This window comes from Lycium barbarum, chromosome 2 (genome assembly GCF_019175385.1).
Source record: "Lycium barbarum isolate Lr01 chromosome 2, ASM1917538v2, whole genome shotgun sequence".
Taxonomy (NCBI): domain Eukaryota; kingdom Viridiplantae; phylum Streptophyta; class Magnoliopsida; order Solanales; family Solanaceae; genus Lycium; species Lycium barbarum.
Window position 1 is genome coordinate 58,327,662 of NC_083338.1, and position 72,089 is coordinate 58,399,750.

The 72,089-nt window shown below is 40.4% G+C and overlaps 1 protein-coding gene and 1 long non-coding RNA gene across 3 annotated transcripts; both read right to left on the reverse strand.

The window, feature by feature from the left end:
- Positions 1 to 29,170: 29,170 nt before the first annotated feature.
- On the reverse strand, positions 29,171 to 31,594 carry LOC132620382 (uncharacterized). Of its 2 annotated transcripts, XR_009574832.1 has the most exons (5): positions 31,442 to 31,594; positions 31,251 to 31,367; positions 29,815 to 29,992; positions 29,504 to 29,723; positions 29,174 to 29,412 (listed from the first exon to the last, which is right to left on the reverse strand). It is a non-coding gene; the product is annotated as an uncharacterized LOC132620382 (long non-coding RNA). The 2 variants fall into 2 exon arrangements; XR_009574821.1 differs by having other exon boundaries at positions 29,171 to 29,723.
- A 19,775-nt stretch (positions 31,595 to 51,369) lies between these two features.
- On the reverse strand, positions 51,370 to 51,885 carry LOC132628608 (uncharacterized). Its single transcript, XM_060344375.1, has one exon. The coding sequence runs from the start codon at positions 51,883 to 51,885 to the stop codon at positions 51,370 to 51,372; it is 516 nt and encodes a 171-aa protein (XP_060200358.1).
- Positions 51,886 to 72,089: the final 20,204 nt, after the last annotated feature.

A 72,089-nucleotide genomic window follows, 5' to 3' on the forward strand; every position in this document is an offset into this window, starting at 1 on the left:
AGAAAAAGGTTGAGAAAAGGTGGGTTTTACGGTAGATTATACGGACCGTATAAAATTATACGGCCCGTAAAATGAACCGTCAAGTTGACACAGAGAAGGGTGACAACTGAAGTAGTTTTACGGTCAATTATACGGACCGTAAAATGGCATCGGGACAGATTTCAACTTTATAAAAAAATGATCCAAGTTCATTTTATTCAATTCTCCTTCTCACTCCACGACCCAACATCTCTCTAGAACATTCCAAACTCTTCCAAACCAAGAATTCAAGTAAAGAATTAAGATCAACTTCATCAATCCACAAAAACCAAGAGTAAGAAACCCATCAAGGATCATCTAAGTTAAGAAATTCCATGGAGGGTGGAACTAGGGTTTTGTGCAAGTGAAGTAATTCAACTCAAGACTTGTTCAACCATTATCTAAGGTATGTTTCATGACTTTATCATGTTGTTTAAGGTATTAGGAGACTAAGAAGCTGGAATTGTAGAGAGACATGGGAAATGGGTCTTGAATGGGTAAATAGTGCCACCATTGAATGATAGTGGAATTTAATCATGAATGTTAGTGTGTGGTGAGTATGAATACGCTATAAATGACATGTAGACCATGAGATAAGTGTGATACATGGGAAAATACTATAGCGAACCTATAACCATAAATGTGAAGAAATTAGAGAGAAATGGTGGATTTTACTCAAAGTATATAAATGATGATTGTTGCTTGCGATATGGTGAGTGTTATTGTAAATGTTGGGAGTTGAGATAGAACGTGGGAAAGGTAGTATAAACAAAGGAAGTGCCGCCCAATGTTCTCTATAGTAATAGTGCGTTCTTATGGCTAATGGACTAACGTTAGTACGAATCCTCTTTTGAAGGTAGAGACGCGACGTTGAAGGAGAAATAAGCGAACGCTAGATTCCCTAAACGAGAAAGGTATGTGAGGCTTAACTCTTCTTTCAAAAGGCATGAATCCTTCATGTTTTCCATAATCCTTCTATAAGATGAAGCTTATAAGTCCTTCTATATATTAAATCACCCATGAGCATAATAATGATGACAATGAGCTAGAGTATAGCATTCAAGAACTTGTGGCACGATGTCCCTACAATGCAATTGATGTTATTGTTGTTAACACTCGCCTTATGTTTTATTCCCTTCAAGGCGAGGCATGATACTTATGAATGTCCATAATACAATCGGGGGTTCACGACCTTACGTCACCCCGACATAGCGTGGTTGTCTTAAGGCCTAATGTATGCTCTTAATGCTAATATATGCTATGACAATAAGATGATGAGAAATGCTAATTTGTAATATTACTATGGGATACATGGAATACTAAGAAATGATAATATGATGTTATGGCATGAAATGTGTAATAATGACGTGTTATGACTTCGGTCAAAACGAGCACGCAAAACAAAATAAATCACAAAAAACCACAAAAATCCTAAACTTCTGGGCTCTATACCTCGCCATCCTTGGGCTCATCAGCATCTCCGAACAAAGCGGCTTTAAGTCACTCGTTCTCTACCAGAAGACGGGTGATCTCCTCAAGGAAGTTCGCCTTTGTTCAGGTTGGAGGAGAAGCACTGCCACGGGGACTCGCAATATCCTCTTCTTCAGAATCTTCCTCGATCTTCACAATTGGGACAGGACCTCCTCCAGAGAACGCTCTCCGAGAGATCCAGCGGGACTTGACCCTAGCATCGATTCCCGGACCAACGACTGATGCTTTTGGGTTGACTCTACTCTTTGTCGCCTTGGCTGAACCTATGGTGCTTCCTTCGGCAGCTTCCTATCTGTGTATGATGTAAGCTCGTGAATTCACCTCTATTCGATTAAGAGTCATACGGGGTGATCGGTGAGGATTAATTCGAGTAGACGGAAGGAAAAAAGAGCCTGCTTAAAGGGAGTCCGAGAAGATTAGTCCAAATCTTAGATAGTTTATCTTTCACGAATTTATCTCCGAGAATCAAGCCCTCAACAGACGTGCTCGATATCCTCGGAACCATTTACTCACGTTGGAGCTTATGTTGTTCAGTTAGTGTAGGACTCTAGCACTATAAATACATATGTAATAGCCCCATTAGAGGGCATCTCGATCTTTTTAAAATTAGCAGTTCACTTCTAAGAATATCATTGTCACGACCCAACCCCGTAGGCCGTGACTAGTGCCCTATCTGGGCACTCAAACACATTCTAGTATATAGCAGAAGCCGACAAGGCTTTATTTCAAATTTAGTTAATTTCCAGAAAACTTTCGGCAGAGTTTCCTTTGTTTTACGGACTATCCCATATACCCTGCACGCAGAAAATACCAACAAAGGCCACACAGGGCCAACAGAGTAACATTTAAATATATGCGGACCGGCCGCCGCGGCGAATGGAATCGCCCGAACACAACATAAGCACACAACTGTACAGAAAGATCCCAACCCACAAACATGTCCACAGACCTCTAAACAGACCGACAAAATCATATGACGGGACAGGGCCCCGCCGTACCCATGAACGAGAATATACATATATAGAAGTGACAGATTATACCAAAAGATGGCTCTGAATAAAAGAGCGCTCCAAAAATAGCAGAATGAGATCCTAAGCGGACGGATCAGCAAACCTGTCGTCGGTACCTGCGCGGCATGAAAACGCAGCCCCCGAGGAAAGGGGGTCAGTACGAAATATGTACTGAATATGTAAAGCCTGAGTTGCAGAAGCAAAATCATAAGTGGTGCAGAACATACAGAAAGTAAACGGAAAATCCAAAGTATCAGATACATATTTCCAAAACATGCAGAGTGTGTACAAAACATATGTCATATCAAATCCGGCCCCTGCCAAAGGACTCGGCAGACAGGACGTGGCCACCCTCCCGACGCTGGTGCCACAACACAGAAGAATCAGAATAGGGGCATAACCCCGTAACATAATATGTCATATCAGATGGCCATAGTAAATCATATCAGAACAAACGTACATGGCACAGCATACTCCACAAACCCATGTACGCGTATACCTGCCCCCTCACATCGAGGCACGACGAACAATGCAGGGGATTACGCTTGACAACATATCCTGGCCCGGGCTCAGTGTGGGAATCATTGGGGCATCCACGAATGGAGTAGTGAGAGACTAATGCAATTAAAATATCATAAATGTTTTCAAGGACTCAATGAGGCATATCAAGGGCAAACAAATCCAATGAAGTCGGACGGGATCATAATAAAAGCATTTCGGACATCATAATAAATTACAGAAGTATAACCTTCCTGAAGTCGTTCCGAGTGTCAAAATAATTTATCAGACTTAATAGAATGTTTAAAACCATATTCGTTAGGTAATTAAAAGGGCAGTCGAAACGTTTCTTTCAAAAATCGTTCGAAAAGGAGACTTTAGTACATTAAGGGCAAAACCGGGAATAGCGGGCCCACCTCGGAACAAGCAAGGCGGTGGGCTCAAATTACGCCCTTTAAGCTTATGGGGTCACCGATAAAGGTTCTACGGACATTCTATAGCTTTTCAAGGAGTTTAGAGAAAGTTTGCATAATTTCAGGAAAAGCATATCAAAATGGTTCAATTCTACTGAAGGAAAAACTGAGATTTTCTCTTGCGGATTCCGATGGCCAAGAAGGTCTTTTAAGGCCCGAATCCGATCCTAAAACACTTAGACATGCCAAAAGAAGGATCGGGGTAGCTTTACATACCTTTCAAGCTCCTTACGCCTTTCCAAACTCACTTCCCGTTTCGTCAAAAATCTGCAAATGGTCAAGTTTACCAATTGTAAGTTATAGATGCTACAAATTCAATTCAACTCTTATTTGCCTACCGAAATTTCGGCAGCACTTCCCCTATACATATAGCACCCCGAGAATTCAACTCGGCTATAAATCATCAACAACAACCCAAACGGCAACATCAATATCAACAATGAATCATTAAAAACACAAATATCCTTCAACTAGTCATTTTTCTCACAAGTTGACATAACCTTCATTCTAACCCAAACTTCCACTAATATCAATAATTTCACATTCAACAAAAATCAAGATCATCACCATATAGTTCTAGAAACATTTCATATCGTTTGCCTTAAGATATACACTCGATATACATGATATACAATCTTCCGCCAAAATCATAACTTATGCAAAACATTAAATCTTTGGTATACAACTTCATAACAAGTTTCCAACTTCCAAATTCATCAATGATCATCATAATTCACAACCAAATAACTTCATTTCCTTAATGTCGGAAAATCATACTAAAACGACATAAGTTTCTACATTCCAATTCAATACAAACTTATATCATTCTAACTTCATTTACATATCAAGCATCACAATAACACTTTAACACACTAAACAACTTAATTCATTTCTATCCCAATTCCAACATACTATACGACCATATGCTTATTTTGGCAACTTCAACTAAATCATTCAACTTCCAATCCCAATATGAATTCCACCATACTTACAACTAGAATATAACATAGTTCAACACATTATAGGTATACAACACATAGACCCTCACGGCTACACACCATATTCCAATCCCACTTTGAAATCTTCTAATTTTTCCATCCAATCAACTCATTCCCACATACTACAACACAAACAAAACATCATAACACAATAAAAAGAGATAAATTCTTACCTTATTTTCTAGTCTTCTTCACTTGAATGAATGGTCACCTTGAAGAATTGAGTGCTTCTCTCTCCAAATCAACTACACCAAGTTGTAAAGGGACTTTGAATTAGTGAAAATCCGACAAGAGAATAATTTTTTTGGTAAGATTTTTGGTGGTTGAATTTCACTAGGATCAGCCGAAACCCTCCTCCTCTTTGCTCTTGCTTGTTTTGTTTTTCTCTTGTTCAATGCTTCTTGAATTTTCTTGCAACTTAACCCTTTTTATAATTAGTTGGTCACATGCTAAGTCACATGACCAACATCATGGGTTTGGGCCAAGCCATGGCATGGCCGGCCACCCCCCCCCCCCACTTATGGGCCTTATTTTACTTCTTATTTTACAAGCCCAATTAGCTACAAATTTTATTTTTGCAATTCCCGAAACTAATTTCCGAAATTTCACGTTTTTCCCTTAGCCTTAGTCAACACTTCCACATTAATATTCTTTCATACACAACTCCTATGTCAAATAAAATTTAGTTATGACCTTATTTCTTACAAGCCAAGAATATGTCCAAATTTTTCCAACGTGTTAAAACACGGGATATAACAATCATAGCAAAGGCTTGATATCAATAAAGCTTTATTACTTCTGGTCTATTTTTAGTCTAAGCAAGGGGAGAAATCCTTCTTCTGCTCGGACCAGTTGCTTACACTCTTGTTATACAGGTTATCCTTCTAATTTACCACGTTATTCTTTACTTTTTGATTATCCATTCATCTTGCTAACAAGCCTAGTCACATATCCTTTAAACCGCATACAAATTCAATTGTTGCTCTCTTTTGAGGGGTAAACAATTTGTTATTGGAGTTTCTTTTGATTAGCAAAATTATTTTCTATTAAAATCTCATGATTAGCAAATTGTTATTATCCATTTATGACGGGGAAATGTGTAGGCGCCCACCGCCATTTTCCCTTAAAAGCAGTGATAATATTTTTAACTTTTGCATTAGCCATTAGCATACTTCGTCTATAAGGATTCTAACCTATCCCAACATTAAGTCATTAGATCATTATAAATTATATTCATGACCCACTCCACTAAGTCGGTCAAGTGGTACCATTTTTTTCCCTATATAGTCATTCACATATACCACTAAGGAGGAGAACTCATTTTTGACGTGAAAAAGGTTTTTTTCAAAATTATGCATGATAGTTGAGTTTTCTCAAATTCCGTGTTGGACCTTTGAGCTCGGATTTTTGGTTGAGTGTATATTGAAGGATTGGCTCATTGTGGTCATTCGAAGGTTGAATCGAGGTACGTAAGGCTATTCCTTGACTCGCCGTGAGGGCACGATGTGTAATTGTTGTTCTTTATGTGAATCAGAAAGTCTAGAGCTTATAACTGGTTGATTCTATGTTACTAGCCTCACGAGTCATTTAAGAAATGTTACATGCCTAAACTAAGTTGTCACTCAAGCGTATTAATCTTGAAATTCGACTTCCGAATTACCATGATTAGGATAGAGCTTCCCCTTACGTGGGACTATATTAGTAGTCTATAGAGACAATTCCAACACAGAATCCTAGAAGTGCTCCATTTGTGTAGTTGACAGTTTCATATGCTCCCTATTTGGTGTTTCCCCTTGACACGAGTTTCACATGTCTATTAGTAATCTCTTGTTCTTTTCAGTAGGTGTGAATAGGCCACAGTGGCATCTCCATATTATAACGATTGTTAGTTGATAACGATGTGAGAACCTTACTTGGTAATGATGGTGATAGTCTATAATGTGTAATTAAAGGAATTGTAACACGTGGGCTAAGATGAATGATATTTGAAGTTCCTGTTTGATTAAGATTGAAATGGAAGAGTATCTATAGTGGATTATGTTTAGAGTTCCTAAGGTATTACTAAGTGAACCATAAAATTATTATGACCCGTTTGGCTGTTATTGTCACGACCCAACAGGAGGGCCATGACGGGTACCCGGAGCTAACCTATCGAGAATCTCTTAGCATACTTCTCATTAGCATTCCAGGTATACCATGAAAGATAATGTCACGACCTAAACCGATGGACCATGAAGAGTGCCCGAACTAGACACCCGTATACTAACCTGCTAAATATAATCAGATCGAAACTAAAAATAATATGGCAATCTGGAAAAGCACGCTGTAAAGTCATCATGTAATATATCGAAAGGAACCTGTCTCTTGAGAAGCCACAGCTAACCAAAACATCACAAAATATGCAAGTCGATAAGGCTGCCACTATACACGGGAATATCCAAAACAAACTACATCTGCATAGCTGACCAAACCGTATATACGCAACCCACATATGTCTACAGACCTCTACGAGTATAACAAGGCCTATGTCAAAGGATCTGTACCAAAATGACTCAAGTTCCGGAACAATGGAACTCTCCAAGCAGCTGAGTAGCAGTCCTAAGCTGGAGGATCACCAAACTGAGTATCTGTACCTGCGGGCATGAAACGCAGCCCCCAAAGAAAGGGGGTCAGTACAGAAAATATACTGAGTATGTAAAGCATGAAGGACAGTAATGGAGATCATGACTGAGTAAAAGATGACAGGAGACAGATATGATAATCAAGGAATACCAAAGCATCTGTACCTTATGAAATGAGTCATGCATATATATGTAATATACCGTACCCGGCCCTTTATGGGACTCGGTGAATGAAGTCATATACATAAATACTGTACCCGACCTTCTAGTAAGGGACTCGGTGAAATAATCATATTTATACCGTACCCGACCCTCTAGTGAAGGACTCGGTGAAATAACCATATAGCCGGGTACGGTATATATATGATTATTTCACCGAGTCCCTCACTAGAGGGACGGGTACGGTATATATATGGTTATTTCACCGAGTCCCTCACTAGAGGGCCGGGTACGGTATATATATGGTTATTTCACCGAGTCCCTCACTTGAGGGCCGGGTACTGTATATATATGATTATTTCACCGAGTTTCTCACTAGAGGGCCGGGTACGGTGTATATGTATATGACTTCATTCACCGAGTCCCATAATGGGCCGGGTACGGTATATTATATATATATGCATGACTCATTTCAGAAGGTACAAATGCTTTGGTATTCCTTGATTATCATATCTATCTCCTGTCATCTTTTACTCAGTCATGATCTCAATTACTGTCCTTCATGCTTTACATACTCAGTACATTTTCCGTACTGACCCCATTTCTTTTGGGGCTGCGTTTCATGCCCGCAGGTACAGATACTCAGTTTGGTGATCCTCCAGCTTAGGACTGCTACTCAGCTGCTTGGAGAGCTCCATTGTTCCGGAACTTGAGTTATTTTGGTACAGATCCTTTGACATAGGCCTTGTTATACTCGTAGAGGTCTGTAGACATATGTGGGTTATGTATATATGGTTTGGTCAGCTATGCAGATGTAGTTCGTTTTGGATATTCCCGTGTATAGTGGCAGCCTTATCGACTTGCATATTTTTTGATGTTTTGGTTAGCTGTGGCTTCTCAAGAGACAGGTTCTTTTCGATGTATGACATGATGAGTTTACAACATGCTTTTACAGATTTCCGTATTGTTTTCAGTTTTGGTCTGATTATATTTAGCAGGTTTGTATACGGGGGTCCAGTTCGGGCACTCGTCATGGCCCGTCGGTTTGGGTCGTGACAAAAGTGGTATCAGAGCAGTTCATCCTCGGAGTGTCTATAGACCGTGTCTAGTAGAGTCCTTTTTATCGGTGTGTGGTGCAGCATATCTATAAACAGGAAGCTACAGGACATTTAGGATGCCATCTTTCTTTCTGATCATAGATCGTGCAGTAGAGCCGATTATAGGAAAGCTCGTTCTTGGTACAATTTTTGTTAAATTTCAAGATTGTATTGGAGAAGAGGACAAGTTCAGTTAATGGGAGCGTAAGTGAGGCTCCGAAAGGGGACATAAGACCCGTATCACCCGTCGACTCAGGATCGAGCATGTCAAGAGGTATAAGAAAAAGCATCAGCTATTCCATTAAGACAGACCCATCGGAGGATGTGTCTTCAGTAGGAGGAGACCCGACTGAGAAAATCATATGACAAAGACCCGTTTAAGGGTTCACGAGACTCCTCTGGATGAAGACGTAATTGAGGAAGTATAGAGTTTGGCACATCTAGAGTTTCCCTACGTTTCAGCATTATGTTTGGCCAGACTAGTAGACAATGGGAAGAGAAGGACGAAAAGCACACTTCACTCTATAGCCTACCAGATCAGGCTAAGGACCGATCGGCTACAGGTATATGAGTCTTTTATGGAAATTTCCTATGTGTGTGCATTTACTGTAGATTATTACTTACTAGTGACGAGCGGAAATCCTTAAGGGACTAATAACCAGAGTATTTATAAGTAACTGCGATTAAGATGCTTTCGCCACCATTGGAAATCTTGAAAGCTAGGATGAACAGTAGTCATACATGCAGATTGAAGGTAATTATTGAGGATTTCGAAGGCCAAAATAGCATTTTCTTCGTCGGAAGAGTAAGAGATCCTTTTTAATCCGGAGGGAGATGCATTACGAGAATTTAGTGGGACCCGTTAGAACTTCAACTAGTTCTAGGTCATGCAATAGAGGTCACGCAGTAGGGTGGATGTAATCGTACCAGCACTAGCGCACCAGATCCCATTAGCACTCCAAGGTTAAGCGTGCTGGGGTGAGAGTAATACTAGGATGGGTGACCCCCCAGGAAGTATATTAAGAGTCCTACAAATTCAGACATTAGAGACAGATGAGGAGCTAGAGTAGCCTAAGGGAAATTGGACTATGCGGAGTGGTTGAAAACCCTGAAAGATCGTGAAGGATGAGGTGGACTAGACCGGTAAAGAGAAAGAAGGTGCATCACAGCTCTAGAATTACGATGAGTTCGAATAGTATTGGGAAGTACTTTGAAAGCGAGGCGTTAGTAAATATATATATCTGTGTGTGTGACATCCCATATGTGGCTGCGCCAACCGATACATGTGTCCCAGCAACCGACGTTGCGGTATACTGAAGGCGTCAATCGAACAGGGTAGTGAAGTTCAAGTGACAAATGTTACAAGGTAGGTTGATGATAGTTTCACCACAGGTTAGAGCTAGAAAGTCCTAATGCAGTAACATCAGGGACAGGAAGAAAGTGAGTATATAAAAATTAAAGTGTGAGAAATGGGGGGGGGGGGGGGGGGGGAGGGGGAGCGGGTGAGTGGAGCTTCCAGGAGAGATGACGGGCAAGGCAAGGGAATATTTGGATAAAATTCGAAGGTAGGCATACGAAAGGGATAAAGTATGGTAGTGTGAAACAAAAGATGAATGTGTGGGGTTGATGTGGCGTGATTTTACGCCACTATCGATGCTTTTTAACTATAAGTTTTACTTGTTTTTAAGCAAGTCTATGTCATTTTACGAAGTTTTTGTCATGTTTCAGGTAATACGAGGTCCCTAGAGCCTAAGTATGAAAAACAAGCAAAAAAGTTGCAAAAATTGGAAATAACTGGAGGTTCTGGAAATTATTGGCGAAATATTGCTCTGCGCGATCGCGCAGTAAGTTCACGCGTTCACGGTCATGCGCGTCCATGACTCTGCGCGAACGCGCAGTAAGTTCACGCGTTCGCGGTCACGCGCGTTCGTGACTCTGCGTGATCGCGATACTTCTTCACGCGTTGGCGATACATAAACGAAGCAATTGCACGCGATCGCGCAGTGACGTGGCGCGATCGCACTGAAGGTTTTTCGGGAATTTTCAACCAGAACCTGGGATTTGACGATTTCTTCCATTCCAGTTCATATAAATAGAAAATTAGGGCAAAACATCAGATATCTTTGGCAGCTCCCACAAGTTGGAAGCTAGGGTTCCTACAAAAATTGTTCGTTCTTCTTTTTAATCCTTGTTGATGGAAATCTCTTGGTGACAATTAAGATTGACACTCTTGTTGTGCTTATTTATTCATTTGCATTGTTCTTAATCAAGTAAGTTTTTGCTATTTTAATTATTCTTGTTCTTGAATGTTTTCAAGGGATTAGCTAACCTTTGAACTTGCCCATTTACTTTGTTTGAAACTCGGAAGAGGAAAAACAGAGTTGGGATAGGATAATTAACATGAATTTGGGGCGTTAACCCTCATCTAATGGAAATTGACCTAGGAATAGGCAATACCAATTCGGGTGTTCTAAATGCTCCTAATTGCTTGAGGGATCTTCAATTGGGTAGTCTAGTTAATCTTCGGAAGAAGTTAATTTAGAGTCAATATCCGAGGCGAAATAACATAAACTTGCTATTATTTACAATTCGTGAAATAGATTAGATCGTTACTTGAGAAGTAGTTTCCCTCCTTCTATTCTTGTTGCCATTAATCAATTTACTTGCTTTCTAGATTAGAATTTATATTTCCATATTTTATAAAAACCTTATCAAAAACCACCATTGATGCGTTCGGGCATAGCTATTGTTAGTGATAATTCCTAATCTGCTTAAATCACCTACATATTGTTCTCTGTGGGATTCGACCCCAACCTTGTTGGGTTACTATATTTGACAACATCCGCGTTATACCATTAATAGGTGTAATTTGAGCGTATCAGGGGTCAGAAAACAGACTTCGAGAAGTGGGACTAAAGGATAGTAATCACAAATAGGATGTGAAGTAAGCGAGAGAATGATCAGGCCTTGCAACGATACTAAGAGATTTTCAGCTCTCGAGAGGTATATAAAGGGATAAATGTGTAGTTATACTAACACGGTTGCCTCGGAAACGGAGAAGCTTTCCTAAAAGATGATTTAGGAATAGAACGGATTTGCACGTTTAAAGCAATATTTCATGAACTTCAGGGTCAATACTATAAAATGACAAGTGGAGAAGGGCGCTCGAGGAGGAAGGAACTCAAGAAAGGTTTGAGGATGAAAGCAGGAAAGGTACACTAATAGGCTGGTCAAATGGAGAGGAGAGAAGAAGAAAGGAAGAAAAGGAAAATTGAGCAATCACCAAGGACAAGCGAGAGGATAATGAACTAACAAAGCTTACCGGGAGGTAGTACATCAATGACATAGGATGAGGATAAGTAATACCGAGATTCGATTATAAACGAAATAGAAGGATGTATGGGAAATATTCATGAGTATGGACTAGCCTTGGCGGTAGGAAGGAGAAGAAACAAGAGAGTATATTTGCAAGGATTTCACGACACGAACAAGAAATGGCAGAACACTAGAATAATTACAACGCGTAGGTGGGATGCAAATAAGTAGTCAAGGAAATAACAGATAAGTGTGCTAAGTAAATAAAAGGATTGATAGTGGAAGGGGAAGAGTGTAGCATATTAACTCTTAATGATATATTGTAGACGTAGAGTGAAACCGAAAACTCAGAGTAAGAAGAATTTCAGTGATAATAGTTGTGGGGGAATACGACGGATAAAAAGAGTAAAGTGTGACCAAACGTTCCGTAAAATGTTTTGATAAATTCCAATGTTCCCATTAACCCGTTGATTTGGAAAATGTTCAGTCATAAAAGGTAGAAGTAGAAAGGCCTTAAAAGCAGCGAGAATGGATCTGTAATGCATAAGCGCTTCGTTCAAATGCAAAGCCCTCGATTAGAAGAAAGGAAAATAAGTCAAGCTATACGATGAGAGAATTCCGGTATTACAAGAGACCAAAAGAGTTGGAGGACCATTAGGGTAGGACGATGACTACCGATACTCAGGAGTTACTAGTGTATAAGAACACCCTTAAAAGGGGGGGGGGGGGGGGAAGAGCGGATCTAGTCCTGAAACGAGGTATGGCATTGTCAAAATTCCAAGGAAAGAAATATGTTAGCTTAAAGAGGCCAAGATTCGGGACGTAGTGGCATATCAAGAATGCATTAAAAGGGAACAGAAACTAATTAAAGATAAGCTTACCACAAAGCAGGTATGAAAAGTAAATAAAATGGATCAAGAGAATATTTCATGCGGGCGTGAGATATGATATTTCTAGACCAGGAAAATTTGTGCCTCACCTAAATAGGCAATGACGTATCCTAAAGAGTGATAAAGAGAGTAAGTATGCGTTGCAAGCTAACTACAAAGAGAATGATGAAATAGATGATGAGTACAAATGACACTTTGGGTTACAACGGAAGAAAATCTTGATATTGAAGGAAAAATATGAGAATCTTAACAAAGGGAGTAAGGATAAGCGGTGTGGCGATCTCTAAAGAGAGGAAGAACGATGTAGGTGCAGATAGAAAGGCAACAGCATCACCAAAAATTAGAAAGTATATCACGGGTCACTAGCCATACTGAGCATAAGGGTATGTGTTATAGAATTATATGAACCATCAGCATAAGGTTATACCCCGCAGATGGGAATGGACACACCGGAAAGACAACAAGGAATGACAGCTAACTAAGTGATCACTGGAAAAGAAGTCAAGGGTAAGCATACCATACCGATGTTGGAAAAGAAGCTGTGGTAAAGTGAGAATTTCCCTAACTTTATAATTATAAGTTATATTGCAAGATTTGAGGCAAAGGAATTAAAGGGAGAGTTTGACAAGAACTCGAAGATATTGTGAGCTATAGACCAGTTCGAACTATGATTATTGGTTCATCGCAATATATAATCCTGCTACGAGGAATAATAAAGATGGTGATGGAACATTAGGAATGTACGTATTTAAGAAATTGTATTAAGGATATGGTTATAACTGATCATGGAAAGGAATTAAGATGGATGGTTGAAGAAACGTAACAGTTAAGAGTAAAGATTTGTCAGTAGCAGAGTAATGCTGAACAAGCAACAGAACATTAGTATAAAAGATTTATGATGAATCGGAAAGCTTGGCTAATGAATTACGAGGGGATAATCTAGCACGTATCTAAGCTCAACAAGTACAAGTAGGGATAGCTAAGATAACATCGGAGGAGTAAATAAAAGAAATCGTTGTATTCGAGAAAGAGAGTTATCTGTTAATAAAGAAATGAGGAACGAAGAGGAAGGACGCTCGCAGAACGGCGAGTAGCCGTGGCATGGCTAGTTAAACCACAAGAATGAAGACAGAATGAAAACAGAATACTAGTTAACTTGTGATCATATACATGAGGATTGAAGACTGTACGACTCACAAATGAATTTGATAAGGAGCTAATAAAAAACAGGATGAAACTGACCAAATTATAGTATAAGTATACGGTAATTGAACCAAAAATTAAATGAGGACATTGAGGATCAGCGCACTACAACATTCAAGGATCAATGTTTTTAAGGGGGGAAGGATGTTACACCCCGTATCTTCGAAGAAACACTTATCAAATTTGAAACATAAGTACGTTGAGATATGGTTAAGTAAAACCAATTTGGAATGTAAGGAGCAAGCATTATTAAATATATTTAATGAGTGAAGGATGTATATACCGGAAGGTTTTATAAGGAAATGAGTGGAAGAAATGGAGTAGTACGACTTTGGAGAAAGGATGGGTGAAGTTTTGTGTGAATTTTTTTTCCAACTTGGGGGATGAATACCTCTTAGAATATGAAGTGTTTTGAAGTGAAACAAAAGCATAAAATGAATTTCGTCGAGTCTAATTTCCAACGCAACAAACCGCTCATCGATAGGACATTGTAATATAGAATTATGGACGTTACAAGTTCGGCTGACAAAGCAGAAACGCGTGCTAAGTACTGCTACAGTGACCCGACCCGAATTTGACCCCTATATAAAGGGTAGAAACCCCTTTTTTCACCAGATTCTGGCCAGAAATTTCTAGAAATCAGTAGAGAGAGTGAGGGTATCAAAAAGTGAGCAATTTTTATGTGGCGGAATATTAGTTTAGGTTCGGATAGCGCGTGGTTGTGATTGTAGTCTTGTTTTACGGTGGATTCGATTTGGATTCTAGGCGAACACTGAAGATATTGCTGTCCTAGTAATAATAAGGTATGAATTTCTCTTTATTAATATTACTTTTGGTTTAGTCACGAAGATAGACTGGTTAAATAATTGTATAGTAAGTGGGTTAGTCATGGAAGTTGGAAAACAATGTGTGGGTTGTTTTTTGGTATATATTAGAGTTAGAAATGATGTTATTGATGTGGTATCATTGTTGTTGTTGGTGGTTTCTGAATTAAGATTTCGGGCTAGGCATATAAGCAAGGGATATGATGCTCGATTTTTGGCAGGATATAGAATAGTTTAACTTGAAAGCTTAACACGAGTATACTGTGATGAGTCTAATGACAGTTTGAATCCTTTTAAATGTAGACTTACGAGCTCGGACGAATAGGTGTAGATAATTGGAGAGTGGGAAGGTGTGTAAAGTTACCCTTTTTGTTACACCCCTCATTTTCGTAGTGGTAGAACTTATGATTTCCTAGTGAGGTATGCCTTGGGAACAGAGACCCGAGCCCGAGTTTTGGAGAAAGAAAGTGTCCTACCCCGTGTGCAATGGTATCAGTAGGAATTCTTGGTGAACTACGGGGTTAGAAGTTGAACGAATCGAATCGACGCGATCTGAACCGAATTGGAAAAGTCTGCAGACACCAGTCAATATCGACGGGTCGTCGAACCTGTCGATGGACCGTCGTTGTGTGGCATTGATAGGGTTCTGTAGCCCTACATTCTGCAGGCGCAGGTCGACGAGCACGTCGACAGACCGTCGACACGTCGATGGGTCGTCGACTCGCTCGTCTAACTGGACCACTGAAGCATTTAATTCTCCGAGTATAAATACATGGTCCACGACTTTATGTCTTATTTCTCTCATTCCCAAATCAGAAAACCCTAATATTTTGCTCTCCCAACATTTATGGCATAGTAGTGAAGATTTGACAAGACCCGGACCCCGTAAACCCGAGCTTGTGAATAAGAAGGTTGGTTCTAGGGTTTCTCCAAGAATAAAAAGCTTAGAAAGTTGAAGTTAAAGTGATTCTTGGGATTCTTGACCCCTCAAGGTATGTAAATGATTTCTACCCTTGTATTTAAGTTAGTTACTAAGAGTTTTGGTGGTTCATGTGAAGAGAAGATGGTTATGAAAGTGATAAGTCAATGAAAGGTTAAATAGTGCTTTTGGGGTTATGTCTAGAGATGATTGAAGGATGTGTTTGGGTATATCTTGTTATGAGAGTGTTTCCATTAATGTTATCCTTGATATTGTAGTTGAGATTGGGTGGAATTAGGAGTTGAGGGTTTTCTACGTTTTCAAGGGATATGTTGTCCATAGTTGTTAAGCTCTTTTGTAATTATAATGATTAGTGAGTAAGGTGAATAGCCTAATTAAGGACTATGTTATCTTAATTGTAGACGTACGAGTTCAAGGAATAAAAGTTGGGCGATTTGATATACAGCAAGGCATGTTAAGGTTATTCCTTCTTTTATTTGGCATGATCCCTTGATATGAACTGATAAACGAGTAAGAGAGTTTCCATATTACTCTATTCTTATAAGTACTAAGAGAAATGCAGTTTTGATATCCCCGTACCCCGACTATGGTATTTTCCCTATATACAGATCTTATGATTTCCTGTCCTAGTAGTATGAGTTCAGTAAGGCCTATGAGAGGCAAACTATCATTTTATTGTTTGAGAATCCTGTCGTTCAGTTTTACTTGTATTACGCATTCACTTCCAGTTCTCAGGGGTATGAGTGAGAGGCACACTTTACAGGGGGTGGAGGTGTGACCTGTGATATTATGTTGTACATGTGAAAGGCACGCTTCACAGAGGGTGACGGTGTGGCCTATGAGTGGCCTATGATGTTGGGATATATATACATGAGAAAGGCACGCTTGACAGGGGGTGAAGGTGTGGCCTGTGAAGTGACAATGAGGTGTGTACCTACTAGATCTATATATATGCATGTCCATACGTCTCAACAAGCAGATTCAGTCAGATTCAGATAGATACTAGTTCATACAGATTTATGTAGATAGTCATTTCAGCTTATGAGTTCAGATCTTATTCATGATTTGTATACATATATACATGTTGTCTTTATGCCTTACATATTAAGTACATTATCCGTACTGACTCCCCGTTGCTCGGGGGGCTGTGTTCATGCCCGCAGGTACAGGTAGACAGGGAGGTGGTCCAGCTTAGTAGGACCCTTATCCAACAGCGATCAGTGCATTCCATTCGATCCGGAGTTGCAGTATATTTTGGTAGGCTATTCTTTTGAGATGTATATAGATGGGTACGACGGGGCCCTGTCCCGTCCTTTCTATAGCTTTATTCCAGTAGAGGTCTGTAGACAATCGTATGTAGTAGCCAGACGATGTAGCCTTGTCAGCTTATATTATTTTGTGTACAGTATATATAGCAGCCTAGCTGGTTTGCACTGTTCTTCCGCATGTTGTGTATATATATACAGATTGTGCAGAGTTCGGATGTTTCCCCCTTATGAGATTAGTTGTGCCATTTATGGGCTATTAATGATCAGCATGTTTCAGATTAGTATTTAGGGGTGTTTGGTCGCTAGAGGTCAGACTCCAGTCACGACTCATCGGTTTGGGTCGTGACTCTTTTTTTTTTGGCATGAAGTACATTAAGAGGGTGAACGACGAACATACATGACTCCAATGAATTCTAGTTCTCTGTGGTACTTGACAAGATAATTGTCTTTGATTCTCAAGTATTGGTTCATTCTAATTATTCTATTAAGTCTCAGATGATGATTTAGTTTGTATATGGTTGCTCCTGATATTCTATTCGTGCATAACGTTATTACATCATTTCACCGAGTCCCGGGCCGAGTACGTGTTCGTGCACAGTTTCATTGCATTATTTCACCGAGTCCCTCACTAGAGGGACGGGTACGGTATATATATGGTTATTTCACCGAGTCCCTCACTAGAGGGCCGGGTACGGTATATATATGGTGATTTCACGAGTCCCTCACTAGAGGGCTGGGTACGGTATATATATGATTAATTTCACCGAGTCCCTCACTAGAGGGCCAGGTACAGTATATATATGATTATTTCACTGAGTCTCTCACTAGCGGGCCGAGTACGGTATATATATGATTATTTCACCGAGTCCCTCACTAGAGGGCCTGGTACGGTATATATGTATATGACTTCATTCACCGAGTCCCATAATGGGCCGGATACGGTATATTATATATAGATGCATGACTCATTTCATAAAGTACAGATGCTTTGGTATTCCCTGATTATCATATCTGTCTCCTGTCACCTTTTACTTAGCCATGATCTCCATTACTGTCCTTCATGCTTTACATACTCATTGCATTTTTCGTACTGACCCCCTTTCTTTAGGGGCTGGGTTTCATGCCCGCAGGTACAAATACTCAGTTTGGTGATCCTCTAGCTTAGGATTGCTACTCAGCTGCTTGGAGAGCTCCATTGTTCCGGAGCTTGAGTCATTTTGGTACAGATCCTTTGACATAAGCCTTGTTATACTCGTAAAGGTCTGTAGACATATATGGGTTGTGAATTTACGGTTTGGTCAGCTATGCAGATGTAGTTCATTTTGGATATTCTCACGTATAGTGACAGCCTTATCGGCTTGCATATTTTGTTATGTTTTGGTTAGCTATGGCTTCTCAAGAGACATGTTCTTTTTGATATATGACATGATGAGTTTACATCGTGCTTTTACATATTGCCATATTGTTTTCAGTTTCGGTCTGATTTTATTTAGTAGGTTCGTATACGGGTGTCCAGTTCGGGCACTCGTCATGGCCCATCGGTTTGGGTCATGACAGATAACGTATGAATATCATAATAAAAAAGAGCATACATATACAAAAATAATAGCACGTCTATTTGACCATCATCAACTAAGCCCATGTATATATATATAAGCCGACAAGGCTGCCAAAAATGATATATAGAAGATGAACCGACAAGGTTATAGGACGTCAAACTATACACATCTGTCTACAAGACTCTATATAGAGTACAAGACATCATAAGGATGGGACAGGACCCCGCCATGCCCAAATATGCACACAAAAAAGGGAAGTATCAATAGACTGCAGCTCCGTAGTAAGTGGAGCGCTCCTGTGTACTCGCTGATGAATCACCTAGAGGTATGATCTGTCTCCTTGCCTACCTGCGGGCATGAACAAAGTGTCCACAAGAAAAAGGATGTCAGTACAAATAATGTACTAAGTATGTAAGGCATGAATAGCAACATAATAAGAGATATGAAAAGTAATATGATACAAGAGGAACAACTTGTACATCTGAATGCCTCTTAATGCAGATGTCATTCATGTTTAGCTTTAGAAAGATGAACCATCCCATACATACATACATATATAGTACACTGCTCGGCCATATCGGCACGGTGTTATCATCATGTCATTATCATCCCGCTTCCGGGACGGTATCATAAACTGCCCACTGTAGTGGTGTGCATATCTACAGGTCTACCCGGCCGCCTATAGCATGGCGCGGTGTGAGAAAATATATTCATATATATATATATATATATATATAAAGAATGTATGAGAGCGCGAATGGAACATTACTACTCTATCGGAATGACGTATGTTCGATAAACCTCCGATTTCTATTATGGAATCATCGTCATCGCTATATGTCACCTTAAAAGAACAATTTTTATAAGATGAGATAAACAACAATGAGGAAAATCGATAATCATGGAACAAGCTCAATAATGATATTACGAGAACATCAAGAACTATAAGCTTTGGTATCTTTAGGAATAGGATCATCATCATCATTATCATAATCATCATGGAGAGCATTTATCAACAATATCATGGGAAATTTTGAGAATTATGAGCTTCTAGCATTTCTTGGAGTAAGACATTATGGATATCATGTGTGGATTCACAATAAAGGAATCATGCCTTTAGAAAGAAAGGGTTAGCCTTACATACCTTTACATCTTCTTAACTACTAAACGTTTTCCTCCAAAGCCCGCAAAATCTACATTCGAGAGGATTCATACTAAGGTTAAGTCTTGAAAACATTCTTAAGTTCAAACTAGCATAATTAACGAGCTAATGAAATTTGGGCAGCACTTCCCCTATTTTATAAACTCCCACCATATCGCAAAACAACTCCCACACAACAATAAAAAGATCCACAATATAATAATCAAAAATTTAGATTCAATTTAATCTCACATTTGTCCAAAATCCCTTTTTAAATTAATCTCATAGTCATCTTCTTCACCCCAACACTCTATGACTTCTCCACTTTAATTCTTTTCCTTTCCAAGAGTTACTAAACCTTTATATCAACTAAATCATGAAAATAATAGGAAGAACATACCTTATTATAGAAGAACTTCACCTTCCTCAACTCCTTTCAAGACCAAGTTTATCACAACTTTGAAAAGAAGCAAGAATAATCACCCTCCATGGATTATCTTTCGGTTTTGATGTTGATCATTTCTCTTGATGATATGGAAAGGCTTGGTGTGTTATGGAACCTTCAAGAACTCTCTAGAAGTGTGGGGAAATAAGTGTGGGAGGTTGAAATGAAAATGAGGTCTTTTGGGATTTAAAAAGGCGGCAAAGTCGCCCCTCCGCACCAATTTGCGATGGAGATGCGACTCAGCATAGTGGATATGCGGCCGCATCTCCACTCCTATCATAAGGTAGGAGGTTTGGCAGTCATTCCAGCTGATTTGGTGAGTTTACGGCCAGTTTGCTGCACAGCAAACTGGTCCACAAACTCCGATTTTCGGCGAAAAGTGTTTTTTTCTTTTTCGATTCGTTTGACCTCCAATCCTTATGGAACCTTCTTGGCACTTACATAAAACTTCATTAACCATATAAGTGGACCTATATATCCCCTCAATGTAATTATAAGCAATATAGATAAATCAAATGCTATGAAATCTTCCCAAAACATGGCTCAAACTCCAATTTCTCCAACAAACTTACTTCCACCGCTTCATATGACTCTGAAACCTTAAGGTATACACTTAAAATTATCAAATAACCTTCCTAACCTTATAAGGGCTTCAGGTCCACTTTAGGCTGGTGTTAGTTCACTCATAATGCAAACATCACGAAATTTCCAAGGTGTAACTTCCCCCCCCCCCCCCCCCCCTTAAAAATATTCGTCCTCGAATGTTTGATTCTTAGGGATACTACAAAAATTTCGCCTGAGTTTCCCCTATATATATATATATATATATATGTCACTCCCATCCTATCGCAACAACCCAAAACATACAACACCTCACAGGGCTATAACAACAATAACGATAATGGTCACACACAATCAAGAAATTATCAAAAGGAAGCATTACATACCTAAGGACAATGGTACTCCTGTTTGAACCTTCTCTGGGAGTGGATGCAAATATGGATACCTAACCTTCATATCTTCCTCAACTTCGTAAGTCATTTCTTCTCTATTATTGTTTCTCCATAGAACTTTAACTGAAGATACATCTTTCGTCCTAAGTCTCCGAACTCGCCTATCTAGAATAGAAATGGGAACTTCTTCATAAAACAGTTGCTTGGTGACCTGGACATCATCTACAGGTACAATTCTAGAAGGATCCAATGCACTTGTGAAGCATTGACATATGGAAAACCGGGTGGACTATCTCCAAGTCCGAAGGTAGATCTAACTCATAAGACACCTGGCCTACCTTACGCACAATTTTGTAAGGCCCAATATACCGAGGACTAAGCTTGCCCTTCTTACCAAATCTAATCACACCTTTCATAGGCGATACCTTCAAAAATACCCAATCATTAACTTAGAATTCCAGGTCTCGTGGGCGATTATTCGCATAGGACTTCTGTCGACTCTGGGCTGTCAACAATTGGTCCTTGATAAGCTTAATTTTCTGCACTTCTTGCTGGATCAAGTCAGTCCCTACTAACTTTGTCTCCCCTACTTTGAACTATCCAATTGTCAATCTACACTTTCGCTCATATAGAACCTCATACGGGCCATCTGGATGCTGGTGTGATAACGGTTATTATATATAAACTCAATGAGCAGCAAATGACCATCCCAACTACCTCCGAAGTCTAACACACGTTGCCCGTAGCATATCTTCGAGAGTCTGAATGGTGCGCTCAGCTTGTCCATCAGTCTGTGGATGAAATGCTGTGCTAAGTCTCACCTGAGTTCCCATATTTTCTTGGAAGGACTTCCAGAAATTACCTTTAAACTATGCTCCTCTATCAGAAATAATGGATACCTGATACCATGGAGTCGTACTATCTCTTTGACATAAAGCTTCGTATAATTTTTAGCTGGGTATGTTGTTACACCTCGTACATTTTCGTGTTGTTGTGCGGTGGATAGACTAACGCAAGATTAAGTTGAAAATGAAGCCTATATGATCCCAAGAAGGGTATTTGGTGGTTTAAAGGTATGTGTCACAAGATTTGGAAGTATTACGAATTGAAGAAATTAAGTTCGTCGAAGGAAGTGAAGTATAAGTTGTGTGTGGGAAGGTTTAGCAATTATCGAGTTGGTAATTATTTAGTAATTGGTAATTATTTAGTAATGTTTTGAGGAAGAGATATAGGGCTCCTTAGATGGTAAAAGAAGTGTTTTACAAAAGGTTCCATAAGGATTGGAAGTCAAACGAATCGAAGAGAGAAGTTTCAAAAAAACTGTGGGTTACACGACCACTTATACAGACCGTATAAATTTATACGTCCCGTATAAATAGCCCGTATAATCATGGCAGAGAAGGGTGTTTTCGTGGTGGGATTATACGGTCCACTTATACAGACCGTATAAGTTATATGGACCATATAAGTGGTCCGTATAAGTCCATCGAGTAGCTTTTTACTTTTGTATAAATAGATGATCCTTGTTCTTTTATTTCATTTCCACAAGTCTTGAGAGCTCCAAAACCCTTCTCCAGGTATATTACACTCAACCCAAGAGAAAAACAAAGACCAAATAGCAAGAATTATGGTGTTCATGTGTTAAAAGGCTCTCTAGGGTTAGTAGACTTCAAGAACAACTTGGGTGTTGAAGCTAGGGTTTTAATACAAGGTGATATATTGCTCCAAAGATTATTTATATGATATAAAAGGTTAGTTTCCATGACTATTTCATGTTTTTGAGAATATTCCGTTGTTGGGTAACTTGGATGAGGGAAATAGTAGAAGAGGAAGTTCAAATGTAGAATTTATGATATTGTGAGTAGCAACTTACCTTGGGCTATCATTGTTAAAATTTTATGATTATAATCTCGTTATGAAGGGTAACAATGATAACAAGAAAGTGTTGTGTACGATTGTATAAAGGGTTGACGTGAAGTTGTTGGTATAAGTTGAATGTGAGAATGAATTATGAAGCTTAATGAAATATGACTACTTGGTTACGATATTATGGATGTTATTATAGTTGTTTGAGAGTTGTTTTGCAATATGATGGAAGTCAATAAAACAGAGGAAATGCTGGCCAATTTTCTCTAGCTCATGAATTATTCTAGCATGGACTTAAAAGTGTCTTTAAGACATAACCTTAGTATGATCCTTTTTAATGTAGATCGTGTGAATGTAGAAGGAGAACGTTAAACGATTAAGGAAACATTAAGGTATGTTAAGGCTATTCCTTCTTCATTTTGGCATGATCCTATGTTATGATCCAACAAGCGATCAAATGAGCTTCCATATTACTCTACTCTTAGAAGCACTAGGAGTATGTCAGTTTTTGATGTTCCTATACCCCGTATGATGGTTCCTTATGTTCACGGGTCTTGTGATTTCTTATATTGATGATGTTAGCTCAAAAGATGTTCATCGGAGATAGTACGACCATGTGTCACTCTAAGAGTTTTATGTACTCGGTTTATACATACATTGCATTCATATATTCATATGCATATTGAACCGTGACCATAAGACGTTATATATGTGAATATTATATGTATATAGGATATGGTAAAATGGATAGGCGTTATATACGCATTACCACCTGATCAGCTGGTGGACCTTGATGACAATATATGGATCGGGCCGTACGTTTCTCGGCATTATGATATGATATATGGATAGAACCGTATGTTCCTCGGCACTATTATATGATATAGATCGGCCTGAACATTCCTCAACATTATGACCTATATTTATGAATATGAGCATGATTATCATTGAGAGTATGCAGATTATGCGCCCACCGAGGCATTGTCAGTTATACAAATACTTGTTCATACAAATCCATACGGACAGTCAGTTTAGCTTTGAGTTCAAAATTCCGTTCATGATTCCCATGTTTATACTTATGTTGCTCTTATGCCTTACATACTCAGTACATCATCTGTACTGACTCCCCTATTGCTCGGAGGGGGGGGGGGGGTGAGTTTATGCTCGCAGGTTTAGGTAAACAGACAGGTGGTCCAGCTCCGTAGGCACTCCACTCAGCAGTAGTTGGTGCGCTCCATCTCATTCCGGAGCTGTAGTCTATTTTGGTATGCCATTCTTCTGGATATGTATATGCACATGGGTATGATGGGGCCCAATCCCGTCCTTTCTACAGTTTTCATTTCCACTAGAGGTCTATAGACAGATGTATGTGTATGTTAGATGATGTAGCCTTATCGGCTCCTATTCTTTTGTGTACAGTATATGTAGCAGCCTAGTTGGCTTGCGCTGTTCTTTCAGCTTGTATGTATGTGAATGTGCAGAGTTCATGATGTCGCCTTTTCAATAGGCAGTATGAGATCAGTTCAAGTTTTTTATGGGCCCTTAATGTTCAGTATGATTCAGTTATGAGTGCAGAGGGTGTTTGTTCAGTAGAGGTCAGACACTCACGTCACAACTCATCGGGTTGGGTCGTGACAAAGGTGGTATTAGAGCAGTTCCGTCCTAGGGTTGTCTACAGACAGTGTCTAGTAGAGTCTTGTTTTTGGGTGTGTTGTGCGCCACACATATAAACATGAGGCTACAGTACATTTAGGGTGATGTCATTACTTTCACTCTTAGATCTTGTGATAAAGCCATGAGTTGAGAGTTTGCCTTCTGATAATTTGTTTTGATTTCAGCGATGCCTCGCAAGAAAGATATAGTTGCCCAGATGGGCAAGAGAGTGTCTGGTGAGGCCACTAGCAGTACCCACCAGGCTACTAGGACTCAGGATGGGATTTAGAGCGAGAACCCATCTCAGACTTCATATACCCTGCCTCCGGCACCCGCCCCAGTTCCTCAGCCAAATGCACCGGGCCAGGATATGCGGGATGCTGTACAGTTATTGGCTAGGTTGGTAGCCACCCAGGCTCAGCGGCAGGGGGCTGGTGTTGATCAGGTAGATAGAGCTGGTAGTTCGAAGGTTAAGACTTTCCACGGATTAGACCCTCCAGAGTTCTTGGTGATAAAGCAGAATATGGACCCTAGGACTTCATTGACGGTATGTAGAGGACCTTGAGGCACTACGAGAAATCTGTCTTATTGTGGCGACTTCCGTCGCCACAAAAACCTCAAAAGTCGCCTCTAAAGACTTATAGCAGCGACTTTCCCATCGTTGGTAGTACTTCCATAACTAAAGGTTATTTGTGACGACAACCAGAAGTCGCCACAATAAGTAGGCATTTGTAGCGACATATATCGCCACTAAAAGTAAACAAGTATGCCACAAAAAATATTTTACAACATAGATATTAGCCTAGTCGCCACTGAAATAAAACCTTTAGCGGCGACATTGTTCCCACAAAAGCAAATTAACTATCAGCAACAACTTTTACCTCGCCACTACAAAAGTGATATTAGTAGCGACTTTTGTCGCCACAAACTTAATAGTCTATTAGTGGCAAGTTTTTTCTTGCTGTTACATGTTTCTATTAGTAGCAACTCTTTTCGTCACAAAACCAATATACTATCTGTAGCAACTTTCATCTTGCTACTAAAACTAACTTTAGTAGCGACAGAAATCGCCACAAAAACTACTATAACATCTGTGGCAACATTTATCTTGCTACTGAATAACAACTTTTAGCAACAATAAAATTGGCTACAAAAACTATTAAATCATTAGATTTACTATTGAGAATTGAATTCTTTGAAACTAATATATAGCTACTAAAAACATCCAATAGCATAACATATTACAAAAGCATTTCCAAGCCGAATATTATAAATACTTTCATTATTTAAAAGTCAACTACAGATATGCAATGGACATAGTACTTCGGTTCATTATATGCATATACATATGACCCAAAAAAAGCAAAAACTTCCAACGTGTATATATTACATATCATCAAACACTTTCATTGTATGTATATTACATATGATCAAAAACTTCCATTTTATGCATATTATATATGACCAAAAAATTCTATTGCACGCCTTCAAACTTTTCTTTGGTCTGCTCCAGTGTTTAAGAACCTCGTCCTTATTATTAAAAAACATACAGGATTAGTTTGAAAATTATCATAATCCAATGGTAATAATAAAAAGGGTCACATGGAGCACATAAGATTTAAAAAGTCAATGACATAATAGTTCTGGGAAGTGTGTCAAAAGAAAAAAAAAAAAGAACCACTAATCAACCACAAAATCACAATTTACAAAACCATAGAGAAATCCCAACTGAAATAACCAAACCCCACAAGGATAAGTTTTTTCTTCTCTTTCTCTTTTTATTGTTATGAAATATTGAGAAGAAGAAAAAAAATGGTGCAATAATGTCAATGGCAACCAAACTTTCAGAGTATTTCAACAACATTAAAGAAATATATTTCTTGAAAATGTAGAGGCTTTGAACCATACACAGTTTCCATTAATAGAAGTAAAGGAACTTGTAAAAAGAGATTGCAAATTCCACAATGTTGTAGTAGTTCTTTTCCAGTTTCATTAATAACAAGGGAAGAAGTAGTGGGGTGGATCAAGTCGGGAAAACTAAGAGGAAAATATGAAGTGGAGTGTTTTGTGAATGATGAGAATGGATGGAAAATGAGAAAAATGATTGAAACTGGAGTAGAAATGAGGGAAGTTGCTTTTGTTCAAGATGAAGCTTTTCATGAAGTTTATGCAGATGGAACTAGTCATTTTGCTATTTTGAATGCAAGTTTGGGGCTCTTATCCAAACTGCAATTTTGAGCTGTACAAAATTCCCACTTTGGTAAATATACTGATAGTTACCGAAAAAAAAAATTCCTAACAGTGAAGCTACAACCAACAATCATAGTTGAACATGATGCCACTAATACTTTTTTTTTTTTTACAATGATAACGTAACGATACCACTTATACTACTTGCTAGCAGCCATTAATCTTAGTACCAACTACACAAGCTTTTAACACCACTGACAACTACTAATTCAATTAACATATGCAAACTTCATAAATCACTAAATTGAGCTATATTTCTAGCTGCATATCAGAACTTCAGCACTGTAGTATTTTTAGCTAGCCATCATCAATCATAGATGCAACATTTCTAAATTTTTAGCTTACAACCAATGTAGGGAAGAAGGTACTGATACCACAAGACTATAAGTTTTGGTACAAAGTAATTTTAAACTTCAAATCACAAATCTATTTTTTTTTTTAAATGGTCTAGCTTCTATGGGTGTGAATTTCAGAGCTACTTTTATTTCCATGCTATTTTTTAGGCTAAATACATGCACAGCCCCCTAAACTTGTCATGAATTTCCATTTTGACACCTCAACTGAGGATGTTTCCTATTAGACACTTAAACAATCATCAAAGTGTCTACAGGACACAAAAAGCTGACACGGCATGTCTTGTTTACTCACTCATATTTGAGCAGGTAAGGTAATATGGATCAGTTGACCTAAACTTTTCTTTTTCTGATTATTTTGTTCCTCAACTTCATCTTCTTAAAGCAAACAAAAAATAATGTTGCCAAACTCAATCCTCTCCAATTTGGTGCCCCTTTTCTGTCCAGCAAGTTACTATCATTCCGTCAAACCAATGTGTTTCATCACAGTAGAGAATTTGTTTTCCTTTGTCTCATTTGTTATGTATTTCTGTGTTCCCCACTTGAAAGACCCAAATTCATGAATTTGAAAAGTTTATCACTACACAACTAATAATCTTTTCTCAAAAAAAGATAAAATCAAAAGATTTTTTTCATTCTTTCGGTATCCTCACTAGACAATGAGGACTGAAATATTTCTACTCTTTTGAAAGAACTAAATCAACAGATTTTAATTTTCCTTTCTCTAATCCTTGTCGAATAACATAGAGTAGAAGAAAATATCATAATTATATTTAAAAAAATAAGGTTTTCGGAAGCAAAGAAGCCATTTATAGTTAATAATAATAAACTAGTAACTTTTTCGAAATCGAATTAATCTGAGTACATATTACGAATAAATGTCAAATCCAAAGTTACATCTAGAATCCTTGACTTAAGGAGCATATCAGGAAGAAAAAAAAAAAGAGGAGTAAAACAATCCTATTCCCTTCCTTGAAGAATGTGATAATTAGAGAAGGAGAAAAGGGGCAAATACAATATGAGGGGCACTACTTCTTTGCTGGAACGAGTGTAGGGTAGAAGAAGAGGCAAGGAGAGACGAAGCTAGTGAGTCTAGTTGTGTGGAATTAGTCAATCCAAGGTGGATTATTTTTAATTGATGTGGCTTTTTTTAATTGGTTATTCAGCCACATAAGCAACATTTGAGCTTCACACACTGATCTTTTGTTTGGGACTGAGTTTTTAGTGTTCAATAGACACATTTTGATGGTAGTTTGAGTGTCTAATAGAAAACATCCTCTGTTAAGGTGCCTAAATGGAAAATCATGTCAAGTTTAGGGGGCTATATAGGTATTTGGCCTATTTTTTTACTATTTCATTGTGTTGTGAATTTCAAAGCAGTAAAGAAAAAGAAAGAGTTCCAAACATCAGTGAAAGACTGATGCTCTCTCCAACAACAATATAGACGATAAAAAACTGCATATTTGAATCATTACTGCTCAGCAAATCACACTAAAATACCATAGCTGAGCAAATCAAAGTTGTTGATTAATAAAAATACTCCTCAATAGCAAGAGCAAGAGCAAGTACCTGTTGCATTCTAGTCATGAAAGCAGCTATTTGTTCTTAGAACATCTTGTCAAATTCTCCTTTCGTGTATGCATGCTCCTCTTTGAATTTGTTTTGCAAATCTTGTTCCATATCCCTTTTTAAGTTGATAGCCATTTGTTCATGTTATTCTTGCAACTTCCGGTTAAGTTCTTCTTGCAACTTTCGGTCTATATCGACTTGCATCTCTTGCCGCATAACTTCCATTGCAGAAGATACGCTGGCCTCTATGTTCGCTTGCTGCATTTGAGTCTTTCTGGGAGGCTTCTTTCCATATCCAAAACCACGCACATAGCCCGGTCTCTCACCAAGAATGGATGAATACATCTCTTTTCTAGTCATGGGATTCTCGACCTCTTCAGATTGTTGTTGAGCAACAAGTTGATGGAGCTGGTCCTACATTTATGCATAATCATTTAAACTAAAACATAATAAACATATCCAAAGTAGCAAGTAGTATGGGAGAAAAATAATAAGGCAGTGATTTTAGGGAGTTACATGAATTTGTTGGGATTTTGACTCCAACCACACCCGTTCTCCGTTATCTTTCTTACGTGTATGTTGGATATCACACACTTTATCTGGTGTGTCCTTTTCTCCCGAAATAGGATCTCTATTCAATATAGTTCAATAGGAAAATGTATAAGCAGATAAATATAAATAACAAAACAGTCTATGTAATAATAGGAGAACAACTGTATTCTTACCGTAGATTCCTCTACTTCTGCAAAAGACTTTGTACCATAAGAATGCTTAGTTATTTGATTTTCCCTATTTCTTTTGTTTCTTTCACTGACAATCTGCACTAAGCCAAGAGTTCAGGATATCTTTATTCAAAAAGTAAACACACTTGGTATTTCCTAACTTCAAAAAAACTGGTTATTAAGTTACCTTGAATTCTTCACTTCCAAAATACTTTACTGGGTATTTCCAGTCCTCCAACTAAAAATCCTCAGGTCGATGAGACAATCTCTCTTCATCAGTAGCATAACGGAGGTAGTCAGTGTGCAATCGAGCTTTCCATGCTCTAAAAAGCCTTTGCATACTACTTATTTATCACAAAGCCTTGCAACTTATGCTCTCGCAGTCCACCACAAACTTCAAATTTGCTCTAAACACATTGTAACATTATATTTGATATCATAATCATATGAATAAATCATGTAATCTAAAGGCAATAAATATTGAGAGTAATTTATTACCTTGACCCTCAACCACATTGCTTCTCCATATTTCAAAACAATCTTTTGCCACTTCCCCTCTCGGAACGAGATAATGCTCCTCATGGTCAAACCACAGTAATTAACAATATCTCTAGCCCCAGGACCCACAGCTCTATCAATGTCATCTGGAATCATTATTGTGATTTTGCCTCCATACCTAGTTTTTATATCTATTGTTTTAGATTCAACTAGATTTAAAGATAAATTTGAATTAACTTATCCATTCAAACAGTGAATCACCTGTAAAATTCTTGTCCAAAATAAAAACTAAGGACTAAGCAATTTTGATCCTTAAATATGTAATGGAGAATTACACCATCTTGAAAGAGAGATGGGTAAAGCTAATTCAGTGAATTTTGAAGACAAAAGAGCTTAATTTAGGTTAAATTTACATGGGTTTTGAAGTATTGAGTATGTTTTTCTTGAAAGAGAGAGGGGTATAGTTGGAGCAAAAAATCAACCTTTAACTCACCTTAACTAGAATCTTGAAGTTTTGAGCATGACCAATAAAGGGAAAGATATAATTTTTAACAATCAAACTAAGCAAAATTAGTATTCATAACAACAAAAATCAAGAAGTCATATACTGCTATTCCCATCTTTCCTCACAAAACAGAAATGGCCACAAAAAGGTCAGAAATCACAAAAGACATAAACTTTACTAACCAAACTCAATCAATCATCCAACCAACAAAAAATTCAAAAATTGAAGCAAAAAAAAACCAAATTTCATCCAAGATTCTACGTTTAACTCACTTTGCATTTTTTCTGAAGGAAACAAAGCTGGAATCTTGAAGTTTTAAGCATGACCAAATAAAGGGAAAGAGAGAATTCTTAACAACCAAACTCAAGCAAAATCATTATTCATAACAAGGCTCACATCAGGTGGTATTAGTTCAACCAAAATCATAATTTTAATAAACACCAATCAAGAATTCACATACTCACATCAGGTGTTTGATTCTTTGCTTCAAGATTCACCTTTAAATCACTGAATTAGCTTTACTCATCTCTCTTTCAAGAAAAAAACTTACTCAATACTTCAAAACCCATGTAAATTTAACCTAAATTAAGCTCTTTTCTCTGCATAAATCACTAAATTAGCTTTACTCATCTCTCTTTCAAGAAAAAATGTACTTAATACTTCAAAATCAAGTAAATTTAGCCTAAATTAACCCCCTTTCTCTGCATAAATCACCCAATTTAAGCTACCCAATGTAATATGAACATGAAATCACAATAACAACAACAACATCAAAAGGTCTAAAATTTCAAAAAGAAACTTTCAGTTATGGGATAACACAAAAACTACTATCAAGACCAAGAATCGACAAAATACAAAAAGCAAAAATTAGTGATGAGAGTCGATAAACATGAAAATTAGTGATGAGAGTCGATAAACATGAAAAACTTACCCTCAAAGTGATTTCCAGCTTCAAACCTTCAAAACCTTCAAACGGGTTACCCTTACAGTGAATATTCAGACTTTGAACTCTCTTCCTTCCTCCTTCAACTTTAGAGAACTCAGATTCCTATAAATTATCAAATGGGTTAAACAAATTGGAGATGAAATCTAAAAATTATATGACCAAAATGAAAAACATACCTGATGGAGTCACAATTTCTAGTTAGAGTTTTTGGGTCTCCAAAATGTGGCTCACATTTTCTGGAACGAGCATAGAGAATTGGAAGATTTGAAGAAATTTGTGGTATGAGCAGAGAGAAATGGAGAAAAGGATTTTTTTTTCTAGAGAAATGGAGGACTGAATGCGTATAAGCTTTCTCTCTTCTTTTAATGAATTATTTGCTTCTATTTTCTTTTTATTTTAAAATTCAATTAATTGGATTATTAGAGGCGACCAGGTTGCCACAAATTGGTATTTAGTGGCGACTATTTACAAGTCGCCACTAAATATTTGGAGCCAAATTTTTAGCAGTAGTGGGAACTGAAATTTCAGAATTAGTGACACATATTAGTGGCGACCTAAGAAAAGTGGCCACTAAAAATTTAGTTTCTGTAGCAACAATGTGTGTCGCCACTGGATGTGTCACTTCTGTAGCAATAAATAAGGTTGCCACTAAATTCTGCCACAATAAATCACATTTCTTGTAGTGAGGGTTATGCACGCAGATGAGATCGAGTCTGTGGAGTTGGCTTCATATATACTTCGTGATATTGCGGTACAGTGGTATCAGACTTAGGAGCTATCTAGGGGAGAGAAGGCCCCTCTAACTGTTTGGCAAGAGTTTTCAGATGCTTTCATTCGCCACTATTTACCTCCTGAGGTCAGGCGAGCCCGAGCAGTTAGGTTTCTACGTATTGAGCAGGGTGGTATGAGTGTCCAGGAGTACTGTGTATATTTTGATTCTATGGCTAGATATGCCCCAACAATGGTGGCTGAGATGGAGGACAGAGTTCATCATTTTATGGCGGGTTTAAGGCCGCATTTGATAGATGCTTGTACGACTGCTGCATTACAGCCGAGCATGGATATCTCCCATATACAAGCATATGCACAGAATTTGGAGAACCGCAAGCGTCAGCATAGGATAGAGAATGACCATGACTGGGGCCATAGCAAGATGGCCAGATGTTTAGATACCAGGGGTGAGTCCACGGGAGGATAGAAGGAGCAGTATCCCTGATACCCATTCCATTCGGCAGAGAGTGCACCTCCACGATTTTCAGGTATGAGATTTGATCCGTTTTTTATTTTCGGAGCGAGTCAGAGTTCTAGAGCTTTAGGTTCTCAGCATACAACGGAGTCAGGCCAGATGAGACCCTCTTTTCCATGACGTGCCCAGTGTGGCATGTCACACACAGGTCAGTATCAGTTAGGATCAGATGTTTGTTATGTTTGTGGCCAGGCAGGTCATAGGATAAGGCAGTGTCCGATGAGAGAGAGTGGGGGTATGTGTCACGACCCAACCCCGTAGGTCGCGACTAGTGTCCGACGTGGACACTCGTATATACTTACCCACCAACTCTCACTTATGCCTATATATTATGAATCTCGTGCGTCCCAAATTATAAACATATCTTTTAAACCATTATTTATATCATAAAACATAGATCGATCATATTAACGTAGTGTAGGGGCAAACTGGGTACAAACCAAGCAAACATCACTGACCAAACACGACCCATGACCCACATACATGTCTACAGGCCTCTGATACAGACAACGGAATCATATGACGGGACAGGGCCCCGCCGTACCCAAAATAACCATAAACACGAAATCATATACACCAGAGAGTTCTGTACCGAAAGTATGGGCTCCGGATCAAAGGAGCACTCCAAGCAGCAGACTGTGTACCCTAGGCTGGCGGATCACCACAATAAGCGTCTGTACCTGCGGGCATGAAACGCAACCCCCGAAGAAAGGGGGTCAGTACGGAATATGTACTGAATATGTAAAGCATGGAATACAGAAATCAGAACTATAGTCGAAACAAGCGGTAAAAGAATGAGTACATGGTCCAGAATATCAAATCACTCACTCCCCAGACCCAGATCATACAGATCATCACAAATCATACAAACCGATATAACCTGTCAAAAGGGTTGCCAAACGTACAGGGTTTCCAGACACAACTTATGCCTACCTAGCTCATGTGTCAGCCGGAATGTATGACATACATAATACTCAGATGACGTCATATATAAAAAGGAACACGGGACTTACCGGGTACTCAGATGATATAGTATACCGGTTGGAATACAGGACGTACAGAGTATCAGAACTTACTTTCCAGACGCAGATCACACATAGTGCACATTATAGTCATATGCCATATCAGAACGCCATAGCGTATCGGATCAAACGCTGCAACCTGGGAATCATATGATGTTTACAAGAAGTGTGCCACCTCGAGCTCAACCCAGTACAGTGGTCACACCATACATAAACGTATCGTATCAGGTGGCGTATAGCCGGAGTATATCATATCATATAGGAACACGCGTCTACAAGGGGTATGCCACCTCGAGCTCGGCCCAGTACAGTGGTCATCCCAAGCAGAAACTGCCCGTTTTTCCCGCTCGAGCTCTGCCCAGTACACAGGTCACGGATCAGTCTCGGGAGCTCGAGCTCTGCCCAGTACACTCCCAACGCGTCCGCCTGGTATCAGATTATGTAGCGCAGATACTGTCCGCTTTGGGGATCGAGCTCAGCCCAGACCACCCCTCACGGTTTTATTTCAGAACACTGTGGACAACATAGGGGAACAGCGCACGATAACATATCCTGGCCCGGCTCAGTGAATAGACATGCTGAGGCTCGCACGAGCAGAGTAGTGAGAAACCAGATGCACATGGAAACCAAGACTCGACAGACCAGCGTCCTTACCGATACCTGGAGGCTCGGAACAGATTTCAGGTCAATCCAACGTAGTATGAGAAAGTTACGAGTGTTTGAAGTACAGAACGCTTCGTAAGCGTTTCAGAAGCTTTTTTTTTTTCGGAGAATCAGAGTCATAGTCATACCAGGCACCTTCAGATGTCCTTACGAATCAGATCAAACAGAGATTTTGGAACCATATGTACATACGGAAAGATCATGAGCGTTTTTGGTACCGGAACCTCTTCGGGCACTTCTAAGCAATCCGATGTCGTATACGAAAGTTGGAGACTCTAAAGTTTACAGAAAACATTCATATTGGATACTCACATCAGAGTACTTGTATCAGAATACTCATAGTAGAATACTTATAATAGAGCACTTACATCAAAAATCTTGTTTCAAAATGCTTATGTCGAATACTTATTTCAGAAGACTCATATCATAATACTTTATCCGGATACTTATATCAAAATACTTACATCAGATTACTTATATCAAAATATCTATATCGGGATACTTATATCAAAATAATTCTAGCGGAGTACTTGTATCGGAACACCTATGCCCGGATACTCATGTCAACAAAAGGGCATACGGTCGAATTGTCATAGTGCGCGTGATCAATAACCGGCCCGGGAACCGGTGAACGATATCGTAATAAAGGGGCACGAGCAGAGTCATGAGCGACTAATACAATTTATAAATCGAAATAGTTATAAAACTTGATATAATCATATATCAGCCCATTAGTCAGACTAGTTCGAACAATTGGTCAATACAGGATTTATTTCACGAAATTACTTTCAAAGTTACATTTATAGTTCGAAATGTAATTTAGAACGTCAGGGACAGTCAAGACATTATTCTATGATAGCCAAAGTCATAACAATAATCTTTTTCCGACACTATACAAAAATACGCCTATTAGAACAAACAAAGGAGTCTCGGGATTAGTGGGCCCACCTCGGGTCATGTCGAGGGGGCGGACCTGAATCACAAGTATTAGGATTTATGGAATCATCAATGGAAGTTTCGAAGCTATTCTATTACATTTACCAAAGTTTCGGACGTTTGATCATTTTCTAACCAAATGTGAGGTTTTCTAATTCAATTAGATTGAATGAATAGTACTCAAATTCAAATTCGAATTACCATGAACGGAACTGCCCCCGAGGCTCAAGTATCGACCTAGTATACTTAGGACATGCCAAAAGAAGGAATGGGTTAGCTTTACATACCTTACGTGCGTCTTTCGCTCGCTTAATCTCAAATCCCGTTTCGCCCGGAATCTACAAATGGTCAAAGTTACCAATTGTAAGTTATGGATTCTAACGATTCAACTTGAAGTTATAGTTGTCTACCGAAATTTCGGCAGCACCTCCCCTGTAAATATAGCACCCCCGAGAATTATCTCGGCTCAAATAGCAGCAACAACAACCCAACAACATCAACAATGTCACAATCATCACAACAATGCATTATATCCTTAATAGTCTACTTTTCTATATAGTTTACAACTTCCATCCCACTTTCCATTATCCAACTAACATCAACATTTTCCATATTCATTAGCTAGTTCAAGATCATCCAAATACATTCAATAGCATTCCAAACAATATTCATGAATTCAAGTATTGCCGCTAATTTCATATTCCATCCGATGTTTCTACAAACGTAACGAAACTTCCAACTCACATTGTTTTCCTTCCTAACTCTTTAACAACAACAAAAATTCACATTTGAATCTTACTTCCATACTTATATAAAAATCTTACAAAATTCATATAATTTCTCATAATCACATACAAGCAAATTCAATGCCAATTCAAATCATTAAACCTTCATTTGCATTGTAAAGATCACAACAACACAACTAACATGTTAAACAAAATAAATCCATCATTATTTCATCATAACATAACCCACGGCCAACATGGCAATTTTCCCACTTCATCCAATTTTCATTCAACTCTCATTTCCAATGCAAATTCCACAATTATCACAACTAGAATACAACTTAAAATTCAACTCATTCCACTTACACATTGATACAAACACACGGCCAAACTCTATATTCCATACCCACTTTGCAAACTTCAATTTTTCCATACAATCAACTCATTCCCACATACTACAACACAAACAAGACTTCATAACACAATTAAAAGGGATGAATTCTTACCTTTCCTTCAACTTCCAACTTTCCCGCAAACGTGGTTCTCTCACTAAACTAATTATACCACGTCGAAGAGCGCCTTGAACTTATCAATAATTCAAGAAAGACAAGATTTTTGGATTGGAATCAAAGGCTAGGAAATTGTTTTCTTTTCCTTTCACTAGGGCCGAATGCCCTTGTTTTGTGGTGTTCTTCAAATTTTTTGAGAGTGTTCTTGAACTTTCTTGATCATGAAATCCTTTATATTAATTTGTCACATGACTTAGTCACATGACAATTAATAACATGGGTTTGGGCTAGCATTATGGACCATGGCCGGCCACCTTGTGGCTTTGGGCCTAAATTTTTCCTCAAACTTTTGTGAGCCCAAATTGTTAGAATTCTCATTTTAAAATTCCCGAAACTAATTTCCAAAATTCCAATTTTTCCCTTGGCCTTCCCCGATGTCTCCGCGTCAACACTTTTCATAAACAACAACATATATGTCAAATGAAATCTAAAGGGGCCCTTATTCTTTACAAGTCACAATTATTCCAAATTTTCCGGATACGCGAAAACACGGGATATAACATCCTCCCCCCCTTTAGAACATTCGTCCTCGAATGTTAAATTAGCCTTATAGGGTTTTACAAGCATTTCGGGGGAGTTCTCCTTATTTCCTTCAAAATTCTGCCACTCCGTCACAATTATTATCCCTTTTTACACACTCGCCTTAGTTCTATTCTCGAATATCATTACGCTAAGACTTTCCGGCTTTAACTAGTGGTGAAACCGACATCAGTCTACTTATAACAGTCACATCGTGTCTTTCGCTTTGTCCCTTAGGTTCCGTTCAGTCAAAGTTTTCATATATCATAACACTGACTGCTGGGGCCCATCTGTCAGTCAAAACAGTCGTAACTGGGATGTGATCTGCACACATATACATTCATTACCATTTCCCTTACAATACATTTTCAAACGCCATTTAAATTTATTCTAATTCCAGGACTGTGTCGCACCTTCCTTTTCTTCGGCGGCCGAGCTCGCCTTAGCCTACCCGACCTATTTAGGGTTTCTAACCTTTCGGTACATTCTAATTTATTTAGGTTACCCCAGACTTTCCATTGGTCTCTTATATCTGCGTTTATGAAAATTTCGTACACTTCCCAGGGGGTCACACATCCCAGAATTGCTCTGGCCCCAGCACGCTTAACCCTGAGACTTTAATATATTTAGACGCGTTGATGCCGGTATAGTTGCATCGACCGCCCCGCACGGCCTTGGTCACATAATTTAGGACAAGTCGGGGTCTCGGTAATTTTGGAAAGTTCTCGCAGCGGGTCCCGCTCTGATATAGAGAGGGCCCTTTTTTTTCCGATTATGCAACTACTGCGTTAGCTCTTTTAAACTTTTCGACTCTCACTTTTTATCCACATATATCATTACCTCAGACGATTTTATCAATTTGGGCCTTATCTCAGTTCTACTAGCAATCGGGGAGGAATACATGATGAAACAAAATCTGGACCTACCAAAGCGTGTGTGTGTATATATATATATATATATATATATATTCAGAAAAAGTGGGCAATATACCTGTAAACACATCTGGTGCCGCCTCTGCGTCCTGCCGGCTAGCCAAAGCATATAAGCGGTTCAAAGGACCGCTAGAACCGGAAGCTGTGCCACGACATCTACCGCGGCCCGATGGTGTCGGCACACTCTGCCCCGTAGGGCGTACCGCTACAGAAGAAAAAGGTAAATCAGCAACTGACCCGCTGGGCTGGGCTGCACCACCCGAACTGGTCCTATACGGACACTTTCTCATAATGTGGCCTTGACGGCCACAGGAAAAACAAGCATATGTAGCATAATGACATTCTCCAGAGTGGCGTCTCCCACAATAAGGACACCGAGGTCTGGGTGGCCTCGACCGACCGGAACCTCCGTCCACCTGCGAGCTCAAGACTCTGGAGCTCTGTCCTGCCCCGGAGTACCATGTGTCACCAGACCTCCTGCCCGAACTCTGTGGAGGGGTATCCTATGCTGGCTGGGAAAAATGACTGTTGTGCTGCTGCTGCTGACGCTGTCTGCCTAAGAGTTTCCTAGAATACCCAGCCACTCTAACCCTCTTGGGTTGTCTCCTGTCACAACCTCTACCTGACTGATCCTCTTTGTGCCGATCTTCCATCCCTAGAGCATACGCCTGTAATCGGGCGATGTCCATGTCAGTCTGCGATGCCATCGCCATGCAGCAGTCAACCAAGTAGGGGTCTAACCCTATCACGTACCGGTGCATCCGGTCAGCCATATCAGCTACTATAGCGGGTGCATACCTAGCCAGAAAATCAAACTCCAGATTATACTCACGAACGCTCTGACCCCCCTGCCGCAACTGCAAAAACCTATCAACCCGCGCCCGCCGTAGCTCCGGGGGCAAAAAGTGATGGAGAAAAGCAGCCACAAACTCATCCTACGTAGCTGGGGGAGCATTCTCACCTCTGGACAGCTCCCAAGACTCGTACCAATTTACCGCTACATCTCGCAGTCTGTGTGAGGCCAGCTCGACAGACTCGGTCTCGGAAGCCCGAACTAGTCCCAGCACACGCCGCATCTGTCGAATGAAATCATGGGGGTCCTCTTCGGGCTTAGACCCGTAGAACTCTGGGGGACCACAAGTCAAGAATTCGCGGACCCTTAAACTGTCACGCCTATCCATATCATCAACCCCTAGCCCGCGTCCGCGAGCCTGCCCTGCTACTATCCTCGTCAATAACTGTACTGCCTCCCCCATCGCCCTGTCCTCTGCCCCTGGCTGAGGAGCTGGAGGCTCGGGCACTGGAGCCTCTGGAGCTAATGACGGAGCCGCTCCAGGATCGTCTGCTGATGATGGCGTAGCGGAATCCTCTGAGTGGGGTGCAATATCGGGCATAATCTGAGTATGAGCCCGGGTGACTCTCTGTATCTGACTGGCCTCTCCTACTTTGCCCTTCTGGGCAGCCGTCGCCTTCTTCGGAGGCATCACTGTAAACATAGCAATCTGTTAGAAAAGAGCCACCCCAATAGCACAGCTCTATCGCACGATCTAAGATTCAAAGAAAGGGTAACATCCTAAATGTCCTGCAGCCTCCCGTTTATAGATGTGGTGCACAACACACCGATAAACAGGACTCTACGAGACACGGCCTGTAGACATTCCGAGGACAAACCGCTCTGATACCACTTTTGTCACGACCCAACCCCGTAGGCCGCGACTAGTGTCCGACGTGGACACTCGTATATACTTACCCACCAACTCTCACTTATGCCTATATATTATGAATCTCGTGCGTCCCAAATTATAAACATATCTTTTAAACCATTATTTATATCATAAAACATAGATCGATCATATTAACGTAGTGTAGGGGCAAACTGGGCACAAACCAAGCAAACATCACTGACCAAACACGACCCATGACCCACATACATGTCTACAGGCCTCTGATACAGACAACGGAATCATATGACGGGACAGGGCCCCGCCGTACCCAAAATAACCATAAACACGAAATCATATACACCAGAGAGTTCTGTACCGAAAGTATGGGCTCCGGATAAAAGGAGCACTCCAAGCAGCAGACTGTGTACCCTAGGCTGGCGGATCACCACAATAAGCGTATGTACCTGCGGGCATGAAACGCAGCCCCCGAAGAAAGGGGGTTAGTACGGAATATGTACTGAATATGTAAAGCATGGAATACAGAAATCAGAACTATAGTCGAAACAAGCGGTAAAAGAATGAGTACATGGTCCAGAATATCAAATCACTCACTCCCTAGACCCAGATCATACAGATCATCACAAATCATACAAACCGATATAACCTGTCAAAAGGGTTGCCAAACGTACAGGGTTTCCAGACACAACTTATGCCTACCTAGCTCATGTGTCAGCCGGAATGTATGACATACATAATACTCAGATGACGTCATATATAAAAAGGAACACGGGACTTACCGGGTACTCAGATGATATAGTATACCGGTTGGAATACAGGACGTACAGAGTATCAGAACTTACTTTCCAGACGCAGATCACACATAGTGCACATTATAGTCATATGCCATATCAGAACGCCATAACGTATCGGATCAAACGCTGCAACCTGGGAATCATATGATGTTTACAAGAAGTGTGCCACCTCGAGCTCAGCCCAGTACAGTGGTCACACCATACATAAACGTATCGTATCAGGTGGCGTATAGCCGGAGTATATCATATCATATAGGAACACGCGTCTACAAGGGGTATGCCACCTCGAGCTCGGCCCAGTACAGTGGTCATCCCAAGCAGAAACTGCCCGTTTTTCCCGCTCGAGCTCTGCCCAGTACACGGGTCACGGATCAGTCTCGGGAGCTCGAGCTCTGCCCAGTACACTCCCAACGCGTCCGCCTGGTATCAGATTATGTAGCGCAGATACTGTCCGCTTTGGGGATCGAGCTCAGCCCAGACCACCCCTCACGGTTTTATTTCAGAACACTGTGGACAACATAGGGGAACAGCGCACGATAACATATCCTGGCCCGGCTCAGTGAATAGACATGCTGAGGCTCGCACGAGCAGAGTAGTGAGAAACCAGATGCACATGGAAACCAAGACTCGACAGACCAGCGTCCTTACCGATACCTGGAGGCTCGGAACAGATTTCAGGTCAATCCAACGTAGTATGAGAAAGTTACGAGCGTTTGAAGTACAGAACGCTTCGTAAGCGTTTCAGAAGCTTTTTTTTTTCGGAGAATCAGAGTCATAGTCATACCAGGCACCTTCAGATGTCCTTACGAATCAAATCAAACCGAGATTTTGGAACTATATGTACATACAGAAAGATCATGAGCGTTTTTGGTACCAGAACCTCTTCGGGCACTTCTAAGCAATCCGATGTCGTATACGAAAGTTGGAGACGCTAAAGTTTACAGAAAACATTCATATTGGATACTCACATCAGAGTACTTGTATCGGAATACTCATAGTAGAATACTTATAATAGAACACTTACATCAAAAATCTTGTTTCAAAATGCTTATGTCGAATACTTATTTCAGAAGACTCATATCATAATACTTTATCCGGATACTTATATCAAAATACTTACATCAGATTACTTATATCAAAATATCTATATCGGGATACTTATATCAAAATAATTCTAGCGGAGTACTTGTATCAGAACACCTATGCCCGGATACTCATGTCAACAAAAGGGCATACGGTCGAATTGTCATAGTGCGCGTGATCAATAACCGGCCCGGGAACCGGTGAACGATATCGTAATAAAGGGGCACGAGCAGAGTCATGAGCGACTAATACAATTTATAAATCGAAATAGTTATAAAACTTGATATAATCATATATCAGCCCATTAGTCAGACTAGTTCGAACAATTGGTCAATACAGGATTTATTTCACGAAATTACCTTCAAAGTTACATTTATAGTTCGAAATGTAATTTAGAACGTCAGGGACAGTCAAGACATTATTCTATGATAGCCAAAGTCATAACAATAATCTTTTTCCGACACTATACAAAAATACGCCTATTAGAACAAACAAAGGAGTCTCGGGATTAGTGGGCCCACCTCGGGTCATGTCGAGGGGGCGGACCTGAATCACAAGTATTAGGATTTATGGAATCATCAATGGAAGTTTCGAAGCTATTCTATTACATTTACCAAAGTTTCGGACGTTTGATCATTTTCTAACCAAATGTGAGGTTTTCTAATTCAATTAGATTGAATGAATAGTACTCAAATTCAAATTCGAATTACCATGAACGGAACTGCCCCCGAGGCTCAAGTATCGACCTAGTATACTTAGGACATGCCAAAAGAAGGAATGGGTTAGCTTTACATACCTTACGTGCGTCTTTCGCTCGCTTAAACTCAAATCCCGTTTCGCCCGGAATCTACAAATGGTCAAAGTTACCAATTGTAAGTTATGGATTCTAACGATTCAACTTGAAGTTATAGTTGTCTACCGAAATTTCGGCAGCACCTCCCCTGTAAATATAGCACCCCCGAGAATTATCTCGGCTCAAATAGCAGCAACAACAACCCAACAACATCAACAATGTCACAATCATCACAAAAATGCATTATATCCTTAATAGTCTACTTTTCTATATAGTTTACAACTTCCATCCCACTTACCATTATCCAACTAACATCAACATTTTCCATATTCATTAGCTAGTTCAAGATCATCCAAATACATTCAATAGCATTCCAAACAATATTCATGAATTCAAGTATTGCCGCTAATTTCATATTCCATCCGATGTTTCTACAAACGTAACGAAACTTCCAACTCACATTGTTTTCCTTCCTAACTCTTTAACAACAACAAAAATTCACATTTGAATCTTACTTCCATACTTATATAAAAATCTTACAAAATTCATATAATTTCTCATAATCACATACAAGCAAATTCAATGCCAATTCAAATCATTAAACCTTCATTTGCATTGTAAAGATCACAACAACACAACTAACATGTTAAACAAAATAAATCCATCATTATTTCATCATAACATAACCCACGGCCAACATGGCAATTTTCCCACTTCATCCAATTTTCATTCAACTCTCATTTCCAATGCAAATTCCACAATTATCACAACTAGAATATAACTTAAAATTCAACTCATTCCACTTATACATTGATACACACACACGGCCAAACTCTATATTCCATACCCACTTTGCAAACTTCAATTTTTCCATACAATCAACTCATTCCCACATACTACAACACAAACAAGACTTCATAACACAATTAAAAGGGATGAATTCTTACCTTTCCTTCAACTTCCAACTTTCCCGCAAACGTGGTTCTCTCACTAAACTAATTATACCACGTCGAAGAGCGCCTTGAACTTATCAATAATTCAAGAAAGACAAGATTTTTGGATTGGAATCAAAGGCTAGGAAATTGTTTTCTTTTCCTTTCACTAGGGCCGAATGCCCTTGTTTTGTGGTGTTCTTCAATTTTTTTTAGAGTGTTCTTGAACTTTCTTGATCATGAAATCCTTTATATTAATTTGTCACATGACTTAGTCACATGACAATTAATAACATGGGTTTGGGCTAGCATTATGGACCATGGCCGGCCACCTTGTGGCTTTGGGCCTCAATTTTTCCTCAAATATTTGTGAGCCTAAATTGTTAGAATTCTCATTTTAAAATTCCCGAAACTAATTTCCAAAATTCCAATTTTGCCCTTGGCCTTCCCCGATGTCTCCGCGTCAACACTTTTCATAAACAACAACATATATGTCAAATGAAATCTAAAGGGGGCCTTATTCTTTACAAGTCACAATTATTCCAAATTTTCCGGATACGCGAAAACACGGGATATAACAGTATGGTTCAGCCTATAGGGTCTATGGCTGGTTCTTTTTCCGCAGTACACCGTTCAGGGAAAGCTTTCGAGACACCAGCAGGACGAGGTAGAGGGAGGAGTGGAGCATCTAGCTTGAGCGGTCCTCAGCACCACGTATACGGACTAGCTGGTAGGAAGGATCGTGAGTCGTGTCCTGATATCGTCACAGGTATATTATCAGTCTCCTTCTTTGGTGTGTATGCACTAATTGACCCAGGTTCTACTTTATCATATGTTACTCCATTTGTCGCCGACAAGTTTGGAATAGAGCCTGAATTGATTAAATCATGAAGTGTTGACACCAGTTGGTGACTCAGTTATAGCTAGGCGGACATATCGACACTGTGTAGTGATAGTTTGTAATCACCGTACCTTAGCAGATCTGATTGAGTTAGACATGATTTATTTCGATGTGAGCATGGGCATAGATTGGTTGGCATCCTGTTACGCTACTGTTGATTCTAGTTTCCCGGCAAGCCAGCCCTTGAGTGGAAGGGCAATGCTGCTTCGTCGAGGGGTAGGTTTGTTTCCTACCTTAAGGAGAGGAAGATGATTAGAAACGGATACATGTACCACTTGGTTCGGGTCCAGGATGTACAAGTAGAGTCACCGACCCTTCAGTCTGTTCTTGTGGTTAAAGAATTCCCAGAGGTGTTTCCAGATGAGCTTCAGGCATTCCACCAGAGCAAGAGATTGATTTTACTATCGATTTATTGCCAGATACTCAGCCAATATCTATTCCTCCTTATAGAATGGCACCCGCAGAGTTGAAGGAGTTAAAGGAGCAATTGAAGCATTTACTTGAGAAGGGTTTTATTAGGCCCAGTACGTCGTCGTGGGGAGCACCGGTATTTTTTGTAAGAAAGAAGGATGGTTCTTTACGAATGTGTATTGATTATAGGAAATTGAATAAAGTGACTGTGAAGAATAAGTATCCACTTTCGAGAATTGATGATCTGTTTGATCAGCTACGAGGCGCCAGATATTCTTTGAAAATAGACTTGAGATCGGGGTATCATCAGGTTAGAATGAAGGAGGAAGACATTCTGAAGACGACATTCAGAACCAGATATGGGCACTATACATTCGGATTAACTAATGCTCCAGCCGTGTTCATGGACTTGATGAATCGCATATTCAGGCCTTTCTTAGATCTTTTCGTGATTGTATTTATAGATGATATTCTGGTCTATTCGCTGTTAGAGGTGGATCATGTAGAACATTTACGAGCAGTGCTTAAAATCCTTCGAGACAGAGAGTTGTATGCCAAATTCTCCAAGTGTGAGTTCTGGTTGAACTCTGTGGCGTTTCTTAGCCACGTTATTTTAGATGAAGGCATTAGAGTGGATACTCAAAAGATTGAAGCTGTAAAGAATTTGCCAAGGCCCACGACACCAATGGAGATACATAGTTTCTTGGGTTTGGCTGGTTATACAGAAGGTTCGTAGAGGGATTTTCTTCTCTTTCAGCCCCGTTGACCAAGCTGACTCAGAAATCAGTTAAATTCCAGTGGACAAATGCATGTGAGCGGAGTTTTTAGACGTTGAAGTACAAATTGACCTCATCACCTATTTTGACTCTTCCAGAAGGAATATATGGCTATGTGATATATTGTGATGCTTCGGGTATTGGTTTGGGATGTGTATTGATGTAGCACGGTAAGGTTGTTGCTTATGTGTCTAGGCAGTTGAAAAAGCACGAGAAGAATTATCCAACTAATGATCTTAAGTTAGCTGCGATGATCCATGCTTTGAAATTGTGGAGACATTATTTATACGGTACCCATGTTGATATCTATACTAATTGTTGCGTCCAAATGCACACTCATGTGTACGTGGTCGTACAAGTAATAGAGTGATTATATAAAATCAGATGTCGAACCCACAGAGACTTATGACCAATATTTCACGAAAATAAACTATTGCTTATTATCTATGCAAGTGAAGAATAAAAGTGTTGGTTCTTTTATAACTAAATGCTATAATGTAATTGACTAATAATGTATCCAGAAATTGTGCTTAGAACGTAATTGAGAACGACTTTTATCAAGATTTTAGAAGTATTCCAGGGTCGTGATTTGTTCACCAATCCTATTGAGTTAGTCAAGTATCACACCTTAGTAACTTTGTTCACAATAGCTAATTAACCGGATTATTAATCTCGTAGTATTCTTCCGAACCACTACTCGTCGATTCAAGATAATTCTCCTCCTATATTCCTATGGTATTGACCTATCAAGAATGCAATAAGAGCACAATATATAATTTATTGCGGTAACTAAGTATATTCCTATCCTAGTCACAAATCCTAGCCCAACTTTAGGGATATTCAGATCACAATCTCATTACTTCTTCTCCAAATTAACAACGTCTTTCCCAAGCACGTATATCAATGAGTAAATAGAACTCAACTGTTGCGCAGACAATCAAGAAATTAAACACAGAAGTAACGAAGCAATTGCATACGAACACGCTACTAAGATTGAAATACTTGTCAAACATCAATATTCATGGCTACGCCACAACCCCAGAATTTATAAGTTTAGTTACACATGATTCGATAATAGAAACAAGAATTCATGATTAACATAGGGTTTTGATGTAAAGAAAAATAATAGAAGAGGAATAAAACCTAGAAAGAGTTTCACAAGTCTCAAAATTCGTCCAAGCCACCATTCTAATGTTAAAAACGGCTATTTATATGCTAGGGTAAATATGAGATAAGTTGGCCCAATCCCGATCTAAATAGGACAACTAACGCCGCTTGTGCGCTGGCTGTGTGTCGCATGGCTAGCGCATAACCTCCTTTATGTTCTTCTTGTGCGGTGCATGACCAATGCATGGTCTGTCTGAGATTCAGGAATGGTGTTTTTGTGCGTTGGCTGTGCGGCGCATGGCCAGCGCATGAGACCCTTCAGTGGTCAGATATTGCCTTCAAGTGCTGGAACTTCCTTCGCAACGTTCAATCGACCTACACAGCCTCGGAATCACTCAAAACTGCCCAGAATACCCTTCGTTGGTCCTTGTTGTACCTATTCATATAAACATACCAACATAAGCTCATATACAACAATTCGCATTCAAAACTGCGATGAAAGTGCTAAGAAGTAAAGTGTAAATGACGCTAAATCTAGATATTTGTGCCAAATATCAACACCCCCCACTTAGAATTAGCTCGCCCTCGAGCAACCACTTATCATACATTCCCTAGTACGTTACTTAGCCATGCCACTCAAACAGGTCTACATCAGAATTCGGTGGATATGCAAGTTTCGAAATTGCATTAACATACACATTGAGCCAGTTCTTGAAAGTCTTGCCAACTGCTTCAAAACCACCATTTTCTTATGCTTCAAAATTCTAGCAACCAAACCTCTCAAGAAACGATACGTTAAAAAATATGCATATGACTCCAGACACCACTCAAGACATAAAGAACCTGCTACTTGACCGAGCAGGAGTACTTCATCCATCTCCTATTAATTATGTGTCCTCACCCAAAAGAGAGTTGTCCATATCTCACACAAAGTTAAAAACTTATTTCAATGGACATAAGATGCAATAACATCGCTCACTCTCACAAAGAATATCCAATGCTCAAACATGACGAACCATAGGCTTGCCCTTAGTGTAACCGTTCAGCAACTTAGAGTGAGGTGAAGTTAGGATCACTTAGGACTTGTATGGTTGTAATGTAGGCTTAAGGGACGGGTAGGATATATTTTGGAAAATAGTGACTAACCACCCTAAGCACTTTTATACCTTACAATCATATTTCATTTTTGCACCATCCTTCATCACTCATAGCATTCATCCACATGCTACCCATTCTATCTTATCAACACCCATTTATTTTCTCAAGTTTAAGTATCCTCTTGTTTTCGACAAACTAGTGGGAGACGACATTAAGAACGCAGATGACAAACTAGACAGTTCCTGTTTTGCAGTTTTTTCTTTTCTTTTTTATTTTTTACACTTCCCACTAACCATCATCTACCCTTCAGACACACCCATAGACTTCATTTTTAACTTCATTCAACAACCCTCCCTTAACTTCACATCCTAACTCCAATTCAATAAGTAACCATTAAAAGTGCCTAAGGAGTAAAACAGGGATCAAATTGGGTCAATAAGAACAACGAGAGTAGGCTAATTGGCTGTTGTAAAAAGAAAAGCTAAAGCCTTAACGGGGTTGACTAGGGATATACATACACAAAGGGTAGGCAAGCAACGTTTCAAACTTTGGCTAACAAAGAAGTGCCTAGATCACTTCCTAAACTTCTCACTCAATTTCATTTCACAAACACACCGGGCAAGTTCTAGTCATCATTATCAAGCATGAATCATACCAGAGTTTCCTCACATTACACACAGCACATAATCAACACAACATATTCATACAACCATCCAATCAAGCAACTATCACAAATTATGCCAAGTGGGTCATACATGAGTCAATGCAGTCTACTACAGAAATGATTCGAGGTAGGTTGCCTATTTTTAAGCATGCTTTTTAAAGATTTTCAAGAAAAACTCATGGTTTCCACATTCCACCTAACCTGAGCACCTAGCATTCGAGTGGTCTGACAGGCTTGACTCCTACGACTCTTCTACAAAAACTAAAAAATCTAACCCGGTTCAAAGGTCCCCCCTTAGGAAAGAACCGAGGTCATAAGAAAACCCAAGGGGGTGGATGGTGTGTGCCACTAACGAGGGACTCAAGAAGCTACCAAGAAAACTGGAAATCTCTTGTTTTTTTTGACTCAAAGACTCAAACACTAACAAAAAGAAAACCTATGGCAACTTGATCACCATCCTTAACCTCAAAATGTTGTTACAAGGGACGTATTTCCCACCCCACACTTAAATCATGCTTTTCCCTTGAAGCATATTGATGGAAAAATTTAAAAACAAAGTAAGGTAAGAAATATTCCCTAAGGCCCACTAGGGCCTAGTCAGCATCCTTATCACCCTCAGCCTCGCCACCAGACGGCTCAACATCTTCTTCCTCATCATCCTCAGCATCCTGTGCCTGGGATTCTTCTTCACTACCCTCCTCCATCTCAGCGGCTATGAGATCCGTAGAACACAAGTCCTTATCAGTGGGCAGCCTTCCCTCCTCTCCAATGAGTACTCTTGAGTAAGTGGTGTGAGGACACTCCGCAAACACACTCGAGATATCCAGCTCAAACTGCTCACTAGCGAGTACCGCTATCTTGTATAGTTGTGTTAGCACGGTCGATTGAGCCGATCTTTCTTATGCTGGAGTCAAGTGGAACTTGCTCTGCTCAGGGGCTTTGACATTAGAGATGTCTATCATGTTATCTGGGCACTCAAGCACCCTGTCATACTCACTCTCCAAATGCGGGACCAAATTTCTCAGATATGCTGTAAGTGTGTTTCCGAAGCTGAGCTTGAGGGATTTGCCCTCTCTGATGCCGATCATATCCTGAAGCATCCAGTATCCAATGTTGACCAGCTGCCCAGTCAAGAAGAAGTACACTATTTCCACTCTCTCTTTCAGCATGGTGGTGAAGTGGTCAAGAGGCATAATGCGGTAATTTAGTAGTCGTAGCCACACTCGTGCCTCCTTCATAAGATCACCCATTAGCATAGTCTTGTGCTTCCTCGGGTCCTCTCGGTATCTTTCCCACTTAGCCATGGACTCAGGGCCACACAAGGTTTCCCGAATGGCCTTATAGTCAGGCCTTTTTATGAACTCAAGCAATGGGCCCACGGGAGGGTCTGGAACTCCCAATTGTGCACACAAAGTGGAGGCTGTCAACGACACCCATTCACCCCTCAATTGCACTGAATGATGAGGCTCGCCACCCTCTGTTCTTGCCAAAATCATATTGGAGTAAAGCTCCAGAACCATGTCAATGTTTACCGGCCCTGGGTTATCAAATACCGAGCTCCAGCCCCTTTCGACTATTTGATTATAAATTCCCCTGAAATTCTTCTTCAACGCCACCTTGTTGACAAGCCGTTCATGCACATATCCATCAGCCAAGGGGAACTCTTTGTACCATTCTTCTGCCAAACAAGCCCCGTAAAAGGTAGGTCGAGGCCTCTGGGAAGAGGCCCGAGGGATAGGGACCACTGGTTGCTTTCCACTACGAGTTGTTGCCCCTTTCTTAGTGGCGGTGTGCTTGACACCTCTACTCCTCTTGGAACCTTGTGACGGGCCTGACTCGTCCACTTTACCTTTTCCTTTGTTCACCATTGTACCTGTGGAGTTTCAAAACAAAAACATCCAACTTCGTTAGCAAATCTTAATCCAAGTCACGACCCCACACTTATTGCAAGCCGTGTGTTTATGCATTGAATGTTTATCTTTCTTGATGTTCGGATACTCTCATGGCTTTAATGACTCTCCAGTGGGGTCGTTTCACGACCCCACACTTACTTCCGACTATGATACGCACAACTCAAAACAAAGAAGTTAACTAATGTTTAGCCTAAAACGACAAAATTAATGAAATAAAGACAATCCTACAAAACAAGGAAAAGCATGTTGAATGACCGATGGGTGTTCATGGAAATGCCCTATGGTTTAGAATGTTCTTTCAAGTTTATTTGCTACTCAAGACTTCACAAAAATCACACGAAACTTAATTGAGGAATTTTATCAAGCAACTTGTAGGCATAGAACTATCCCTTGAAGTTTTGCAATAATGGAGGGTTGTAAAACCCTCCCTTATGTTTGGGAATCATTATTCTAGCATCCAACACTCTTTACAAACAATACAATACCGAAACATCCATCCAAATTCGCCCAACCCACAAACCCTTGTTTATCAATCTCTCAACCCAACAAAAAGGGGAAAGAAGGAATGGGATTTCATTGATGAAAACACACGAATTCTTACCTTGTATTGTGGAGAAGATGATCTACACTACTTTCGTTGGAGTTGGAAGGGATTGGGAGGAGGGTTTTGGTGTTTGGGTTCGGTTGGGAGTTGTTTTAGAGAAGGGGGGGGGGGGGGGGGGGGGGGTTTGTGAGAAGTGGGGAATAAGTGGGGGTCGGCCATGTCTTATTCTTTTAAACGAATTCGAACTGGGCCAACCCGTGCATTGGCCATGCGTCGCATGGTCAGCGCACAACTTCCCCCTTTCTGAACTTTATATTTAAATTTTTTTTTCTCTGATTTCCCTTCATGCGCTGGTAATGCGTCGCATGACCAGCGCACAATACACCCCTTTCTGAACTTTGTACTTAGCCAAAATTTTGGCTCTGAGTGCCGATCATGCGCTGATCATGCGACGCATGGTTAGCGCACAATACACCCCTTTCTGAACTTTGTACTTAGCAAAAATTTTGGCCTGCTTACCCCTTGTGCGATTTCCATGCGACGCATGGGCATAGCACACACAAACCTGGAGCTGTTTCATTAACTGGTTTGAGCGTTTATTGTTCCTACTCATTATTTGGTCCTGCAACATGAACACACACGACATATATGCTACAAAAGTTGGTTGCCTCCCAACCAGCGCCTTAGTTAAGGTCGTGGCATGACACTTTTTTTTTTGAATTGTTACATTACAAACTCGGGTTGCCTCCCAAGAAGCGCCTGAGTTAACGTCGCGGCACGACACATCTCCTTCTCTACTCGTCATCGAGGAGCACTTGCTCCTTTTTCTTGTCAAAATTTCTGCCCCAATATCGCTTGAGGCGCTGCCCATTGACCAAGAACTTGCGCACCCCATCCGTAGTTTGTATTTCGATGGCCCCATGGGGTGTGATCTTCGACACCACAAATGGGCCAGACCATTGGGACTTAAGCTTTTCCGGAAACAACCGCAGCTTAGAGTTGAAGAGTAGTACTTGCTGCCCTGGGGCGAATTCACGATGTTGTATATGCTTGTCATGCCATCGCTTTGTTTTCTCCTTATACAGCTTTGCATTCTCATACGCCCCCAATCTGAATTCATCAAGCTCGTGCAGCTGCAACAACCTCTTCTCTCCGGCCAATCTCATATCAAGATTGAGCTTTTTGATTTCCCAATATGCTTTGTGCTCTAGCTCAACGGGCAAATGACATGCCTTCCCATAGACTAACCTATAAGGAGAAGCTCCGATGGGGGTTTTATATGCTGTGCAACTTCGAAAAATTAGTCCCATTGGAGGACATTACCATTATATCGTAATTGGCATCTAGGCCACATCAAATGTACATGGGCCAACGTGGCCGACAAAATGATATACAAAACATAGGCTGACAAGGCCAGACATATCTAACCATATACACGTGACTACGAGCCTCTAAGAAGAGTATGACATAACACATGAGCGGGACAGGACCCCGCTATGCCCATAAATATGTACACAAAAGAATGAGCACCCAAAAGCTATGGCTCCGAAGGAAGTGGAGCTCTGCTCTGTAATCTCTGAATAAGCAGCTATGGATCAAGTCTGTCTCCCTGTGCACCTGCGGGCATGACGCAGCGTCCACAAACAAAAGGACATTAGTACGAAGAATGTATTGAGTATGTAAAGCATGATCAACATCAATATAGAAGCATAAAGAACAACATGTGAAATAGCATAGGAGGGGGAGACAGTAATATCATCGTCATATCACTTACTTGCCTTTCATCGGGACTTTCCATTTCTCATACGTATTTGTACACATATGTCATCATCCGTAGTCCATAATAGTACTCGTACCATATTTGTGCTCATATTCGTGTTCATATACATAGTCTTATTACATTCATATTCATATTATATACATAATAATTTACATAACATATCTGTACTCTTAATGACGTCTTATACATAGCATACGCGACCATAAGGTTCGGTGTTTCGTACATACTTGGCCAACCAAGGCTTAAGGTTATATCAACCTGGCCCTACCAAGGCTCAGGGTTATCCGTACCATCTGCAGATGTGTGCGCGCGTTACGTAATCGTATACATACTCTATACATATTCATATACATATATTCTACCCGGCATTATAAGCTCGGGGTTTCATTATAGCCCTTCATAGGCACATGTAAGTATACTAGCCCGTAGGCACCTTTAACATCATTATTATTATCATCATCATTACTGTTATCATCATTATCGCTACGTCTATATCATAGGCTTACTCGTCATATGAGGTGCGTAGTACAATCGTAGTACATATCATGGATCGTGAGCTTACGAGCTCGGAATGTCAATCATTTGGAGACAACATACTCACAGAGAGAATTTAGGAATTTGGCCAAACAACCATGCCTTATGAAGGAAGGGTTAGCCTTACATACCTTTCCGTCACACTATTCTACACTTGCACGTACTCCTCCGATGCTCACGTTTCTACCTTCATTAAGGTCATACTATCATTAGCATCGATAATTAGCACAAATGGCTAAAGCTAGGGAAAATGGAACAACTATTCCTTCACATCGTAATTCAACTCCCAACGTCAACAATACATTCATAATATCATAACAATGGCCATTAGTCATTCACATTATCCATATTCATCATTTCACCTTCATTAGTCCATATCCATGGCTAGGACCTACGACTATATCCATTCGCGTGCATCGCCCATCTAATGTTCTCAACATCATTTATAACACATTTACATCACAATACATCAAGGTTCCTAACTCAATTCAAACTATTTCTCAAAATGTTACTATTCACCATTCATGACCCATTTTACCATATTTTCTACAATCCATGCATTTCAACTCTCCAATATCTTAAAAAACATATAAATATCATGAATCTTACCTTAGATGTTGTAGGAACAAGCCTTAGTTGATAATACTCCACTTTGAGCAAAACCCTAGTTTATCTCCATTTGGATTTCTTGACTTTGGATGACCTTTGATGATATTCTTACTCTTGATTCACTTGTTTTATGTTGTTGATCACTTATAATCCTTGAAAACTTATATAATAAATGTAGAGAGATGTTTTTAGGGAGAAGTGGTGTGATGTAGAAATGAAATAAAATACGTCTTGGTCCCCTTATTTAATGAATTGAAAAATCTGTGTTGAAGTGCATAGTGGTCGTGAACTGGGTTTACGATCCGTATAGCAGTTTACGGACCATCCTTCGTGGTCATCTTTAACCATTTTAAAACCAGAAACTTGGGCTGCTTGCATGGTGATTTACGACCATGGTTTACGGGCCGTAAATCACTTTACGGTCTGTATTCCAGGTCGTGTTTTACTATTTCCTCCACTGGCAGAAAGTTGAAGTTTTGCATGCCAGTTTACAACCTGCTAGTTTACGGACCGTATACCAGTTTACGGTCCGTATAGCACTTTACGACCACCTGGCCAGTTGCAAATCTGCAACTTCTCATATTTCTTAGACTTTTCATTCTAATCACCCACACTCATTTACATGCATTGCTCACCTCATTCCTTGCCTTATCTTAGCCAACTTTCTCGACTTACATCGGATACCTTTGAAATCTCGCCTAAGGCCATCAAACATCATTTCTTACTCATGGAACATCATACACTCATACTCATCACTAGTTCATTCGCTTGCGTACCAACGAAAAATTTCCGAGGTGTAACATTCTCCCCCCCCCCCCCCCCTTTAAGAACATTCGTCCTCGAATGTTAAAGTCTTCGGGAATCCCATAAAAATTTCGCCAGAGTTTCCCCTATAATATGACACTACCATCCTGCCACAACAACCCATAATAGCAATGCCTCACTGGGCTAAAACACAATAGCATAGAAACTTGGTCACACACGACCCAAAAAGCATAAAAGGAATACATACATACCTTAGGATCTTGATGTCTCATCTTGGACTTCTTCTAAGGGCTGAAATAAATGTGGGTATTTGGATCGCATACTTTCTTCTGCTTCCCACATCATTTCCTCTCGTTTGCTGCTTCTCCATAGAACCTTAACTGAGGCCACTTCTTTGTTTCTAAGCCTCCGTACTTGCCTATCTAATATGGCAATGGGTATCTCTTCATAAGTCAGTTTCTCTGTCACTTGCACATCATTTACTGGGAAGATCCTAGTAGGATCTCCAATACATTTTCGAAGCATCGAGACGTGAAATACTGGATGGACTGACTCCAATTCTGGAGGTAGCTCTAACTCATAGGCCACCTTGCCTATCTTGCGTACAATTTCATATGGCCCAATATACCGGGGGCTAAGCTTCCCCTTTTTGCCAAATCTCATTACACCCTTCATAGGTGACACCCTCAAGAATACCCAATCTTTCACTTCGAACTCCAAGTCTCTTCGACGATTATCCGCATAGGAGTTTTGACGATTTGGGCCGCTAACAGTCGATCTTGTATGAGCTTAACTTTTTCTATAGCCTGTTGGACCAAGTCTGGCCCTATTAATTTGGTCTCTCCTGTTTCAAACCACCCAATCGGGGATCTACACTTTCGCCCATATAGAGCTTCATATGGTGCCATCTGAATGCTGGAATGATAACTATTATTGTAAGCAAATTCAATGAGTGGCAAATGATCATCCCAATTTCTTCCAAAGTCTATCATACATGCCCGTAACATATCTTCAAGAGTCTGAATAGTACGTTCAGCTTTTCCATCGGTCTGTGGATGAAAGGCCATGCTAAGGCGCACTTGGGTCCCTAGACCCTCTTGGAAGGACTTCCAAAAGTTAGCTATAAACTGAGTCCCTCTATCGGAGATAATAGATACTGGAACACCGTGAAGCCTCACTATCTCTTTGAGATAAAGCTTTGCATAATCTTCTGCCACATAGGTCATCCTGACCGGTAAGAAATGAGTTGACTTTGTGAGTCTATCCACAATCACCCATATGGAATAATACTTACATCGTGAACGGGGCAAGCCTGAAACGAAGTCCATGTTAATCACTTCCCACTTCCAAGTTGGGATTTCTATAGCTTTCAATAATCCACCCGGCTTTTAGTGCTCGATTTTCACTTGTTGGCAGTTTGGACATTGGGCTACAAATTCCTCTATATCTTTCTTCATCCCATTCCACCAATATATAGACTTAAGGTCATGATACATCTTCGTCGCTCCGGGGTGAACGGAGTAACGGGAACAATGAGCCTCTCTCAATATCTGGTGGCGTAGACTTGCCACATCAGGAACACATAATCTGCCTCTGCATCGGAGAACTCCGTCTCCTGAAATATCAAATGATGACTCCTCTCTCCGAGGGAGTGTATCTCTGTACTGCATTAGTATGGGATCCTCATATTGTCGCTCCTTCACCTCTGCTACTAGCAACGAGACTGCCGAATTCTGAATGGTAGCTCCACTGCTACCTGAGTCCATTACTCGGACTCCTAGGCTAGCTAACTGTTGAAGCTCACGGGTCATTTATCTCTTTTCTGGTTGTACATCACTTAGACTCCCCATTGATCTACGGCTAAGAGTATCAACCACGACATTTGCCTTCCCGGGGTGATACAAAATATCAACATCATAGTCTTTTAGCAACTCTAGCCATCGTCGTTGTCGCAAATTCAACTCTTTCTGCTTGAAGATATACTGAAGACTCTTATGATCTGTATAAATATCCATGTGGAAACCATATAAGTAATGTCTCCATATCTTTAATGCATGAACCACCGCGGCCAATTCTAGATCATGGGTGGGATAATTCTGCTCATGTTTCCGCGATTGCCTTGAAGCATATGCAATCACTTTGCCATGTTGCATCAATACACAGCCTAGCCCAACACCTGAAGCATCACAACAAATGACATATCCTTCCAATCCCTCTGGGAGTGTCAAGACTGGGGCAGAAATCAATCTACCCTTTAACTCTTGGAAACTTCGTTCACAAGCATCTGTCCATTTAAACTTTGCCGATTTCTTGGTCAACTTTGTGAGTGGTGCAGAAATAGAAGAAAAACCTTCAACGAACCTCCTATAGTCACCTGCTAAGCCCAGAAAGCTACGAACCTCCGTAGGAGTTGTGGGCCTTGGCCAAGTTTTCACGGCCTCAATCTTTTGACTATCCACTCAAATGCCATCGGCTACAACAATATGTCCTAAAAATGCCACTGAGTTCAACCAAAACTCGCATTTAGAAAATTTTGCAAACAATTCTCGAGTCCGAAGAACTCCAAGGACAATACGCAAATGATCCGCATGTTCTGCCTCGGATCTAGAATACACCAAGATGTCATCGATGAATACAATCACAAATAAGTCCAGAAAGGGTCTGAACACATTATTCATCAAATCCATAAATATTGTCGGCGCGTTCGTTAGCCCAAATGACATTACCCGGAATTCAAAATGACCATATCTTGTCCTAAAAGCTGTCTTAGGGATATCTTTTTCCCTAACTCTCACTTGATGATACCCGGACCTCAAATCAATCTTTGAAAACCATTTGGCACCTTGCAATTGATCAAATAAATCATCAATCCTCGGGAGAGGATATTTATTCTTAATCGTCACTTTATTAAACTGTCTATAATCGATGCACATTCTCAAAGAGCCGTCTTTCTTTTGGACAAACAATACGGGCGCTCCCCACGGGGATGAGCTGGGCCTAATGAAGCCTTTATCAAGAAAGTCCTTCAATTGCTCTTTCAATTCTTTCAATTCTGCGGGTGCCATTCTATATGGGGGAATAAATATCGGTCTAGTGCCCGACAACACATCAATGGCAAAATCAATCTCCCGCTCGGGAGGAAGGCCTGGAAGCTCTTCCGGGAACACATCCGGAAATTCATTCACTACGGGAACTGACTGAAGAGTCAGCGACTCAGCTTCTATATCTTGAACCCGGACTAGATGATAAATGCATCTTTTCGTGATCATCTTCCTTGCCTTTAGGTAGGAAATAAACCTACCTTTTGGTGACGCCGTATTCCCTTTCCACTCTAAGACTGGTTCTCCCGGAAACTGGAAACGAACCATCTTCATTCTACAATCAACATTGGCATAACAAGACACCAACCAATCCATGCCCATAATAACATCAAAGTCTACCATTTCGAGCTCATGCAAATCAATCATGGTACGACGATCACAAATCATAACTACACAATCTCTATATACTCGGCTAGCTATTACCGATTCACCCACGGGTGTAGACACCTCAAAAGGTTTGATCGACTCCGACTCAACTATAAATTGACCCGCAATATATGGAGTAACATATGATAATGTGGAGCCCGGATCAATCAAAGCATATACATCATGAGAGAATACCGATAATATACCTGTGACCACGTCAGGAGAAGACTCAAGATCTTGGCATCCAGCCAAAGCATAAATACGGTGCTGAGGACCGCTAGAACTGGGAGCCCTCCCTCTGCCTCTACCATGGCCTACTGGCGCATGTGAACCTGGCCCCGTAGGGCGTACAGATGCCGAAGATCCGGCTACCGAACCTGATGGCTGGGTCATACCTCTACCATGTACTGAGGGGCAATCACACATAATATGGCCTGGTCGACCACATGAATAGCAACCATCTGTGCCTGATCGGCACTGACCCCAATGCAACTTCCCACACTGGGAACATCGTGGTACAGGTGTCCTTGACTGGCTTGAATCATCTCTGAACTGAGGTCCTGAATAACTCAGACTCGGCCCTGAACGAGCAGATCTACCAAGGCTCTGGCCTGAAAACCGCGGAGGTGCACTGGCCATAGAATAGCCTGAATGCCTGGGAAATTGCTGCCTGTGCCCACCTCTAGACTCGCTCATTGGGCCTGAAGATCTGGCCTTCTTTCTATGTCCCCGATCTTGCTCACGCTCACTTCTCCGCTGTTGTTGGCTTTCTTCTAAGTTCTGAGCATGTGCCTGAATGCGTACAATATCCATACCGTCTTGAAGGGACGCAGTCAAGCATTTATCCATCAAGTGTGGCCCTAGGCCCTTTACAAATCGGTGTACCCGGTCGCCCATATCCGCTACCATGGCTGAAGCATACCTAGCCAAGGAATTGAAGCGGAGGCTATACTCCAGGGCACTCATACTACCTTGCCTAAAGTTCAAAAATTTATCGGCCCTAGCTCGCCGAACTTCTGGGGGCATATAATGACGGAGAAAAGCATCAACAAACTCTTGCCATACCGGGGAAGGTGCATTGGCCCCCCGTGAAGCCATCCATACCGTATACCACTGGATCGAGACATCTCTCAATCTATATGACGCTAAATCCATCGACTCGGTGTCTGAAGCATGCATCAATCGGAGTGTCCTCAACATACCATCAATAAAATCCTGAGGGTCCTCCTCCGGCTTCGACCCAAAGAATTTTGGAGGGTTTAAAGTAATGAAATAACGGGCCCTTGCACTAACGGCCCTATCACCATGACCTGAACTCTACCTCTGAATCTGGGCCGCAACCAACTGAGTCAACAAACTAATGGCCTCTTTCACATCCTGACCAGAAGCATTCGGTGGAGGAGCTGAAGGTACTGGAGCTGGGGCTGAGGCTCCCTCACGCTCCTCAGTAATAGGCACTGTCTGGGAGGACTAAGACTGAGCCGCACTCTGGGACTCACTTGCCTCTACTACCGGTGGTGGTGCTTTTTCAGCCCGCTTTTCTGTCACCGTCTTGCCCTTTTGGGCTGCAGTAGCCTTTTTCTTTTTAGGCATCTCTGAAATACACAACACACGATTAAGGAACAAGAATTTCTTACATCATAGCTCTATCGCACGAATCTTATGAAGAAAGAAGGTCATTTATTCCTAATATGTCCGCAGCTTCTTGTTTATAAGTGTGGCGCACAACACACCCATAACCAAGACTCTACTAGACACGGCTCGTAGACATACCCTAGGACTGAACTGCTCTGATACCACTTTTGTCACAACCCGACTGGGAGCCGCAACGAGCACCCGGTGCTAGCCCACCCGGGCACCCCCTTAAGTTATACTTATGCTTACTTATAGGTGAGCCGCATAATTAAACATGCACTTTCATTCATTCGACAAACTATTCCCATTGGAGGACATTACCATTATATCGTAATTGGCATCTAGGCCACATCAAATGTACATGGGCCAACGTGGCCGACAAAATGATATACAAAACATAGGCTGACAAGGCCAGACATATCTAACCATATACACGTGACTACGAGCCTCTAAGAAGAGTATGACATAACACATGAGCGAGATAGGACCCCGCTATACCCATAAATATGTACACAAAAGAATGAGTACCCAAAAGCTATGGCTCCGAAGGAAGTGGAGCTCTGCTCTGTAATCTCTGAATAAGCAGCTATAGATCAAGTCTGTCTCCCTGTGTACCTGCGGGCATGACGCAACGTCCACAAACAAAAGGACGTCAGTACGAAGAATGTACTGAGTATGTAAAGCATGATCAACATCAATATAGAAGCATAAAGAACAACATGTTAAATAGCGTAGGAGGGGGAGACAGTAATATTATCGTCATATCACTTACTTGCCTTTCATCGGGACTTTCCATTTCTCATACGTATTTGTACACATATGTCATCATCCGTAGTCCATAATAGTACTCGTACCATATTTGTGCTCATATTCGTGTTCATATACATAGTCTTATCACATTCATATTCATATTATATACATAATCATTTACATAACATATCCGTACTCTTAATGATGTCTTATACATAGCATATACATAGCATACCCGACCATAAGGTTCGGTGTTTCGTACATACTTGGCCAACCAAGGCTCAAGGTTATATCTACCTGGCCCTACCAAGGCTCAGCGTTATCCGTACCATCTGCATATGTGTGCGCGCGTTACGTAATCGTATACATACTCTATACATATTCATATACATATATTCTACCCGGCATTATAAGCTCGGGGTTTCATTATAGCCCTTCAGAGGCACATGTAAGTATACTAGCCCGTAGGCACCTTTAACATCATTATTATTATCATCATCATTACTGTTATCATCATTATCGCTACGTCTATATCATAGGTGTCACGACCCAACTCCGTAGGCCGCGACTAGTGTCCGTGTTGGACACCCAGACGTACCCAATAACCCAAATTAGCAAAATGACAGAATATTTCAAATATAAAAGTCACTTGACGTTAGTAATTAGCATAAAAGAACCGACACAGTACATGGAGGCCGATGAGGCTGTCACAGATCGTATCATACCCGAACATATACAGAACCCACACAAGTATGTCTACAGACCTCTACAGATCATAACATAATCATAAGACGGGACAGGGCCCCGTCATACCCCTGAATAGCATACATATATATAATAGCGGCAAACTGTACCAATATACAGGCTCTGAACAAAAGAGCGCTCCCAATATAGCAGAATAGATGTCCTAGGCAGGCGGTCAGCAAATCTGTCTTCTGTACCTGCGCGGCATGAAAACGCAGCCCCCGAGGAAAGGGGGTCAGTACGAAATATGTACTGAGTATGTAAAGCACAGAACGTAGTAAACAGAGTCATAATCAGAACAGAAGGTACAGAAAATGGACAGAATATCCAGATTAGCAAAATATTGATCATAAAGCATAAATAGTATTTGTTGAAAACATATGTCGTACCTGGTCCCAATACGGAACAAGATCATAACCGAAACAGGACTTACAGAGAAGTGAGTGTGACATCTGAAGTATCAAATGCATATTTTCAAAACATGAGGAGTGTGTTCAGAAACATACAGCATATCATATCCGGCCCCTGTGAAGGGCTCGACAAACAGAACGTGGCCACCCCCCGACGCTGGTGCCACCATACATACGGAACAGAGTAGGGGATAACCCCGTAACATAACATATCATATCAGATGGCCATATCAGATCATAGCATATCAGAACGTGTGTACATGGCACAGCATACTCCAAAACCCATGTACATATATACCTGCCCCCTCACATCGAGGCACGACGAACAATGCAGTGGAATACGCTTGATAACATATCCTGGCCCGGGCTCAGTGTGGGAAACATTGAGGCATCCACGAATGGAGTAGTGAGAAACTAAATGCAATAAAAATATCATAGGTTTCCAGAGACTCAATGAGGCATATCGAAGGACAAATCAAATCAATGAGATCGGACAGAATCATAGTAAGTGTATGTCGTATGTCATAATGAGTTACGGAAAATAATCCCTCTGGGATCGTTTTCATATTCCCAAAATGGTTTACCAGACTCGAGGGAATCATTAAAATAATTTTCCTTCAGAAGTTAGAAGGATAGTTAAAACATTTCATTTTATATTGTTCGAAAATAAAGCAATAGTATAATAATAGAGCAAAGCGGGAATAGTGGGAAACTAAATGTAATACGAAATATCGTACCTTTACAGAGACTCAATATAGTATTCAGAATAAGTATCATTAGTAGTTGGAAAAGTAGTTAAGACGTTTCCATAAGGGTAAAATCGGAAATAGTGGGCCCACCTCGGGAAAAATAAAGCGGCGAGCTCAAATTACGTATATTAAGCTTATGAGGTCACCTACAGAGGTCTTAGGGATATTCCATAACTTTCTAGGCAGTTTGGAGAAGTTTGCATAATTTTTCAGTAAGCCTGCTTAGAGGGTTCAATTCTATTGAACGAAAAAGGAGCATTTTCAATTGCGGATTCCAATGGGCAGAATGTCTTCCGAAGTTCAAATCCAATCCTAGTACACCTAGGACATGCCAAGAGAAGAATCGGGATAGCTTTACATACCTTTTACGCACTTTACGCCTTTCCAAGTTCACTTCCCGTTTCGTCTAAAATCTGCAAATGGTCACATTTACCAAATGTTAACCATAAGGCTTTAGGCTTAAATCTCAAGTCAACACTTTTCTACAAAAATTTGGGCAGCATCTCCCCTATACACATAGCATCCCCGAGAATTTAACTCGGCCAAAACAATCAACAACAACCCAACAACAACATCAACAACAACAACAATCACTATAACCACAATATAACTTAACTAGCTATCTTTTCAACATAATGTCATAACCTTCATTTCAACTTCAATTTCCAAACTAATCTCAATGGTTTCACATTCATCATTAATCTAGATCATCACAATATAATTTGGAAATATTTCATATCATTTCTACGAAATATTCACAAGATATACAAAATATACAAACTTTCCACCAAAACATAATTCACCCAAAACTTCAAATCTTCAACCTACATATTCATAACATATTTCCATCTTCCAATTTCATCAACCATAATCATAATTTACATCTTAACAACTTCATTTCCATAATATCACAAAATTATTCTAAGGTGACATAATCTTCTACATTCCAACTTCAACCAAAATTCATTCAACTTTCATTCCCAATATAATTTCCATCATAACCACAACTAGAATACAACATAAAATTCAACTCATATCATATATACAACAATATACACACACGGCTACATACACTATATTTCATACCCACTTTGAAATCTTCCATTTTTCCATACAATCAACTCATTCCCACATACTACAACACAAACAAGACTTCATAACACAAATAAAAGGGATGAATTCTTACCCTTTTTCCTAATCTTCTTCACTTGAATATATGATCAAATTGAGGAACCAAGTGCTCCTTCTTCCAAAACAAGTACACCAAGTTGTAGAGGGACCTTGAATCAGTAGGAATTCAACAAGAAAATAATTTTAGAGGCAAGATTTTGGGGGTTGATTTTTCTATGGCCAAACCCGAAATTGGCTTGAGTTGTTGTTCTTGTCTTCTCCTTATGTTGTTTTCTTGAACCCTCTATAGGATAATGACTACTATATATTATTAGCACATGGAAAATTTAATTAGGACCATGGGTTTGGGCCATTGTTGGCCGGCCACCCCTTTGAGTTGGGCCCAAATTTTTCTTTTCATTTTTTTTGGGCCAACTCGGTTGGTCCCGAGTTGGGCCTAGCCCACTGACCTTTCGACCTTAAAACGTTCATATCTCCTTGTATCGACGTCACCTTGGAACCCACGACCAATGGATGGAAAGCTAATTCAATTATCTACAACTTCTATTTCTTGGTATTTTCCAAATTCGAAACTTATAATACCGTTTTGTCCCCCCAAAGTCAGGTCACCCGAAAACGTTTTCTTAAAAATATTCGTTTGGAGGACTTCCACTTTGATTTGGCCCAAGGGTCCTTCTTGAGTTGTGTTTAACTTCACATATGTGATTCATATAATTTGTCACATGTCCCAAAAAAAAAATCTTGACGTGTGGGCCCCACCTCAACTTACAATTAATCCGACGTTCAAAAATACGGGATGTAACAATAGGCTTACTCGTCATATGAGGTGCGTAGTACAATCGTAGTACATATGAAGGATCGTGAGCTTACGAGCTCGAAATGTCAATCATTTGGAGACAACATACTCACAGAGAGAATTTAGGAATTTGGCCAAACAACCATGCCTTATGAAGGAAGGGTTAGCCTTACATACCTTTCCGTCGCACTATTCTACACTTGCACGTACTCCTCCTATGCTCACGTTTCTACCTTCATTAAGGCCATACTATCATTAGCATCGATAATTAGCACACATGGCTAGAGCTTGGGAAAATGGGAAAACTATTCCTTCACATCGTAATTCAACTCCCAACGTCAACAATACATTCATAATATCATAACAATGGCCATTAGTCATTCACATTATCCATATTCATCATTTCACCTTCATTAGTCCATATCCATGGCTAAGACCTAAGACTATATCCATTCGCGTGCATCGCCCATCTAATGTTCTCAACATCATTTATAACACATTTACATCACAATACATCAAGGTTCCTAACTCAATTCAAACTATTTCTCAAAATGTTATTATTCATCATTCATGACCCATTTTACCATATTTTCTACAATCCATGCATTTCAACTCTCCAATATCTTAAACAACATATAAATATCATGAATCTTACCTTAGATGTTGTAGGAACAAGCCTTAGTTGATAATACTCCACTTTGAGCAAAACCCTAGTTTATCTCCATTTGGATTTCTTGACTTTGGATGACCTTTGATGATTTTCTTACTCTTGATTCACTTGTTTTATGTTGTTGATCACTTATAATCCCTGAAAACTTATATAATAAATGTAGAGAGATGTTTTTAGAGAGAAGTGGTGTGATGTAGAAATGAAATAAAATAAGTCTTGGTCCCTTTATTTAATGACTTGAAAAATCTGTGTTGAAGTGCACAGTGGTCGTGAACTGGGTTTACGGTCCGTATAGCAGTTTACGGACCGTCCTTTGTGGTCATCTTTAACCATTTTAAAACCAGAAACTTGGGCTGCTTGTATGGTGATTTACGACCATGGTTTACGGGCCGTAAATCACTTTACGGTCCGTATTCCAGGTCGTGTTTTACCATTTCCTCCACTGGCAGAAAGTTGAAGTTTTGCATGCCAGTTTACGACCTGCTAGTTTACGGACCATATACCAGTTTACGGTCCGTATAGCACTTTACGACCACCTGGCCAGTTGCAAATCTGCAACTTCTCATATTTCTTAGACTTTTCATTCTAATCACCCACACCCATTTACATGCATTGCTCACCTCATTCCTTGCCTTATCTTAGCCAACTTTCTCGTCTTACATCGGATACCTTTTAAATCTCGCCTAAGGCCATCAAATGTCATTTCTTACTCATGGAACATCATACACTCGTACTCATCACTAGTTCATTCGCTTGCGTACCAACAGAAAATTTTCTAGGTGTAACAAAGTTGTAGACACCTCATGCTTCACCCCATATTTCGCCAGAAGGTTCTTCAGCAGGCTGTTGTAGAAGTGGGCACCCCCATCGCTGATCATATCCCGTGGAGTTCCAAAACTCGTGAATATATTCTTTCGCACAAAATTCACCACCACCTTTGCATCATTGGTTGGAAGAGGGACTGCCTCTACCCATTTTGAAACATAATCGACAGCAAGCAGAATGTACTTGTTACCGAAGGCTGGTGGGAAGGGCCCCATAAAGTCGATGCCCCAAACGTCAAATATCTCCACCTCTATTATGTTCGTCAGAGGCATCTCGTGCCTCTTAAACATGTTTCTCGTTCGTTGACATCGATCACAACTTCTAGCAAATGCATGGGCATATTTGAAGAGGGTGGGCCAATAGAAGCCAGATTGTAATACCTTAGCCGCAGTACGATCACCTTGAAAGTGTCCCCCGTATGGTGAAGAATGACAACTCTCCAACACTTGACCCACCTCAGTCTGTGGAATGCATCTCCTCACTAGCTGATCAGTTCCTTGCTTAAACAAATACGGCTCATCCCATATGTAAACCCGTGAGTCATGATATAAATTTTTTCTCTGCTGTGAAGTGGCTTCAGGTGGGTACACCCCACTTACGATCAAGTTCACAATATCAGCATACCATGGGACTTCGGCAGCAGGAATTACAAATAGCTGCTCGTCAGGGAAAGACTCTCGAATTTGAACATCTTCCACAAAATGGTTATGGTTGTCCAATCTAGACAGGTGGTCTGCAACTTGGTTCTCCGCTCCCTTCCGATCTTTAATCTCAATATCAAATTCTTGCAATAGAAGAATCCACCGAATCAACCTAGGTTTAGCATCCTTCTTGCTGAACAAGTAGCGAATAGTTGCATGGTCTGTGTAAACAATAACATGTGTTCCAACAAGATAGGACCGAAACTTATCAAACGCATAAACCGCAACTAGTAGCTCTTTTTTTGTCAAAGTGTAATTCAATTGGGCCGCGTCTAACATCTTGCTAGCATAATAGATAGAATGAAAAACTTTCTCTCGTCGCTGTCCCAGCACAGCCCCCCACAGCGTTGTCACTTGCATCACACATTAACTCGAATGACAAGTTCCAGTTAAGTGCAATGATTATTGGTGCAGTTACCAATCTCTTCTTTAGACCTTCAAAGGCTTTAACACATGCATCATCAAATAGGAATTTCACATCTTTTTCAAGTAATCTGCACATCGGACTTGAGATCTTTGAAAAATCCTTTATGAAGCGCCTGTAGAATCCTGCATGACCGAGGAAACTGCGCACACCTTTGACTGATATGGGGGGTGGCAGCTTCTCAATGACCTCCACTTCTGCATGATCAACCTCCAGCCCTCTCTTTGAAACCTTGTGCCCAAGGACTATGCCTTTTCAGACCATAAAGTGACATTTTTCCCAATTTAAGACTAGGTTAGTTTCTTCACATCTTGCCAGCACTCAGTCTAGATTCTGCAAGCAAACCTCAAAAGAGTTCCAGAATACCGAAAAATCATCCATGAACACTTCTATGAAAGTCGCGGGTGCATTACATAACCCAAATGGCATGCGTTTTAAAGCATATGTGCCATATGGGCATGTAAACGTGGTCTACTCCTGATGCTCCGGAGCAATAGCTATCTGATTGTAGCCAGAGTAACCATCCAGAAAACAATAAAACTCTTGCCCGGCTAACCTGTCTAGCATTTGATCTATGAAGGGAATAGGATAGTGATCCTTTCTGGTTGCCTCGTTCAGCTTGCGATAATCTATGCAGATTCTCCATCCAGTGATTGTTCTAGTAGGAATGAGCTCGTTTTTGTCATTTGTCACAACTGTCATCCCTCCTTTCTTCGGGACGCATTGCATCGGGCTCACCCACTTACTGTCCGAAATGGTAAAAATAATGCCTGAATCTAACCACTTGATTACCTCTTTCTTGACAACCTCCTTCATCACAGGGTTTAGTCTCCGTTCATGCTGTGCGCTAGGCTTATGATCATCCTCCATGAGTATCTTGTGCATGCACAGCGCGGGGCTAATTCCCTGAATATCAGATATCTGCCACCCTAATGCTCTTTTGTTGGACTTCAATACTTTGGGACAAATATTAACAACCTCTTTGGTGGTCAAATCTGTTGCCAATATCACTGGCAAGGTATCCCCCTCACCTAAGAATGCATATTTAAGATGGGCGGGCAGGGGATTCAATTCTAACTTCGGAGGCTCTTCAATGGATAACTTTGGAGTTACTCCCATTGTCCTGTCTAAGTGCTCAAACTCGCCTGCCCGAATATAAATACTCGCCATATCCAGACTCTGCACCATCTCAAACGCCGCCGTGGCACCAAAAATATCATCCCCCACCAAGGCTCTCTCTAAAAGATCATGAGAAGTGATGAGTGGCCTTCGTGTATCATCATTCAGCACAGTAATGGCGGACAGCTCCTCATAGATTGCAGGCATCTTCAGAGCTTGGTATACATTGAAGACCTCTACTTTATCATGTACTCGCATGGTAAGCTGCCCAGCAGCTACATCAATAAGTGCTCTCCCTGTGGCCAAGAACGGACACCCCAAAATAAATGGGACTTCCGGGTCTGGCTCGAAATCCAATATCACAAAGTCAGCAGGAATTATCAACGACCCTACTTGTACCAATACATCTTCAACAATGCCTTCGGGTCTTGCTAACGATCTGTCTGCCAGCTGAAGAACTATAGTGGTTGGTCTGGGCACTCCCAAACCTAGCTTCCGGAAGATAGACGAAAGCATCAGATTTATACTTGCACCTAGGTCATAAAGTGCTCGAGCAAACACCTGTGTCCCAATAGAAATATCAATAGTGAAACTTCCGGGATCCTTCAATTTTGTGGGCAACTTGTTCTGAATACGAGAAGTGCTGTCACGACCCGACTAGGGGGCGCGACGAGCACCCCGTGCGAGCCCACCCGGGCACCCCTTAGCTTACACTTAAGCTTGCATCTAGGTGAGCCACATAATTAAACATGCATTTCGATTTATCAATCACACTAGTCCCATTGGACGACAACATCTTTAATCATCATAGGCATCTACGCCACATCAACGTACATGGGCCGATGAGGCCAACAAAATGATATAAAAAACATAGGCCGACAAGGCCAGACATATCTAACCATATACACGTGACTACGAGCCTCTAAAGAGAGTATGACATAACACATGAGTGGGACAGGACCCCGCTATGCCCATAATTATATACACAAAAGAATAAGTACCCAAAAGCTTTGGCTCCGAAGAAAATGGAGCTCTGCTATACAACCTCTGAATAAGCAGCTATGGATCAAGTCAGTCTCCCTGTGCACCTGCGGGCATGACGCAACGTCCACAAACAAAAGGACGTCAGTACGAAGAATGTACTTAGTATGTAAAGCATGATCAACATCGGTATATATAAGCATAGTGAACAACATATGAAATAGCATAGGAAGGGGAGACAATAACATCATCATCATGACACTTACTTGCCTTTCATAGGAGCTTTCCATTTCTCACACGTATTTGTATACATACATCCTCATCCGTGTTCCATAATAGTACTCGTACCGTATTCGTACTCGTATTCGTATACATGCCCTTATTCATATTCATATACATAGTCTTATCACATTCAGATTCATATTATATACATAGCCGTATCATATACGTAGCCCATACACATATGTACGTACATAGCGTACCCGACCATAAGGTTCAGTGTTTCATACATACTTGGCCAACCAAGGCTCAAGGTTATATCTATCTGGCCCTACCAAGGCTTCAGGGTTATCCGTACCATCTGCAGATGTGTGCGCGCGTTACGTAATCATATACATACATATAAATATACTCTACCCGGGACTATAAGCTCGGGGTTTCGTTATAGCCCTTCATAGGCACACATACATACAATAGCTCGTAGGCACCTTTAGCATCATTATTATTACTACCATCATCATTATCGCTACGTCTATATCATAGGCTTACTTATCATATGAGGTGCGTAGTGCAATCGTAGTACATATCAAGGATCGTGAGCTTACGAGCTCGGAATATCAATCATTTGCAGACAACATACTCATAGAGAGAATTTAGGAATTTGGCCAAAGAACCATGCCTTATGAAAGAAGGGTTAGCCTTACATACCTTTCCGTCGCACTATTCTACACTTGCACGTTCCCTTCCAATGTTAGCGTTTATACCTTCATTAATATCATAACAATGGCCATTAGTCATTCGCATTATCCACATTCCTTAATTTACTCCTAGTTCACCCATATTCATGGTTATAACCTTCGACCTCGCCCATTCATATACAATGTTTTATTCCATGATCTTAACGTCGTTTATAACACATTCATATCACAACTCGACAACAATCATAATTCAATTCAAACTATTTCTCAAAATGTCACTATTCATCATTCATGACCCATTTTACCATTTTTTCTACAATCCATGTATTTCAACTCTTCAATACCTTAAACCTCATATAAATATCATGAATCTTACCTTAGATGTTGTAGGAGCAAGCCTTAGTTGATAATACTACACCTTGAGCAAAACCCTAGTTTATCTCCATTTGGATTTCTTGACCTTGGATGATCATTGATGGTTTTCTTACTCTTGATTCACTTGTTTTATGTTGATGATCACTAAATATCTTTGAACTCTTGTGAAATAAATGTAGAAAGATGTTCTAGAGAGAAGGGGTGTGATGTAGAAATGAAATGAAATAAGCCTTGGTCCCCTTATTTTATAACTTGAAAATCTGTGTTGAAGTGTACAGTGGTCGTAAACATGGTTTACGACCCGTCCTCCAGTTTACGGATCGTCCTTCGTGGTCGTCTTTAACCATTTCAGAACCAGAAACTCAGACTGCAACCATGATGATTTACGACCATGGTTTACGGGCCGTAAATCACTTTACGGTCCGTAAACCAGGTCGTATTTTACCATTTCCTCGACTGGCAGAAAGTTGAAGTTTTGCATGCCAGTTTACAACCTGCCAGTTTACGGACCGTACACCATTTTACGGTCCGTATAGCACTTTACGACCACCTGGCCAGTTGCAAACCTGCAACTTTTCACACTTCTTAGACCTTTCATTCTAATCACCCTCATCCATGCACATGCATTGCTCATCCCACCTTGCCTTATCTTAGCTACTTTCTCGTCTTACGTCGGATACGTTTGAAATCTCGCCTAAGGTCATCAAACGTCATTCCTTACTCATGGAACATCCTACACTCATACTCATCACTAGTTCGTTCACTTGCGTACCAACGGAAAATTTTCCGAGGTGTAACATTCTTCCCCCCTTAAGAACATTCGTCCTCGAATGTTAAAGTGTTCGGGAATTCTATAAAAATTTTGCCAGAGTTTCCCCTATAATATGGCACTACCAACCTGCCACAACAACCCATAATATCGATGCCTCACAGGGCCACAACATAATAGCATAAAAATTTGGCCACGCACGACCCAAAAGCATAAAAGGAAAATATACATACCTTGTGATCTTGGCGTCTCATCTTGGACTTCTTCCAAGGGCTGAAATAAATGTGGGTATTTGGATCACATACTCGCTTCCGCTTCCCACGTCATTTCCTATGGTTTACTGCTTCTCTGTCACGACCCGACTAGGGGCCGTGACGAGTACCCGATACTTGTACCGAGCACCCCTTATCTGTCATATTACCTTTACTTCATGGCAAGCCGTGTAACAGAGCCATATATTTTTTTTTCTTTCTGAACATTAACATTAGCAGCGTCATTCTGAACATAAACTAGTAAACTTCGTTGTTACTTTATACAACAATCATGCCGAGACACCATACATCTATCTGTACCTGACTGACTATACATATCTGTCTACGAGCCTCTAGACATAGTACACTTATATATAGAAACGGCCGAATACTGTCGTGCCCGAATATACATACACACAAAATAGTACCGCGGGAGTGAGGCTCCGAAACAACTGGAGCACTGTAGAATACTGCTGGTAGAGCTCCTAAGAATCACGTCCACCTGTCTGCTGACCTGCGCGGCATGAAACGCAGCGTCCACAAGAAGGGACGTCAGTACGAATAGTGTACCGAGTATGTAAGGCATAAAAGATAATATAACCAGTAACCTAGAGTACGATTAACAATATCATGGAGTCGTAGGACATATAACGAGGCAGGAAAGTAACCTGTACGTGGGAAGGCCCCTTTTCAGGTCGGCTGTCATGTAGGCTTGTCTTTTCACCTTTGAGACGTTTCTTTTCATAGGCATAGGAATTAACATTTATATATTACTTATTCTCGTGTACAGAAAACAGTACATTTCAGTAACGGTACCTTTTGCTCACAATTACAGACGCCGAATACAATCGGCTCCACCCCCACGGTGTCCCTTATTCTCCTATACAGAAAACAGTACAATTCAGTGAACAGTATCTTTGATTCACATTTATAGACGCCGAATACATCGGCTCTCCCAAGCCCCCTCCCCAACGGTGTCCCAACACATTACATCATATATAGGTAGCATACATTATATATATACAGACTCCGCGTACGGCTCTCCCATATCCCGCGTCCGGGCATCCCGCGTCCAGGATGGAATCCAGCTGAATCAGGTGGTAATATAACAG

Excerpts from the sequence above, each read along its gene's own strand:
- LOC132628608 (XM_060344375.1), bottom strand. The coding sequence starts at position 51,885 with ATGGGACTAATTTTTCGAAGTTGCACAGCATATAAAACCCCCATCGGA.